The 72,089-nt window shown below is 45.7% G+C and overlaps 2 protein-coding genes across 2 annotated transcripts in view; both read right to left on the bottom strand.

Annotated features, from left to right (window-relative positions):
* The window catches only part of mcm5 (minichromosome maintenance complex component 5), a 72,691-nt gene extending 36,459 nt beyond the window's left edge, over window positions 1–36,232 (bottom strand). The window contains 10 exon segments of the mRNA XM_084329530.1: window positions 1,134–1,277; window positions 12,650–12,761; window positions 14,030–14,201; window positions 20,030–20,199; window positions 20,827–20,982; window positions 28,318–28,490; window positions 31,244–31,261; window positions 31,263–31,373; window positions 33,599–33,725; window positions 36,011–36,232. Of these exon segments, the coding sequence (XP_084185656.1) occupies window positions 1,134–1,277; window positions 12,650–12,761; window positions 14,030–14,201; window positions 20,030–20,199; window positions 20,827–20,982; window positions 28,318–28,490; window positions 31,244–31,261; window positions 31,263–31,373; window positions 33,599–33,725; window positions 36,011–36,189 (1,362 nt within the window). The 5' untranslated portion in view covers window positions 36,190–36,232.
* Window positions 36,233–38,650: 2,418 nt separating this feature from the next.
* On the bottom strand, window positions 38,651–57,057 carry gcat (glycine C-acetyltransferase). The gene is given in 10 exon segments (XM_084328680.1): window positions 38,651–39,032; window positions 39,035–39,046; window positions 40,850–40,971; window positions 44,008–44,179; window positions 44,874–44,956; window positions 45,574–45,728; window positions 49,163–49,309; window positions 50,002–50,103; window positions 53,658–53,788; window positions 56,731–57,057. Coding segments are annotated over 10 exon segments (1,287 nt in total). The 5' UTR covers window positions 56,957–57,057; the 3' UTR covers window positions 38,651–38,895.
* Between the last annotated feature and the right edge of the window lie 15,032 nt (window positions 57,058–72,089).

Raw genomic sequence — 72,089 nt, 5'->3', positions numbered from 1 at the left:
TTGTAATGCCAGTACCTTGGTCAACGGACCAACTCCAGTTGTACCATCAGTACCTTGGTCAAGAGACCAACTCCAGTTGTAATGCCAGTACCTTGGTCAACGGACCAACTCCAGTTGTAATGCCAGTACCTTGGTCAACGGACCAACTCCAGTTGTAACGTCAGTACCTTGGTCAAGAGACCAACTCCAGCTGTAATGCCAGTACCTTGGTCAAGAGACCAACTCCAGTTGTAACGTCAGTACCTTGGTCAAGGGACCAACTCCAGTTGTAATACCAGTACCTTGGTCAAGAGACCAACTCCAGTTGTAATAACAGTACCTTGGTCAAGAGACCAACTCCAGCTGTAATGCCAGCACCTTGGTCAAGAGACCAACTCCAGTTGTAACGTCAGTACCTTGGTCAAGAGACCAACTCCAGTTGTAATGCCAGTACCTTGGTCAACGGACCAACTCCAGTTGTAACGTCAGTACCTTGGTCAAGAGACCAACTCCAGTTGCAATAACAGTACCTTGGTCAAGAGACCAACTCCAGTTGTAATACCAGTACCTTGGTCAAGAGACCAACTCCAGTTGTAATGCCAGTACCTTGGTCAAGAGACCAACTCCAGTTGTAATGCCAGTACCTTGGTCAAGAGACCAACTCCAGTTGTAACGTCAGTACCTTGGTCAAGGGACCAACTCCAGTTGTAATGCCAGTACCTTGGTCAAGAGACCAACTCCAGTTGTAATGTCAGTACCTTGGTCAAGAGACCAACTCCAGTTGTAATGCCAGTACCTTGGTCAAGAGACCAACTCCAGTTGTAATGCCAGTACCTTGGTCAAGAGACCAACTCCAGTTGTAATGCCAGTACCTTGGTTAGGAGACCAACTCCAGTTGTAATGCCAGTACCTTGGTCAAGAGACCAACTCCAGTTGTAATACCAGTACCTTGGTCAAGAGACCAACTCCAGTTGTAATGCCAGTACCTTGGTCAAGAGACCAACTCCAGTTGTAATGCCAGTACCTTGGTCAAGGGCAATGGCAGGAAACCTAGCATGCAGGTCTTTTGGTGCGAAGAAAAAATGCAAACTCCACACAGTCAAGTATGTGATGTTTGCAAAAAAGGAAAAAAACCCACCAGCGAGGCGCCTTACCTTGTCGAACTCGTCGATGCAGACCACGCCCCCATCCGCCAGCACCATGGCCCCGCCCTCCATGATGAAGCCGCGGGTGACCGGGTCCCTCAGCACCGAGGCGGTCAGACCGGCGGCACTGCTGCCTTTACCGGAGGTGTACACCTGGGGGCGAGAGAGAGGCAAAGAAGGTTTAGATCTACACCTGGTGGAGAGAGAGAGGCGAAGAAGGGTTAGATCTACACCTGGTGGAGAGAGAGAGGCGAAGAAGGGTTAGATCTACACCTGGAGGAGAGAGAGAGAGAGACACACTCAACGAAGCTTTAGATATACAGAGTGGAGACAATCTAACCAACTGGCTTAACCTCTTGAGCCCTAGGCCTATTTTCTGAAAATTCGCCTAGAAATACATACCTAAGTAAATTTGAAGATTGCTCCACTTCTACAAGGCCCATTTGCATGTTCTTGGTATCTAAGGACATCTATGGATCTCAGGGAATGTATTATCAGTGTCAGAAATAGTGTGCGTTACTAGGCTCGAGTAAATTGTGATGAACCAAAAAAGGAGAATATCATTTTTCATCTTTGACGGTGAATAACACCATGCTAACACAGGGTATCTGCAGGTTTAGCCCAGTCAGATTTAAGGCTTTTTAAGACTTTTTAATGCCACTCAAAATTAAATTTAATACCAATTTCACGATAACAAAATGGCAAAAATCATGGGTACTCTCAGTACACTCATTCAAGGGTACTACGACTATGCCTGCACCTCATGGTACCAAAGCACCTCAAAGGCACTAAAAACAAGATTACAAACATCACAAAACAAACTGGTCAGACTACTACTTAACCTCACTCCTAAAACCCACTTTACCCCTGCCCACATTCAAACCCGCTCTTAAAGAGCACCTACGGGAGACTGCAATTCGAAACTGGCCACCGTAAATGGCCAACACCCCCCCCCCTCCTCCTAATGTACAGTCTCATCCCCATCATATATTATATATAATATTTTCTGTTAGGATCTCTGGGTAACAGTACTGTATATTATTTGCATATCGTATATGTCACAAATGTAACAGTACTACAGTATATACCTGTATGTCATAAATGTCATGATGTCATGTATGTTTTTACTGTATTTATTTCTGTATATTTTATTTCATTTTTATTCTATTTACTCTACTCTTATCCTAGGCAACTTGATTGATTTGTGTTATTATTCTAATTCGTGACCCGTCCTGTCTAAATGTTTAAATGTTGAGCGATTTGCAGTGTCAAATTTCCCACGGGATAATAAAAGTATTTCTATTCTATCTATTCTATGTTGTGTATGTCAATATGAATTGAAAATGGGGGACCCTGATGTAAACAGGACAAACGTCTTTCTCTGGTCTGCATCCCCTTAACAATTGTGTGTATTGAGCCGTACTGTATTGTACACATTCTGCAATCTGTTAAATAAAGTTTTCATTCATCCAGTTGTTTTGTTTTTGTGGTTTGGTTGAATGAATACTTTATTTAACAGATTTCAGAATGGGTACAATACAGTACAGCTCAATACACACAATAATAAGGGGATGCAGACCAGAGAAAGACGTTTGTCTTGTTTACATCAGGGTCCCCCATTTTCAATTCATAGTGACATTTATGACATGCACAACATACATGACATCATGACATTTATGGCATAGGGACATACATGACATACAGGTATATATTACTGTTACATTTGTGACATATGATATGCAAATATACAGTACTGTTACCCATAGATCCTAACATATATATATATATATATACATATACATATGATGGGGAGGAGACTGTACATTAGGAGGGGGTAGGTGGGTGGTAGAAAATAAATACATAGGGTGGGGTGAAGCTCTCACTCTCATCGAACATCAACACAAACGTGTCGTTGTTTACATCCGTGAAGAGATTTTTTTGGATGCAAGAAGCCAATCCAAACCTGGCTATGTAGGACGTTTTGTCTTTGGCGCATGTTAATGTCTTAGCAATTTCCGAGTCAGGGAACATAGCACGGAATACCTCTCCTAGTCCATCATTGCCAGTGTAGGACTGGTGCTTTGCGACCGTTGAGAAACCACAGTACCTCAGCTTCAAGCGTTGGCGTGGAGCCGAATGTAGCAGAGTGCCGAGTGCCGATGATATAATTGGTGTCGCAGGTGGTAGTCCTACCTGAGATGGCACAGCTGATGCGGAGGCAGGGGCCGAAAAGAAATGCGAAATACTAGTTTGCAGGCGGGTTTTGCAGAGGTATCGGTATGCTTAGCGCTCAGCATGTGCGACTCGACTGCTTTTTTTTTTTTTTTTTTGCATAATGGTCTTTGACTGGCACAAACAGTGGATTGTCGAGCCAGTTCTCGTTAAATTGGCACTTTCCCATATTAACGAGTGCAAATGCTAAACTAAACTAAACGTAACGTTAGCGTTATCGCTTCCGCTTCGCCTTGCTAACGTTAGCTAGACTCCATTGCTGAAATAGTTCCCGGCCAACATAAGGACCTCTGTTGGTTCCGCCCCATTCCGGTCTGCGTGATGCTACAACACGGTCAATAAAAAGTCCCGACTTTATCTCCCGTTAACCGTTTTTCCCCCAGATTTCATAATAAAACATAAGATGACATGGCATTTTATCTTTCCTGTCTATGGCATTTTTAAGACCTCTGAAAATGGATTTAAGACATTTTAAGACAAACTAAGGCCTTAATTATTGATAAACAAATTTAAGACTTTAAGACTTTTTAAGGATCCGCGGACACCCTGTAACATTGACCAGACGTGAATTATTTTTTAGTGCAATGCCCATCGAACGCCCTGGTCTCTTCTGTCAAAAGACTACATTCAAGTTAGGTCTCGTGTCAATATGCGTCTTTTTCCGACTCGATGCACTGAGATTTCTATAAACTCCTATTTCACTAATAAAACTTAAAATCATTGGTAAACAAACCTAGTGCTGAAAATACACTATTTTTAAGTGCTGTTTTGACAGGGTTAGGGTCTTTCCTCTTGGCTACATTTGAAAAAGAAACGCAACATTAATTAATACGTTCTGTATTGATCGATTTATGGCGTGATATCAATATTGTACCGGTACCGGACCGCTCAGGCTTAAGGGGTTAATGCGTCATGGCTTTGCTGAAGGATTACAATTCTGGTCTATATAGACGAAGCACACAGAATGTGGAACTACCATTTGATCGGCCTCACAATCTAAACGCTTAATAGAGAATAGGGCCGTCTTAAATACTTCGTTCGATGGGCACGGGATTCGAACGGGAAAATTTAATTTGAATATATATTAACCTCTTAACACATTGGGCACCATGCATTGTGCCCATCATTATGCCCCCTCTGCCACCGCTGTAAGCCTATGGAGATGTTTACCTTCTTTGCAGGGCTATAACTTTTTAAATATTATAGCTATATCGACATTACTATGGCCCATTCAACATCGGGTATCTATCGTTCCGGATGTGGGAACATTATATTTTTTCATTCATACATTGTTGTGTTAATACCGTCGAGAATATAAGTGTTTTTAAGCTTTTCTGCTGTAATTCCAAAAACACGAGTTATAAGCCCTGAAGCATATGATAGATTATCGATTGACGTTTCTTTCCTATACACGCTATATAAAAAAATTCAAATGTATATGACGTGGCGTAGTGGGCAAGGCGCTCGCCACGAATACTGGAGACGCTGGGCTCACCTGTTTGAGCCCAGCGCTCCACATTGCTTTCAGTTTAGCTGGTCGTCCGTACTAATACACATTGGCCGTATTAGGGGGTGGGAAACTGATGGGTGGGGATCGGGCGTTGTGGACAGCGACTCCTACAGGTCGGTTGGTGCGCCTGCGCAGTAGAATCAGGAAGTGTCGGGGGCAGCGTGAGCCTCCCACGCGTTACTCCTCGCCACTGAGAGATCGAGCTGCGCAGGTGAAAAGATGCGACTGCTGTTACCTCAAGTACCGGAGGGGACTTGTGCTATGTATGACTTAGTCCACATTGCAGCCGGCTTGTGGGAGGCAAGAAACAGCGTTCGTGACAGGGGAGGGTTGAATTGGATGATACGAAATTGGGATGGGAGAAAATATAGAAAATGGGAGAAAAAGTGAATAAAAAAAATGATCGGTATACATTATGCTTCATCATGCGTGAAGGAAAGGGGGGGGGGGGTCGTTTATAATTCCTTGATCGTCAGTAACGGCTTTATTTAGTATGGGTTGATATATTGATCAGACTGATTGCAAACAAAGAAATGGACAATCAAGCTGAAAGTAACGTTAGCATCCTCTTACCATTCGCCGATGAGCCTGGAGGAAAAAGATCCCAATTATTTGACGTCGATCTGCTAGATCCATTTCCGGTTTGTATGACGCAATAAACTCCGAAATCATATCGATTATTGCGTTTCGAAAGCAATCTAAATGCACAATATATCTCTAGCGGAGGAATTTCCTCGATGCACCGGTCGCCACTTCCGGTTTGGCGTGAGTGTAACTCGCCCGACCATCCACCAGGCGGCGGTATTGAGGCGTTGCAATATCAGAACAGGGTCCGGCTGCGATCCGGAGGGAGGCTGGATGAATTATGAATGCCATGGCGAAATTTTTTTATATTGATCCCAAACACGTGGTAAAATACATACCTAAGTAAATGGAATATTGCTCTACTTCTACAAGGCTATTTGCATTTTCTTGGTATCTAGGGACATCTATGGACCTCAGTGAATGTATTCCCAGTGTCAGAAATATTGTGTATATTACTAGGCTTGAGTAAATTGTGATGAAACAAAGGATAATATGAATTATGATTTTTCTTTGCATTCGACAGTGAATAACACCATGCTAAAAATGACCAGACATGAAAGACTGCCACTGATCTCGTTCAGTACCTTCTTGAGATCATGTGTACAAAAAAAATCTAAGGAAATGAATGAAGGGAAGATGATTAAACAGAAGGTTTTGTAGATACAGTACTGAATTCTCCTATCCGGACCAATTTGAAATATTATAGAATATAGAATAACAGGCTTATAAATTACCTTATTATAGCCCATTCACACATTTATGGATTGTGCCAAATCTTATATTTCAAATGCCAGAGTTCAATTTGGATTTAGTATCACCAGGCGTGCATAAGAACAGATAATGAAATCAGCTTTTTTTTTTTTTTTTGCCAGGGTGCCACCATTTTTAAACAAATTTCAAATCTTATGCTACATGCTAGAAATAGGAGAGACAAACTAACTGCGCTGCCATATATGCTAATAACGTTAAGTTGTGGTTTATTATCCCGAGTAATAAGAGATATTAAATAAATTCATACAGAAGTAATTTGCTTGAAGCCCCATAGAGGCCTTTGGGAAGTGTCGTTCTGAAAGATTCCAACGCTCATCGAAAGCTCTCGTTGTCCTCTTCAAAATGGCGTCAAAGAACTACAATTGCCGACGTAAATTTTTTCCAAAATGGTCGACTTTCGCGACCAAAACAATAGAAAAACAAAAATCTATCTAATAACAATTTAAAGTATTGATAAACAAATGCATTGATGATAATATACATTATAACTGCTGTTGTGACATGTTATGATGTTTATACTTGAATACGTTTGAAAAATAAAAATACTTTTGTCAGACAGTCGACTCTAGACAGATTGATTTATGACGTGATGTAATTTGCGGTCTGGCAATCTGTTTGGGGGGGAAACCCTTGAGAGCACAGGGAGAACATGCAAACTCCACACAGATAGGCCCAGGAGATACCCCCCCACCTGGGTACCTGGCAACCTAGTCTCCAAGCGGGAATCGAACCCAGGACCTTCTAGCTGTGAGGCAACACGTGTTAAACACCGCCTCAAAATCTTTGGCCAGTACGGGTATCGAACCCGCGACCTTCGCGTTATTAGCACGACGCTCTAACCAACTGAGCTAACCGGCCACATTTACTGATTAGATTAGATAAGATTCAAAATTCAAATGTATTGTCGTTATACAGCACAACGTAAATACGTTTGGCATCCAAACCAAAAGTAAAGTGCAATAGTAATATTAATATACAGGTGATTAAACTGGGTATAAAATATATGAATTAGCACTACTGAGTGTAGTGCTAATCAGATGTATGTACAGAGTTGTAGTATTACAGTGATACAGGTATAAAGACACTATGGTAGTATGTCGTACTGGCCAGTAGCGTACTGTGACTAGTAAGAGTAGGTAATGTAATAGGGTAATAGTGTACTAGTCAAGTGTCATACTGTAACAGTGTGTAATAATGAAATATTGTCAAACTGTAATAGTGTGTAATAGTGAAATATTCACTAACTGTAGTGTGTAATACAAACAAAACACTTTGCTTTCATGAAATATTGTAAGCCGTCATTTGAGGCTTTATAAAAGCAGCACAATGAACACAAATCTGTCAGTGCCGAGTCCGACCTCATCTTAAATAACAAACGGCATTGCTTGTTGTAGGTAACGAAGAGAGGCAGAGTTAATGAGGCATATGACGTTAGTTAGGCATATGACGTTAGTTGCATTGGAGGCGCAAGATTTTGCAGGTGGGAGGGGAGATGAAAAAATTTAAAAAAAGTTAGAATTATAATTTTTTGTATATATATTCAAATTTTATTTTCCCGTTCGAATCACGTGCCCATCGAACGAAACTTTGAAGTATTTAAAGGAACACTCCAACATTTTGGGAAATTAGCTTATTTTCCATCTTCCCTGGAGTTAGACAAGAAGATACATAGCTTTTTCGTCTCTGTGCGCGCGGTAGGGGTAGGAAGACAAGCACCGTTAGCGTCAGTCACTGGAAGTAGGTTCCTTCATTAGCCTAGTTCCCAACACTGAGCATGCGCGTGCAGGTACTCGTCGCGAGCAGAGAGCGCGCGTGCGCGTGTGTGTGCATGAGCGGCAGCTCGAGTGGCGAGTGTGTGTGTGTGTGTGTGTAAACAGCACGCAGCCCCATATGGAGGCAGAGGGGAGAGAGATAGGAGAGGACGGCAAGAGGAGAGGACGGCAAGAGCACAGAGCGTGCACGTGTGTGCATGAGCGGCTTGTGCGTTTGTGTGTGTGTGTGTATAAACAGCACGCAGCCCCATATGGAGGCAGAGAGCAGAGGAGAGATAGGAGAGGACGGCAAACAAGACCTAGGCTAATGGAGGAACCTACTTCCAGTGACTGACTCTAAGCTAGGCTAACGGTGCGCGTCTTTCTACTCCTACTGCACGCACAGAGACAAAAAAGGCATGCATCTTCTTGTCTAACTCCAGGGAAGATGTTGGAGTGTTCCTTTAAGACGGCCCTAATAATAGTGACGCCTACAAAATCATGTTTCCGCCCGGTCTCGAACCGGGGACCTTTCGCGTGTTAGGCGAACGTGATAACCACTACACTACGGAAACCCATAGCAAAATTCAGTAATAGGTTGTAATAGTATCATAATGTAATAGTGTGTAATAGTGTCATAGTGTGTAATAGTGTTAAATAGTGTCATAGTGTAATAGCGCAACTTAAGATAACCTCAAAGGTCAAAGATTATTACGACCCACTGCAGGACTTTAAAAAAATGGTGACAGACTCCCCGTCGGGGAATTGAACCCCGGTCTCCCGCGTGACAGGCGGGGATACTGACCACTATACTAACGAGGAGCACCCTGGTGACAGGCGGGGATACTGACCACTATACTAACGAGGAGCACCCTGGTGACAGGCGGGGATACTGACCACTATACTAACGAGGAGCACCCTGGTGACAGGCGGGGATACTGACCACTATACTAACGAGGAGCACCCTGGTGACAGGCGGGGATACTGACCACTATACTAACGAGGAGCACCCTGGTGACAGGCGGGGATACTGACCACTATACTAACGAGGAGCACCCTGGTGACAGGCGGGGATACTGACCACTATACTAACGAGGAGCACCCTGGTGACAGGCGGGGATACTGACCACTATACTAACGAGGAGCACCCTGGCTACTTGGAAATATTACTAACGAGGAGCACCCTGGCTACTTGGAAATATTGTCAAACTGTAATAGTGTGTAATAGTGAAATATTGTCATACTGTGATAGTGAAATATTGTCAAACTGTAATAAGTGTGTAATAGTGAAATATTGTCATACTGTGATAGTGTAATAGTGTCAGTGTAATAATGCTTAGTGTAAAATGGTGTTATAGTGTAATAGTATCAGTGTGAATAGTGTGTAATAGTGACTAGGGCTGAAGCTTTGAGATAAATTTTTTTTTTTTTTTTTTTTGTATTTTTTTATCTTGTTGTGGGACTTGTACAGCACTTGTCAACTTTGTTGTTTTTAAATGTGCTCTATAAATAAAGTGGATTGGATTAATTAATTAAATGAATAATGAGTCGGGAGCTGCGCTGCCTGGGCGGCTGCTCTCCATTACACAGCCAACGACATTACATTACATAATTATGTTGCAACCTTCGTCTATAAAGCAAACAATTATATAGATATGTAGTTAGAGACAAAGGCAGAATTCATTTTTTTTATTAAGACATGTTTTTATATGGGTCAGGACACTAGAGATAGATTCTTTATTTAATTTTATTTATTTAGAATAAAAAAATATATATATATATATTCGAATTTTATTTTCCCGTTCGAATCCTGTGCCCATCGAACGAAGCTTCAAAGTATTTAAGACAGACAGCCCTAATAGTGACGCCTACAAAATCATGTTTCCGCCCGGTCTCGAACCGGGGACCTTTCGCGTGTGAGGCGAACGTGATAACCACTACACTACGGAAACCCATGGGATAATTCAGTAATAGTATCATAGTGTAATAGTGTGTAATGGTGTCATAGTGTGTAATAGTGTTAAATAGTGTCTTTGGATAAAAGCGCTATATAAATGCACAATTACCATTTACAATTTACCAAGTACTAGTGCTAATCAGATGTATGTACAGAGTTGTAGTATTAATATGTACAGTGATACAGGTATAAATACACTTTGGTAGTGAGTCATACTGGTCAGCAGCGTAACTAGTAAGAGTAGGTAATGTAATAGTGTCATAGTGTGTGATTAGATTAGATTAAATGTATTCTCAGTATACAGCAGAAGTACAGTAAAACAAAGAGGTTTGGCATCCAGAGTGCAAATGTAACAGTAAAGTGCAATAATAATAAATGCATAATTGCATTAGCAGTAATAGTGAAATATTGTCACTGTAATAGTGAAATATTGTTTAATAGTGTACTAATGTTTAAGAGTGTAAAAGTGTGAAATAGTGTCATAGTGTAATAGTGTGTAATATGGTCAAACTGTAAGTGTGTAATAGTGAACTAGACAATTCCGCAGGGGAAAGTGAAAGTGTGGGTGATGCCTGTGCACCGCCGGCCAACGGGAGAGGGTCTCTCGCGAGTCTCTATGACAAACTGTTCAAAAGATACAAAAAGGGGGCACGGCCTAAGGATCGGGGGAGTGGTCAACATATACCAATGAAAGAGGATATCCCTACTGAGTACAATGGCACAACCCGCAAGTCTCTACGACAAACGGTTCAAAAGATACAAAAAGGGGGTGCAGCCTAAGGATAGGGGGCGTGGTCAACATAGACCAATGAAAGAGGATATCCCTACTGAGTACAATGGCAGAACCCGCAAGTCTCTACGACAAACGGTTCAAAAGATACAAAAAGGGGGTGCAGCCTAAGGATAGGGGGCGTGGTCAACATATACCAATGAAAGAGGATATCCCTACTGAGTACAATGGCAGAACCCGCAAGTCTCTACGACAAACGGTTCAAAAGATACAAAAAGGGGGCGCAGCCTAAGTATAGGGGGCGTGGTCAACATAGACCAATGAAAGAGGATATCCCTACTGAGTACAATGGCACAACCCGCAAGTCTCTACGACAAACGGTTCAAAAGATACAAAAAGGGGGCGCAGCCTAATCATAAAATGTTCAAAAGATACACAAAGGGGGAGGCGCCTAACCATGGGGGCGTGGTCAACATAGACTAATGAAAGAGGATATCTCTACTGAGTACAATGGCACAACCCGCAAGTCTCTACGACAAACTGTACAAAAGATACAAAAAGGGGGTGCGGCCTAAGGATAGGGGGTGTGGTCAACATAGACCAATGAAAGAGGATATCCCCACTGAGTACAATGGCAGAACCCGCAAGTCTCTACGACAAACGGTTCAAAAGATACAAAAAGGGGTAACGTCCGATTCTATTAACTAATTCAGAGCCACGCCCATATGACCAAATTAGGTCTAGATTGCCACCGCTTTAATCAATGGGAGGACGGGGATATTTGCGAACGCTTAAACTATATCTTAAATTATGACTATGGGTCTAATACACACATTTTTCATCGGCACATTTCAGTTTTATACTGTTTTGAATATGAGTATAGTTTGAGATTTCTAGTAATGCCAGAGAAAGACACGATGATAGCCCTTTAGTGGAATACACAAAACACGTTGTCATTTTTCGGCTGATTTATGAAACGTTTTCAAATAAACGCTAGATTATCGATAGTATATGTGTCCTCCAGTGGCGGCTGCTGACCAAATTTTTTGGTGAAGCAAAATTATATTTTTAAAACATCCCCCACTGTGTTTGTCAGTGGACACAGAAGAAAACATATTAACATTAGGTGACGGCGCACCTGACCAGACGGGATGCAAACAATTACATATTTGGTGACGGCGCACCTGACCAGACAGATGAAAACATTAGGTGACGCGTGACGGCACACCTAACCAGACACAGATCAAAACATATTAGGTGACAGCGCACCTGACCAAATGAAAACATATTAGTTGACACTCAGACAGCGCACCTGACCAGATGAAAACATATAGTACGGTGGCTTAGCAAAAATATGTGGACGCACCAAACAAAAGCACAATTTTTTCCACGTGTTCCCCATCACCATAGCTTTCATTTTGGGGTAGGGGCCACGTCATCATGATGGATTTCAAGATGGCCGCCATGTAAAATCAAGGTTCTGCCCATTAATAAATATCTTGGTCCATAGCGCGCTCAATATTTGAGCGAACACAAAGGTATTGGTATCCCTGTAAACTAGAGAAGCTAAGCTTTCCATTGGTACAATTTTCATTAATCCCAACGGTTGGGAAGGGGGTTTAGGCAATGATTCAAAATGTAAAATTTTCGACCTAGAGAAAACTGCCATGCTCATCTTCCAAAAGGTCCCTTGGCCGTTCACATGAATATATCAGAGTGCACATTGGTTTTATAGGTACCCACAAGCCTCTTCTTTCCAGACATACCCACTTTGTCCAACTTGCATGCTATTTGGGGCAATAATCAAGCAGGTTTGTGCATGTGGTACAAATTATTATTTTTTTTGAATCTTCTAATTAAATCGAATCTCGGCCCCGAAGCTTCGACGGCCAAAAAAAGCTTCGAACGTCAGCCCTACTAGAGAACGCGTTCAAATATAATTTATTTTATGGAAATAAAAGGTTAACGCAAACAAAAAGGTAGAATTACCCCAATAGGAGAGCACCTCTCCACGAACTTGAGCAGCTGGGACTTGGCCGTTCCGGGGTCCCCCAGCATCAGCAGGTTGATGTCCCCTCGACGGGTCAGGCCGTCCGGCAACCTGCGGGCAGCAGAGGGCGCTCTTTTAGAACATAAAACATACACCTAGGTTGTACTCTAGACAGTATCGTTTAACCCTTTCACTGGGACAAGGTTAACCCCTTTCACTGCCACTAGACAAAGGGTTAACCCTTTCACTGCCACACTACATAAGGTTAACCCTTTCACTACCACACTACATACGGTTAACCGTCTGTAGTGAGGTAGTGAAAGGTTAACCTTCTGTAGTGTGGTAGTGAAAGGGTTAACCTTCTGTAGCATGGTAGTGAAAGGGTTAACCTTCGGTAGTGTGGTAGTGAAAGGTTAACCGTCTGTAGTGTGGTAGTGAAAGGGTTAACCTTCTGTAGTGTGGTAGTGAAAGGGTTAACCGTCTGTAGTGTGGTAGGTTAACCTTCTGTAGTGAAAGGTTAACCTTCTGTAGTGTGGTAGTGAAAGGTTAACCTTCTGTAGTGAAAGGGTTAACCGTATGTAGTGTGGTAGTGAAAGGTTAACCTTCTGTAGTGTGGTAGTGAAATGCTTAACCTTCTGTAGTGTGGTAGTGAAAGGGTTAACCTTCTGTAGGGTGGTAGTGAAATGGTTAACCGTCTGTAGTGTGGCAGTGAAAGGGTTAACCTTCTGTAGTGTGGTAATAATAATAATTCATTTAATTTATATAGCGCTTCTCAATAACCCGAAGTCGCTGACAATAGTCGGGAGCAAGAGTACAAACAAAGAAACAAAAGCAAAGAAACAAAAACAAAGAAACAACAAAGAAACAAAAACAAAAGGAACATGAGACCATGGGGGGAACAGGGAAGACAGCATGATAGCACAAAAAAGACCGGAGACAGACATCAATCAGGTTGGAGGGGGGGGGGGGGGTTATGGGTGGGGGAGGTTGAAGGCAAGGGAGAACAGGTGGGTTTTGAGGCGAGCTTTGAAGGTGGAGAGTGTAGGGGAGTCTCTGATGGACTGGGGGAGGGAGTTCCAGAGTCGGGGTGCAGTACGAGAGAAGGCCCGATCTCCAAAGTTTTTAAGCTTGGATGTCGGGACAGTGAGGGAGGCAGTGGAGGAGGACCGGAGGGAACGGGTGGGGCGGTAAGGAAGAAGGAGATCAGTTAACCTTCTGTAGTGTGGTAGTGAAAGGGTTAACCTTCTGTAGTGTGGTAGTGAAAGGGTTAACATTCTGAAGTGAAAGGGTTAACCTTCTGTAATGTGGTAGTGAAAGGGTTAAAAAAAACATCAAAATAGAATGAAACTATTTGTACTTATGACGGCCTGGTTCCTCACCTCTTGCGGGAGCCCCCGAACAGCAGGCAGGAGATAGCCTTCTTCAGGTCCTCGCTGCCGTAGATGGAGGGGGCCAGGGAGCGCGCCAGGGCGCCGTACACGTTGGGAGACGCGGCCAGGTTCCGGAGCTCCTCCTCCTCCTGGGGGGTGACGGAGCCGCTGGTCCCACGGCCTGGGGAGACGAGGAGGAAGAAACCATCAGTACCGGAGCATCCAATCACATTGTGAAATGTATAGCTGCTGTTAATATAAGAATAGTGAACTTTATTTGTATACCGTAAATCCTCTAATAGTGGAGGGCATTCAAATAGAGGACGGGCCTCTTATAATGGACGGGTTTTTTCTTTTTTGCCGTGATATATATAATGAGATCAACTCTTGCCAATGCAAATTAAGTGCTGCCTCTCTCTACCGTTCCCGCTACACTCCGACTACATTAACATTTCTCTACTCTCACTTCGTTGGCGTTAGCTAACGTTGTCATAGCTAGATCTGTGGTGTCGGCTGGATGACGTTGGCTGCGTTTGCAAAACGTTAGTTAACGTTCGCTATCGATATGGCGTTGGCAGGCGGGCTGGCGTTGTCCAGTTGACATTATATATCATGATGGCCATGATAGCGTTAGCTAAGCTATTGCCACACACCATGTTATCAACTCGATTCGACTCAGGTAGAGTCGAGAAGGTACCACACGCTAAATTGTCCGTGCGGACCCCGCAACCTACAGACAGTTCCAATTACGTTAATCCACCACAGTTTCACAATTACTGTGTTGCACTCAATATTTAAATAATGTTAGTCTAAATAAATGTAGACAGACAATGTACGTAGTTTTAGAAATTAAGGCCTGCCTCTTATATAAGCCTCTCTCTAATAAAGGCCTGGTGCTCTTTGCAGCTGAGGTAAATACAAGTCCTGTCCAATATTAGAGGAAATACGGTAGTTACTGTTAATATAAGAATAAACTATTTGTATAGTTACTGTTAATATAAGAATAAACTATATTTGTAGTTAGTTAATATAATAATAATAAACATTATTTGTATAGTAAGGGTTCAACTGTATTTGTGTAGTTACTGTTAATATAAGAACAACAAACTGAATTTGTTTAGTTACTGTTAACCTCTTCCACCCGACGGGACCGGTACCGGTCCCGAAATGACATCTGGTCATGAATCAATATTTTTTAGACCATAAAAGTTGCGATTTTAATTTCAAACGTATTCAAGTATTAACATGTCACAACAGCATGTAGAATGTATATTATCATCAATACTTTAGTTTAGCAATAAGTTAAAAGTGTCATTAGATAGATTTAACTTTTCGATTTGGTGAAGTCTATTCCGAGAGGGCAACCATTTTGGAAATTTTGAACCATGGGAATTGTAGTCTTTTTGCGGCCATATTGTAGCAGAGTTCCACAGATATCGTTCTGCGTTGAAAGTTTTTAAAACTACACTTCCTGGAAGATTTTATGGGGTTCAAGGTTCAGAGTTCTGTATGAATTATTTCAATAACTTAATATTCTGGATAATAAGCCACAAAAGATAACGTTTTTGACAAATATTGAAAGGCTTTCAAGTTTCTATTCCCTATTGTTAACATGTAGGAACAATTAGATCTGAAATTAATTTCAAAACGGTTGCACTGTGGAGAAAATAAAAAAGTACAGTAGATTTCATTATCTGTTCTTATGCACGCCTGGTGATACTAAATCCAAATTGAACTCGGGCATTTGAAAGATAATATATGTATATATATATTAGTGCCGTCAGGCGATTAAAAAAAATTATCTAATTAATTACAGGATTTGTAATTAATTAATCGCATTTGGTCGCATAACCATTTTATGCCTGATATTCTATAATCATATTTCAAATTGCATGTGTCGGGATGGCAGAATTCAGTACTGTATCTACAAAACCTTCTGTTTTAATTTGCTTAGATTTTTCAGGTCTGGTCAATTTGAGCATGGTGTTATTCATAGTCAAAAATAAAAAATGTTCTATTGATATTCTCATTTGGTTCATTACAATTTACTCAAGCCTAGTAACAGACACAGTATTTCTGACACTGGGAATACATTCCCTGAGATCCATAGATGTCCCTAGAATCAGATACCAAGAACATGCAAATGGACCATATTAAAAGAAAGTCTGTAAATGTGTATTCTACCTTCTTATGGAATTTTTTTTTGTAATACATTAGAGTTAATTTTCATAATGCAATAATTTGCGGTGTAATTAATTAATCTAATAAACGTGATAAACTGATAGCCCCAATATATATATATAAATGTGCGAATTGGCTATACATTTATTTATTTATAAGCCTCATTCTTTTTTTTTTATCCACTTTTTCTATTTTTCTCCCATCCCAATTTCGTATTTCCAATTCTCCCCTCCCCCGTCTTGAACGTTGCTCGACTATGCCTCCCACTGGTCGGTCATAGGGAGGATAGAAGCCTTGCATCACGTGAACACTTAAGGTAACCTACTTGCGTTCAGCGTTTCTCTGATTGGCCACGACGCCCATGTGACCGCCGCCGACAAACTCTAACCTTAACCAACTCCGAAAGAATGCCTAAACTTAACCTTAACCAACTCCGAAAGAATGCCTAAACTTAACCCTAACCTTAACCAACTCCGAAAGAATGCCTAAACTTAACCCTAACCTTAACAAACTCCGAAAGAATGCCTAAACTTAACCCTAACCTTAACCAACTCCGAAAGAATGCCTAAACTTAACCGGCGAAAGAAAGACGTTTATATAGAGAGGCGATAAATTAATTAAACGTAAAAAAAAAAAAAAAAAAAAAATTAAAGTGATTCAAACTGGACCGCAGGTTCCACAGCAAGCTGGCGAACGAGTTGAGCTAACCGTCGATGTTAAAACAGGGGGGATTGCGTGCGGGGGCGTGCTAGGCATGGTCACGTGGGGCGCTGAACGCAAGAAGGTTGCCTTAAGTAATGAAGCGTCCCCTCCGGTACACGAGGAGGCAGCCTGACGCATCTTTTCACCAGACTCTGTGGCGAGGTGTAACGCATGAGAGGCTCACACTACCCCCGCTACTTCCTGTCTCTGCTGTGCAGGCGTCCGCCAATCGACCTGTAGGTGTCGCTGTCCACAACGTCCAATCCACACCCATCGACTTCCACCCGCTACCTCTGCCAATTGAGATAGTATGACGACTGGCCCAAGCTGGAGGCAATGCCGACACCGGGATTCGAGACCGGAGTCTCTTGCATTGGTGACGAGCGCAATCTCCGCTGCGCCACCCAGCCGCCTATTCTATAATAATATTTCAAATTGCATTGGTCCGGATGGGAGAATTCAGTACTGCATCTACAGAACCTTCTGTTTAATCATCTTCCCATTATTAATTTCCTTCGATTTTTTTGTACACACGATCTCAAGAAGTGAACAAGATCAGTGGCAGTTTTTAATGTTTGGTCATTATTAGCATGGTGTTATTCACTGTCAAAGATGCAAAGAAAAATCATAATTCATATTCTCCTTTGTTTCATCACAATTTAAGCAAGCCTAGTAATAGACAATATTTCGGACAATATTCCATTTACCTAGGTATATATTTTAGGCGGATTTTCAGAAAATATTCCACGGGTGGAACAGGTTAATAATAAACTGTATTTATATAGTTACCGTTAATAATAAACTGTATTTGTATGGTTACTGTTAATAATAAACAGTATTTGTACGATTACCGTTAATAAAAAACTTATTTTACTCGTTGCCTCTGGCTCACTTAGGTGTGAGAGTGGCACCAACTGTCACACATCCGCCAAAGTCAAATGCTCCCACAATAAAGGCTTTACAGGGCTGTACGCTAAGCTTTTTCACTAGGGGCACACTTGCCCCTAAATTAGAAATTTAGGGACAAAAAATATGTTTTAGGGGCAAATTTTTAAATAACAATTTTACCATTATAGTGCAAAAAAATATGTTCCTCCTGCCTCATTACTGTGGTCCTTTTATTTAACATTTAAGTGCTTTTGTTGTTGTCAGGTTTGTATCTTTTATAATGAACCAACTAGGGCTGGGCGATATGGCCTAAATATGATATCACGATATTTTCTGACCTTTCGGCGATACACGATACACATCACGATGTTTTTCTTTTTTACCCCAAACAATTCATTATGAGGCTTACCAAGACAGTATTTGAGTTTGCAAGCTAACATTAAAGACAAAATACCCATGCATTTAGCATTTTTATATTATATATTAGATTTAGATTATTAGATTATATATTGCATATATTTAGCAATGAGATATTATATGATTTAGATATGAAATATGATGAATTGAAAATGGGGGACCCTGATGTAAACAAGACAAAAGACTTTCTCTGGTCTGCATCCCCTTAACAATTGTATGTATTGAGCTGTACTGTACCCATTCTGCAATATGTTAATAAAGTTTTCAATCAATCAAACAATAGCATTTTTATGAAACTACTGTATATTTGTATGTCTCTAAATGTTTTGATGAATTGAAAATAGAGGACCCTTATGTAAAAAAGCCAAAAGTCTTTTTCTGGTCTTCATCCTCCTGTACTGTATTGTACCCATTATGCAATCTGTTAATAAAGTTTTCATTCATTCATTCTGACGGAAAACAGAATAATTTTGATTGACAGTCGAGTCTGCCAATTACGTCACACCGCTTGCACCCGCCCTGCTGTTCTTAGCACCAATCGGCAAGCGCTATTCGTTTTTGACTTCCTGAATGTCCCGTGTGCTGACAACAACAAAGCTACTAACATTAGCTCCCCGCGGCCGACGAGTAGGAGACCAGTGCTCTGCAGGATGACTAAATGAGGCATGATTTTACCTCAACGAATGTTATAATAAAAGCCTTTCCATACATCTGTCTGATTGAAAACTTTATTAACAGACCGCAGAATGGGCATATCTCAGCACGGGCTGAGATATGAACGAGTAACGTGTGGACCAGATTGACGCGACACAAGGTTTACACAACAGCCCCCACCCCTTGTTTTATTGTACCTGTACTACCTGCCGTCAGCTGTTTATCTCTCTCTGTGAGCTTGATTAGCTCACGTTAGCTAGCGTTAGCTAGCGTTAGCTCCGCGGCTAACCCTGAACTAAATCAATGACTAGGTTCTAAAGCATTTAGAGTAGTTTTCACTGCACATAGAAGCAGCCAAACAGCGGGAGAATTTTGGGAGCATATGACCAAAACCCAGTTAGGAACCATCGATTCCCATCCCTACTACTAACTTTACTTTTCTTCATAGCTAAATCAGACAGTCAGCCAGTCTATCAGAGTGAGTGCTCAGTTGATTTTCCCCGCTGATCATACCTGAGTGCTCAGTGCTCGCCTTGGATCATTTAGGAGTGAAATGCGAATGAAAGGCTTGAAATCACTACTCGCAAGCCCGCCCCCAAATATTATTTACCAATCGCAACGGGCAATTAAAAGGGGCCATTTGCGATAATCTCGTTGCAGTGTACAGCCCTGCTTTAGTTTATCCAACCCATGTTAGCCTCCGACCAGCACGCATGAATATTTTCCCTAATGGGGTTGTACTTCCGCGTTCGGTTTGCGCAATCAGATGCCACTGACGTTTCTGGTCATGCGACATGTGCGCCAATCGTGTGACGCCTAGTTCCATCACCGGTTAAGCTTAGGCGACTCTTTCGAAGTTGGTTAAGGTTAGAGTTTGTCTTTAGAGCAGGGCGATAGAACACCAGCCCTGATTCCAAACTCTAACCTTAACCAACTGCGAAAAGGGTCGCCTAAGCTTAACCGGTGATAGAACTAGGCGTCACACGATTGGCGCACATGTCGCATGACCAGAAACGTCAGTGGCCAATCGGATCACGCAAACCGAACGCGGATGCAACAACCCCATTAGGGAAAATCTTCACCCGACCAGTACGCTTCCACGTCCGCCCGCGGGTCAGAACGGGTCACAGTGACGTTCCGTCTGGTCTAAAAAAACGTGGTCTTTACCCGCTCCCTCCGTGTCCATGTGGATGCCGACCACCCGCAGGTAGGAGGCGCGGATGCCCACGCCGGAGCTCCTCTCCCGGCCCGTGGCCTTGGCGGCCGCCACCTTCTTGATGGAGTAGATGCCCATGATGGTGACCCTGTTCCCGGGCACCACGCGGTCACACAGGTACCTGGGGGTGGAGACGAGACGAGGCGGCGGAGGGTGAGACTCGATGCGGCGCGGCTGCTTTACACACCAGCGTACGGCGAACAGTCATTCAGTTTAGTTCCATCGGTGTGCATTAAGTGTTCACATCTGGTCAATGTTAGCAGCATGGTGTTATTCACCGTCAAAGATGAAAAAGATAACAATAATAACATTCCCTGAGGTCCACAGATGTCCCTGGATACCAAGAACACGCTAATTAACCTTGTAGAAGTGAAGCATCTTCCATTTACTTGGGGGGGGGGGGGGGGGGGGGGGTACTTTTAGGCACATTTTCTGAAAATATGGCTACAGGGCTCAGGAGGTGATGTGTCTAATGAGCCGATCACCGGAGCGAATATGATCAGGTCCAGAGCTCCGACCCAGCAATGAAGTGAGACGTACAACACTGCTGCTGGGAGAACGTGGGGGGGGGGGGGGGGGGGCACCAGGACCAGGTCACCTGTCGCAGTAGAGCTGCAGGGGGGGGGGCACCAGGACCAGGTCACCTGTCGCAGTAGAGCTGCAGGGGGGGGGGGGGGGCACCAGGACCAGGTCACCTGTCGCAGTAGAAGGGGGGGGGGGGGGGGGGGGGGCACCAGGACCAGGTCACCTGTCGCAGTAGAGCTGCAGGTGGCGGGGCATCTCCCCGTGGGGCACAGCGTCGGGCGCCTCCTGCAGGCGGAGGGTCTGGAAGTCCACACACACACAGCGGTCCGGGATGATGAAGTAAGGATCAATGGGACACTTCACCCTGCCAGCGTTCTCACTGGAGGGAGAGAGAGAGAGAGAGAGAGAGAGAGGGAGAGAGAGAGAGACTATTATGCCTCCATTGCATAGTATCTACTCGACTCGCTTTAGGTACCCGGTACTCCGCTTGTCTCCGTGTGGGGAGGCGGGGCCGCTGGCGTACAGCATGAGAGCTCCGTGAGCATAGCTATGTCCGTGAGGGTTTGGAGCAAGCCAGAGTAAACACAGTTTTCAATCAATCAATAACAACATTAACCAGACTCTCATTGCGTCTATTCTGCTAACGTTACCTCTCACGTCGTGTCTATTCTACAAGCTTTAACGTTACCTCTCACGTCTATCTGCTAACGTTAGCATTAGGTAATAACCGGTTTAAAATGGATGGTGATTACCTCACGTTGTGTCTATTCTACTAGCATTAACGTTACTAGTACAATCAATTAATAGCGAGTTATATTGATCACACTATGTACGCTAGCCATGGTAAAACACAAGCACATTAGCACCTAAGCTAACAACAAGTGTAACAAATCAGCGATCTTTTTGTGAGAGTAAACTCTCCGCTCGGTGGTAAATTGTGTTGATGTCGGTTTTGTTTAATCAATAAATGAGGCAGAATACACAGTGAATGTATCCTTTTTTGTTTATTGCACTTGTTCCTGCTGCAAACAAATAATGAATCCTAAGCGAGGCATTAAAGATGGCAGCTTTCTGTTTTTGTGCAGACGCTCCAACGTGTGACGCTTCTCTCTTTTCTGGTACCAGTTCTACTCGCTTGGAACCTCGACAGAGCAGGGACTAAAAAAGAACCCAAAAAGTACCCGGTTCCAGGTATTTTGGTAATGGAAAACCAAAAATGCAGAATAGAGTCGAGTAGGTACCATGCAGTGGAAAAGGGGCTTTAGACACTATGTGGCCAGCACTCTCACTGGAGAGAGAGACTATTAAGACACTATGGGCTAGATCCACAAAGAATGGATTGCACGGTGCTAGTTGCACCCTACTTACAAACTGCCAACAGGGTGTAAATGGTAAATGGACTGCATTTATCCAAAGCTCTTTACAACTTATGCCTCACATTCATTCACACACACCGAAGGCAACCATGCAAGGTGCCGACCTGCTCATTGGGAGCAGTTAGGCCTAACAAAATTAATAGTTGGTTTCAGGTTGCCGACCGACCCTGCCGATTTAGGTGCGCCCCAATATATTTTATGAGTTTTTAGAAAAAATTATATAAAAAAAAAAAAAAAAAAAAAAAAATGAATAAAGTTTCATAGAAATCTTAGTCAAACATTTAGTATTATGGATATTAAACATGCTGGCAGAGTACATGCATCCATGTTGTTGTGAACATTTTAATTAAATAAAGAAATTCCCTATCCATAGTCGCCGTGGGAAAGAATAAAATAAAAAAATAAAATAAATTCCCTACCTACCCATGGCCAAACTGACAACCAACCTGAAACCAACTATTAATTTTGTTAGGCCTTAGGGGTTAAAGGGGAACCATCTTATAGTGGTAGTGAAAGGGTTAACCGTCTGTAGTGTGGTAGTGAAAGGGTTAACCTTCTGTGGTGTGGTAGCGAAAGGGTTAACCTTCTGTAGTGGTAGTGAAAGGGTTATTAACCTTCTGTAGTGTGGTAGTGAAAGGGTTAACCTTCTATAGTGTGGTAGTGAAAGGGTTAACCTTCTGTAGTGGTAGTGAAAAGGTTAACCGTCTGTAGTGTGGTAGTGAAAGGGTTAAGAACGTTCAAAATACGTCAGTCCCCTTGAGGTGGTAAAGACTGGTGGTCCTTGTAGCTTCCTGTAACTCACGTGTAGCTTCCTGTAACTCACGTGTAGCTTCCTGTAACTCACTTGTAGCTTCCTGTAACTCACGTGTAGCTTCCTGTAACTCACGTGTTGCACTTGTAGCTTCCTGTAACTCACGTGTTGCACTTGTAGCTTCCTGTAACTCACTTATAGCTTCCTGTAACTCACGTGTTGCACTTGTAGCTTCCTGTAACTCACGTGTTGCACTTATAGCTTCCTGTAACTCACGTGTTGCACTTATAGCTTCCTGTAACTCACGTGTTGCACTTATAGCTTCCTGTAACTCACGTGTTGCACTTGTAGCTTCCTGTAACTCACTTGTAGCTTCCTGTAACTCACGTGTTGCACTTGTAGCTTCCTGTAACTCACTTGTAGCTTCCTGTAACTCACGTGTTGCACTTGTAAACACACCAAAAGGGGCTATAGAAGGGGACATGGGGTGGGATTCTTGCTTGGTCAAGCAAAAGGGTGAAATGGTGAGGTTATGGAACCGCCTGGTCCAGCTGCCAAATGGCAGGGTGACTAAAAAGATTTTTAATTGGGACAGAGCACACGGTCATCCCTGGTCAAGAGAGATGTCTATGATTTTTTTCTTCTACTGACTTGAGTATGATTTTTATGAACAATTTGCAGTGTAAGGTTCACATAATTAAAACAAAATTATCACCAATCCATCAGGATAAGTGGAAGGTGGAGATTTTGAAAAAACCTAAACTTAGAAAATATATTGCAATTAAAAATGAGTATTTTACTGAACCTTATGTAATGTTAAACTTAAAGAGAAGACGGAGGTCTCTGTGTGCCCAGTTGAGGTCTGGCACCCTGCCATTGGCTGTGGAAGTGGGTAGATTCCAGGGTAAACCTGAGGAGGAGCGGTTGTGTGTTCTGTGTGATCTGGGAGTGGTGGAGGATGAATATCATTTTGTTTTTTATTGCCCTTTGTACACCACTTTGAGGAGGGCTTTATTTGAAAAAATTCAAATTGCAAACCCAGATTTGTTTTGGCAGTCTGAGAGCTGTATGTTGAGTTGTTTTTTTGTGGAGGACATCTTCGGTTTTGCAGGATTTTTGGAGAAGGCATGGCACCTGAGACAAAACACACTGTATCCTATATAATTGTATTTGAATTCACCTTGTTTTTCTGTTTTTCTGTTTATTTACATTGAGTACAGCTTGTGTTATATTACGTTTTATTGTATTTTCTTGTATTTTTCTTTTTTTATGGCCATCTTGGTCTATGTCATTTGTTAAGTAATTGGTAAAGTATATTATTATATACTTATTGTTATGTGTCTTGTAAGCCCATATGGGCTGGGCATACATCTGTATGTAAGACACGAAAATAAAAAATATCAAATCAAATCAAAATCAAATGTAGCTTCCTGTAACTCACATGTTGCACTTGTAGCTTCCTGTAACTCACGTGTTGCACTTGTAGCTTCCTGTAACTCACGTGTTGCACTTGTAGCTTCCTGTAACTCACGTGTTGCACTTGTAGCTTCCTGTAACTCACATGTTGCTTCCTGTAACTCACGTGTTGCACTTGTAGCTTCCTGTAACTCACATGTTGCTTCCTGTAACTCACGTGTTGCACTTGTAGCTTCCTGTAACTCACGTGTTGCACTTGTAGCTTCCTGTAACTCACGTGTTGCTTCCTGTAACTCACGTGTTGCACTTGTAGCTTCCTGTAACTCACGTGTTGCTTCCTGTAACTCACGTGTTGCACTTGTAGCTTCCTGTAACTCACGTGTAGCTTCCTGTAACTCACGTGTTGCACGTGTAGCTTCCTGTAACTCACGTGTTGCACTTGTAGCTTCCTGTAACTCACGTGTTGCACTTGTAGCTTCCTGTAACTCATGTGTTGCACTTGTAGCTTCCTGTAACTCACGTGTTGCACTTGTAGCTTCCTGTAACTCACGTGTTGCACTTGTAGCTTCCTGTAACTCACGTGTTGCACTTGTAGCTTCCTGTAACTCACATGTTGCACTTGTAGCTTCCTGTAACTCACTTGTAGCTTCCTGTAACTCACATGTTGCACTTGTAGCTTCCTGTAACTCACGTGTTGCTTCCTGTAACTCACGTGTTGCACTTGTAGCTTCCTGTAACTCACGTGTTGCACTTGTAGCTTCCTGTAACTCACGTGTTGCTTCCTGTAACTCACGTGTTGCACTTGTAGCTTCCTGTAACTCACATGTTGCACTTGTAGCTTGCTGTAACTCACATGTTGCACGTGTAGCTTCCTGTAAATCACGTGTTGCACTTGTAGCTTCCTGTAACTCACATGTTGCACTTGTAGCTTGCTGTAACTCACATGTTGCACTTGTAGCTTGCTGTAACTCACATGTTGCACTTGTAGCTTCCTGTAACTCACATGTTGCACTTGTAGCTTCCTGTAACTCACATGTTGCACTTGTAGCTTCCTGTAACTCACATGTTGCACTTGTAGCTTGCTGTAACTCACATGTTGCACTTGTAGCTTCCTGTAACTCACATGTTGCACTTGTAGCTTCCTGTAACTCACGTGTTGCACTTGTAGCTTCCTGTAACTCACGTGTTGCACTTGTAGCTTCCTGTAACTCACGTGTTGCACGTGTAGCTTCCTGTAACTCACGTGTTGCACTTGTAGCTTCCTGTAACTCACGTGTTGCACTTGTAGCTTCCTGTAACTCACGTGTTGCACTTGTAGCTTCCTGTAACTCACGTGTTGCACTTGTAGCTTCCTGTAACTCACATGTTGCACTTGTAGCTTCCTGTAACTCACGTGTTGCACTTGTAGCTTCCTGTAACTCACATGTTGCACTTGTAGCTTCCTGTAACTCACATGTTGCACTTGTAGCTTCCTGTAACTCACATGTTGCACTTGTAGCTTCCTGTAACTCACGTGTTGCACTTGTAGCTTCCTGTAACTCACATGTTGCACTTGTAGCTTCCTGTAACTCACGTGTAGCTTCCTGTAACTCACATGTTGCACTTGTAGCTTCCTGTAACTCACGTGTAGCTTCCTGTAACTCACTTGTAGCTTGCTGTAACTCACGTGTTGCACTTGTAGCTTCCTGTAACTCACGTGTTGCACTTGTAGCTTCCTGTAACTCACATGTTGCACTTGTAGCTTCCTGTAACTCACATGTTGCACTTGTAGCTTCCTGTAACTCACATGTTGCACTTGTAGCTTCCTGTAACTCACATGTTGCACTTGTAGCTTCCTGTAACTCACATGTTGCACTTGTAGCTTCCTGTAACTCACATGTTGCACTTGTAGCTTCCTGTAACTCACATGTTGCACTTGTAGCTTCCTGTAACTCACATGTTGCTTCCTGTAACTCACGTGTTGCACTTGTTGCTTCCTGTAACTCACGTGTAGCTTCCTGTAACTCACATGTTGCACTTGTAGCTTCCTGTAACTCACATGTAGCTTCCTGTAACTCACGTGTAGCTTCCTGTAACTCACTTGTAGCTTCCTGTAACTCACGTGTTGCACTTGTAGCTTCCTGTAACTCACGTGTTGCACTTGTAGCTTCCTGTAACTCACGTGTTGCACTTGTAGCTTCCTGTAACTCACATGTTGCACTTGTAGCTTCCTGTAACTCACGTGTTGCACTTGTAGCTTGCTGTAACTCACATGTTGCACTTGTAGCTTCCTGTAACTCACATGTTGCACTTGTAGCTTCCTGTAACTCACGTGTAGCTTCCTGTAACTCACATGTTGCACTTGTAGCTTCCTGTAACTCACGTGTAGCTTCCTGTAACTCACATGTTGCACTTATAGCTTCCTGTAACTCACGTGTTGCACTTGTAGCTTCCTGTAACTCACGTGTTGCACTTGTAGCTTCCTGTAACTCACGTGTTGCACTTGTAGCTTCCTGTAACTCACGTGTTGCACTTGTAGCTTCCTGTAACTCACGTGTTGCACTTGTAGCTTCCTGTAACTCACGTGTTGCTTCCTGTAACTCACGTGTTGCACTTGTAGCTTCCTGTAACTCACATGTTGCACTTGTAGCTTCCTGTAACTCACATGTTGCACTTTAGCTTCCTGTAACTCACGTGTTGCACATGTAGCTTCCTGTAACTCACGTGTTGCACATGTAGCTTCCTGTAACTCACATGTTGCTTCCTGTAACTCACGTGTTGCACTTGTAGCTTCCTGTAACTCACATGTTGCACTTGTAGCTTCCTGTAACTCACGTGTTGCACTTGTAGCTTCCTGTAACTCACATGTTGCTTCCTGTAACTCACGTGTTGCACTTGTAGCTTCCTGTAACTCACATGTTGCACTTGTAGCTTCCTGTAACTCACATGTTGCACTTTAGCTTCCTGTAACTCACATGTTGCACTTGTAGCTTCCTGTAACTCACATGTTGCACTTGTAGCTTCCTGTAACTCACGTGTTGCACATGTAGCTTCCTGTAACTCACGTGTTGCACATGTAGCTTCCTGTAACTCACGTGTTGCACGTGTAGCTTCCTGTAACTCACGTGTTGCACTTGTAGCTTCCTGTAACTCACGTGTTGCACTTGTAGCTTCCTGTAACTCGCATGTTGCACTTGTAGCTTCCTGTAACTCGCATGTTGCACTTGTAGCTTCCTGTAACTCACATGTTGCACTTGTAGCTTCCTGTAACTCACATGTTGCACATGTAGCTTCCTGTAACTCACATGTTGCACATGTAGCTTCCTGTAACTCACATGTTGCACTTGTAGCTTCCTGTAACTCACGTGTAGCTTCCTGTAACTCACTTGTAGCTTCCTGTAACTCACTTGTAGCTTCCTGTAACTCACGTGTAGCTTCCTGTAACTCACATGTTGCACTTGTAGCTTCCTGTAACTCACTTGTAGCTTCCTGTAACTCACATGTTGCACTTGTAGCTTCCTGTAACTCACGTGTAGCTTCCTGTAACTCACATGTTGCACTTGTAGCTTCCTGTAACTCACTTGTAGCTTCCTGTAACTCACGTGTTGCACTTGTTGCTTCCTGTAACTCACGTGTTGCACTTGTAGCTTCCTGTAACTCACATGTTGCACTTGTAGCTTCCTGTAACTCACGTGTTGCACTTGTAGCTTCCTGTAACTCACGTGTTGCTTCCTGTAACTCACGTGTTGCACTTGTAGCTTCCTGTAACTCACGTGTTGCACTTGTAGCTTCCTGTAACTCACATGTTGCACTTGTAGCTTCCTGTAACTCACATGTTGCACTTGTAGCTTCCTGTAACTCACATGTTGCACTTGTAGCTTCCTGTAACTCACATGTTGCACTTTAGCTTCCTGTAACTCACGTGTTGCACATGTAGCTTCCTGTAACTCACGTGTTGCACATGTAGCTTCCTGTAACTCACGTGTTGCACATGTAGCTTCCTGTAACTCACGTGTTGCACATGTAGCTTCCTGTAACTCACGTGTTGCACATGTAGCTTCCTGTAACTCACGTGTTGCACATGTAGCTTCCTGTAACTCACGTGTTGCACATGTAGCTTCCTGTAACTCACGTGTTGCACATGTAGCTTCCTGTAACTCACGTGTTGCACATGTAGCTTCCTGTAACTCACGTGTTGCACTTGCGCGGCAGAGCGTAGCCCTGCAGGCCGGGCGGCAGGGGGATGTTGGAGATGACGGAGCGGCAGCCTCTGCACTGCAGACACACCCGGGTGGCCTTGGCTCGCACCGCCGTGGCCGAGATGATGATGCCAGGCACCTTCACCAGACGGGACACCACATCGGACTACCAGGGAGAGAGAGAGTTGGTTATGTTTAGTGGTGTGTCAAATGCCTTGTCTCCACTAGCCAGGGTTTAGCCGCGCCGTGGCCTCGTCTCCACTAGCCAGGGTTCAGCCGTACTGTGGCCTTGTCTCCACTAGCCAGGGTTTAGCCGTGCTGTGGCCTCGTCTCCACTAGCCAGGGTTTAGCCGTACTGTGGCCTTGTCTCCACTAGCCAGGGTTTAGCCGTGCCGTGGCCTCGTCTCCACTAGCCAGGGTTTAGCCGCGCCGTGGCCTCGTCTCCACTAGCCAGGGTTCAGCCGTACTGTGGCCTTGTCTCCACTAGTCAGGGTTTAGCCGTGCCGTGGCCTCGTCTCCACTAGCCAGGGTTTAGCCGTACTGTGGCCTTGTCTCCACTAGCCAGGGTTCAGCCGTACTGTGGCCTTGTCTCCACTAGCCAGGGTTCAGCCGTACTGTGGCCTTGTCTCCACTAGCCAGGGTTTAGCCGTGCTGTGGCCTTGTCTCCACTAGCCAGGGTTTAGCCGCGCCGTGGCCTTGTCTCCACTAGCCAGGGTTTAGCCATGCTGTGGCCTTGTCTCCACTAGCCAGGGTTTAGCCGTGCTGTGGCCTCGTCTCCACTAGCCAGGTTTAGCCGTGCTGTGGCCTCGTCTCCACTAGCCAGGGTTTAGCTGTGGCCTCGTCTCCACTAGCCAGGGTCTAGCCGTGCTGTGGCCTCGTCTCCACTAGCCAGGGTTTAGCCGTTTAGCCAGGCTGAACATAGCTAATGGAGACAAGGCAAATGATGCAGTGGATACGAGGAGACTTCAGATTGAGGAATATCTCTAAATGTCTTGTACCTAAACAAAACGAGACCTTGTGGGTCTTCGTTAGGGATGTCCGATATTGGCATTAAAATGCGATATCAGAAATTATCGGTTTTCATAAAAAAAAAATTATTTACATTTATTTAACCTTTATTTACCCAGGCAAGCAAGTAAGAACTAATTCTAATTTTATTTATTGTCAAAAGTATGCACAATGTTGTGTTAATTACACAACAAGAGATATGTAATGTTAATTACCTGAAATTATTCTGTTTTTGGGCGGGGGGGGGGGGGGGGGGGGCCCTGCATGTATCGGGCTGTGGAGCGTCCCGGGGGGGGGGGGGGGTGGAGCGTCCCGGGGGGGGGGGGGGGGGGAGCGTCCCGGGGGGGGGGGGGGGGGGGGCTGTGGAGCGTCCCGGGGGGGGGGGGGGGGGGGGGAGCGTCCCGGGGGGGGGGGGGGGGGCCGTGGAGCGTCCCGGGGGGGGGGGGTGGAGCGTCCCGGGGGGGGGGGTGGAGCGTCCCGGGGGGGGGGGGCTGTGGAGCGTCCCGGGGGGGGGGGGGGGTGAGCGTCCCGGGGGGGGGGGGGGGGTGGAGCGTCCCGGGGGGGGGGGGGGGGGGGAGCGTCCCGGGGGGGGGGGGGGGGGGAGCGTCCCGGGGGGGGGGGGGGGGGGGAGCGTCCCGGGGGGGGGGGGGGGGAGCCGTGGAGCGTCCCGGGGGGGGGGGGGGTGGAGCGTCCCGGGGGGGGGGGGGGGGGAGCGTCCCGGGGGGGGGGGGGGGGGGGCGTCCGGGGGGGGGGGGGGGCTGTGGAGCGTCCCGGGGGGGGGGGCTGTGGAGCGTCCGGGGGGGGGGCTGTGGAGCGTCCCGGGGGGGGGGGGTGTGGAGCGTCCCGGGGGGGGGGGGCTGTGGAGCGTCCCGGGGGGGGGGGGGCTGTGGAGCGTCCCGGGGGGGGGCTGTGAGCGTCCCGGGGGGGGGGCTGTGGAGCGTCCCGGGGGGGGGGGGGGGGGAGCGTCCCGGGGGGGGGGCTGTGGAGCGTCCCGGGGGGGGGGGGTGTGGAGCGTCCCGGGGGGGGGGGGGCTGTGGAGCGTCCCGGGGGGGGGGGGGGGGGGGGAGCGTCCCGGGGGGGGGGGGGGGACCGCCGTGGAGCGTCCCGGGGGGGGGGGGGGGGGGAGAGCGTCCCGGGGGGGGGGGGGGGGGCTGTGGAGCGTCCCGGGGGGGGGGGGGGGCTGTGGAGCGTCCCGGGGGGGGGGGGCTGTGGAGCGTCCGGGGGGGGGGGCTGGGAGCGTCCCGGGGTCGGGGGGGGGGGGGGGAGCGTCCCGGGGGGGGGGCTGTGGAGCGTCCCGGGGGGGGGGGTGGGGATGCGTCCGGGGGGGGGGGGGGTGTGGAGCGTCCCGGGGGGGGGGGGGGGGGGGGGAGCGTCCCGGGGGGGGGGGGGGGGAGCGTGGAGCGGGGGGGGGGCCGGGGGGGGGGGGGGTGTGGGAGTCCGGGGGGGGGGGTGGGAGCGTCCGGGGGGGGGGGGGGGGGCTGTGGAGCGTCCGGGGGGGGGTGGGGGGGGCTGTGGAGCGTCCCGGGGGGGGGGGGCTGTGGAGCGTCCCGGGGGGGGGGCTGTGGGGGGGAGCGTTCCCGGGGGGGGGGGGGGGGCTGGGGGCGGTGAGGGGAGGGAGGGGGGGGGGTAGGAGCGTCCCGGGGGGGGGGGGGGGGGCTGTGGAGCGTCCCGGGGGGGGGGGGGGGAGGGGGGGGGGGGGGGGGGGGGCGTCGGGGGTGGAGCGTCCCGGGGGGGGGAGCTGTGGAGCGTCCCGGGGGGGGGGGGGTGTGGAGGTTCGGGGGGGGGGGGGTGTGGGTGGGGGGGGGGGGGGGGGGGGGGTGGTGGAGGTGGGGGGGGGGTGTGTGGAGGTCCGGTGGGGGGGAGTGTGGGGTCGGGGGGGGGGGGGGGGTGTGGAGCGAGGAGGAGGCTCACCTTGAGGTTGCGGATGGAGGGCCGGGTGGGCGTCGCTCTTCAGCATCACCTGGATGTCCTCCACCGTCTCCTCCCCCACGGGCCGGGGGCGGGTCACCTCGTCAGCCACCTCTTTGGCCGCCTCCTCCAGCTGTCAATCAAACCATACACAAGAGTTAAGGAAGGTCATCTACTAGGTTGTATACACGGCTGCTACGTGTCGCTACACAGACACCATCTAGATTTGCATTGGCAAACTGCCAACAGGGTGTAAATGGTAAATGGACTGCATTTATCCAAAGCTCTTTACAACTTATGCCTCACATACAGTCACACACACCGACGGCGGAGGCAACCATGCAAGGTGCCGACCTGCTCATTGGGAGCAGTTGGGGGTTAAAGGGAACAATCTTATAAATGGCCTTTTCCAGTGGTTTGCATTGTTTTCTAGCAATGTGGGGTTGTGCATGTGCATTGCAATCTGCATTGAACATTGTACATGTACATACTGAACACTTGTGTCTACGTACGTGACTTCTATTTTATACTTGCTATACTTCTTTTATTTTATACTTATCCTTTTGTCTAGCACAGTCTCTGGAGCGTAACAGAAAGAAGCATTTTGTATGAAAGTATTCTGTACTTCTGTATGACAACTAATAAAGAAACTTGAACTTGTACCAACACTGACTAGATGTGAAATTCTCATTCAGTCCCATTCCTCCAGTTCAGCTGATCCTCCCCCACTAAACCAAGCCACTCTGAATTTACGTCAATCTGTGACGTGTAAGAATTCTGATCTGCCACCGCCCGGCCATCTTTTGTTTTCATTTTCTCACTAGGGCATTTTTGTTTTACCTTTCTGGTCAGATCCGTTATTACTGTGTCATCTTTTGACATCGTGTCAACTTTGTACTTAATGGCAAGTCTGACCAGAGCTCTTTGTCACTTTCTGGTCAGACGCTTTGTGTGTACACATTCGTCTCAGATTGTAAACTGATCATACTCTTTCTGTGGCCATGGAAACGGATAATAAAACTATGTTCTATTTTTATACAATTTTACTCATCCGAATTTCTACAGTTTTGCCCATTTAAAATATGTAAGGGATAATGTATAGCTACGAGGTCATTGTCGCAAAATAATTGACCGACACGGAGTTTAAAATACTGAGCCGCCTCGGCGAGGTGTTTTAAACGTCAGTGAAGGTCAATTATTTTGCGACAATGATCGAGTATAGCTATACATTATCCCGCTTATTACATGGCTAACTTACTAACAATATACCTAATTCATTTTACATCGACTCGCAACACTGGTTCTGGCTCCGCTGAGTGCTCGTCGCTCCGCCCCCCCAGCAGCCGGCAGTTTGCACTGATGTCAGTGGGCTTGATTGCGAACAGCGGTCATTATTGTGGGCTTGATTGCGAACAGCTGCGCACAGCGGTCATTATTGTCCCACAGCAATCATTATTGTCTGATAACTGACCTCTGACGCGCGCTATTGACCAATCACAAGCAAGCATTTCGGCGAATGTGAAAACGCCATGTAATAATCCACAACAATAGGGGCCTGTGCTATAAATACTAAGAAAAAAGGAGGGGGGGGGGGGGGGTATTCTACATAATGTTGTCAACTGCACTACTGGTTCCAAAACGATATCATCTTCAGTCTATTCAGCTCTGGGCTGATTCCAGAGGTTAGCGATTCATTCTTGTATGTCTCCCAATGTTTATATAATCATCATCAGTACACCGTGTGGCCAATGGATGACTTCTTCATGGTTCTGCGACACTACGGGTCCGTTATTCCGGTTATCATCCGCCAAGCAGCCATACAAGTGGTCCACGATAACATACACTAGGTTCTAGAAGGGCTGTATGAAGGGCTCTCTGCCTACTGGCTTAAAACTGGAGTCCAATGCCAACGTCTTCAACAGAGGACTAAAATGATGGCTGAAATCAAAGCAGCAGTGCTCACATAATGTGACTCTCGTTCCGGTAAACTTATTTGTTCCGATTTGTGTTTTAATTCTGTATTATAGTGTTAATTTTATTCTATCTTTTTAGAAAATGCCTCAATGGACTAGTGTTGAAAACTAGTACGTGTGCTATAAACACGCAAAACAACACATCTGGTCTGTCCACTGCGACTGGTCCAATGTAGCTGCTGTGGTGTCCATTTTAAATAAACGTTTTTCATTCATTCACGTTTGCCAGTATGTTTTGTCACAGTGCATTTCAGGGTGATCTCGGTTTGTGGCGTGAAAAATCATACGTATACGTTTGGCGGTGCAGTTATTCTAAGCGTCACTTGACGACAAGCCGTCTTATGATTCTCTCGGCTTCTCCTCGGTGGTGTTCCCCCTCTCTCACCAGCGGCAGGTTGTCCGAGGGCATCTTGTAGAGGCAGTCAGACAGGTCCTCGTCGAAGCTGGCCAGGTCCTCCATCTCCACCTCCAGCCAGAACTCCCCCAGCGTGTAGTGTCTCTTCAGCTCATCTCTGGAGGACACAGGAACGGTGTCAACATGACACCAGAGGACACGTCATATAATGTTGCCAGTGTTGTAGGACAGTGGTTACTACTATGAATTGAAAATGGGGGACCCTGATGTAAACAAGACGAAAGTCTCTCTCTGGTCTGCTGCATCCCCTTAACAATTGTGTGTATTGAGCCGTACTGTATTGTACCCATTCTGTACAATCTGTTAATACAATTTTCAATCAATGGTTCTCAAAGTGGGGGTCCTTGAGGTTCCAAGGGTCCACAACCAAATTTGTTTAATTAAATGACCGATATTTGATTCACTTGACCTTTAGCTCAATGAGTCAATAATACATACGAGCATAGGTTTCTCTCCACTGTTCTCTCCTCACCTACATCAATGGACCTGTCTCAAACCCTGCCCCTTTTCTTGATCCTCCAATCACAACTGTCGCTTACCTCGGACAAACCCGAGGTAAGCGACAGTTGTGATTGGAGGATCAAGAAAAGGGGCAGGGTTTGAGACAGGTCCATTATGTGGACTATGGAATTCGGGACTAAATCACATCTAAAAACAATGATCTTCTCAGATATAAGAGTCCCCGAGACTCATCAAATGGGGGGTGGGGTCCCTGGACATAATAATTACGTGTGAATTTGTGGGCTCTTAAGTCTTGACGTGACAAAAGTTTGAGAACCAATGTTGTAGGATACTCAAAACCCATCTAGCGTACTACAAGAAAAGTTGATTCTATGATGATGACGGCGCGTATTACCGGTAGCTAAGTTCCAAGTTAGCCAACAGGAACAACAACAACAACAACGAGGCTCTCTGGCAACACATTGAATGAATGAATGAATGAAAACTTTATTTAACAGATTGCAGAATGGGTACAATACAGTACGGCTCAATACATACAATTGTTAAGGGGATGCAGACCTGAGAAAGACGTTTGTCTTGTTTCCATCAGGGTCCCCCATTTTCAATTCATATAGACATATATGACATACATGACATACAGATAGACAGTACTGCTACATCTATACATTTATGACATACCAGATTTGCAATTTGCAAATACAGTACTTTTTGTGATACAGAAGGAGTCAAGAAAAGGGAGTATATACATTTGACGTAGAAACTGTACATTGGAGGAGGTTGTGTGGGGGGGTTGGGTACATTGGGATATTGACAACCATACTGGTAATTTTACATTGGAGGTGGTTGGGGGGGGGGGAGGGGGGGGGGGCACACTGTATAAACAAGTAACACTGTACATTGAGGGGGGGGGGGGAGGAGACACTGTACAAACAACACAATTGTACATTGGACTGTTGACAAAACCATACTAGGTAAATGACTGTACATTGGAGGGGGTTGGGTTAGGACATTTACAGGGGCCAGTGTTGAATTGCAGTCTCCCGTAGTGTCCCTTGAGAGAGGTTTTGAAAGTGGGTAGTGATCCACATTCCTTTACAGCTTTGGGTAGGGCGTTCCACATTGATGTGGCATAATTGCGAAACGTGTTTAGTCCCTTATTTGAGCCGAATCTGGGTTTAACATGATTGGTTGATTAGCAATTTGAAGGGGGACGGTTTTACCATCGTTGCTGCAAATGCACTGTACCTATTACTTCAACTCTGTACATATATCTTAGCCTTATTACTAAGTAGTACTCGTTTATATATTGTATACCCAGTTCAATCACCTGTATATTGTTACACATTTACACTTCACTGTTACATTTGCACTCTGGTTGGATGGATGCCAACCCTATTTTCGTTGTACTGTGTACAGTACTTGTGCTGTATGACGACAATAGAATATAATCGTATCTAATCGAAATGGTCCCCATGCTAATTATAAAGTCTGACGTCCGAGTAACCATTCCCTCAACTGCCCCCCCCCCCAACCTCCTCCAATGTACAGTGTCTACGTCAAATGTATATACTCTCTTTTTTAGACTATTTTTGTATCACAAACAGTACTGTATTGCAAGTATGTCATAAATGTATAGATGTAGCAGTACTGTCTATCTGTATGTCATATATGTTATGATGAATTGAAAACGGGGGACCCTGATGTAAACAAGACGAAAGTCTTTCTCTGGTCTGCATCTCTTAACAATTGTGTGTATTGAGCTGTACTGTACGGTACCCTTTCTGCAAACTGTTAATAACGTTTTCAATCAATTCAATCAATTATGTTATTCGACACTTGTTTTGTCTTATAGTCACGCCGACTGGCCTTAATTATTAATTAGCATCCTGGTCGACCTGATGTCGTTTCAACGGATCTCACCGGTATTTATACGTGAACCCGGTGCGGTCCGTCCCGACCCTGAACTGCCGGATGAACTCTCGGAACCGTCTCTTGATCTGGGTCCTCTTCAGTCCTCCTTCCTGCTCCGCGCCGCCAGGCCCCTCCGCGCCGCCGAAGCTGTCGCTGTAATAAACCCCCGGGTCGTCGAAACCAGACATGCTGAAGAACGAGGAGGAGGTCGGTGAAGTTATTATAAGAAAGTAGTTTCGTGGACTGAATAGTTGTTTAGTTTGAGTTATAAAGCGCAAGACACGTGCTGCTACGACTCTACTCCTCCTGACAAACGCTGCTGCACACACTAATGGCTGCAGTGCCGGCTGGTTGTTTCGCGGCAAAACGTCCAGTTTCCCGCGGGTTGCTTCCACTGACACCGCCCCTCGCGATGCCATTGGCTGAATTTAATGTCTGGATGTTTCCATTGGCCGAGTGGGCTTTGTAGAAGGCGTTTCCTAAATATAAGGCGGGACTTACTGGCGGCCGCGAAAAAGACAACAGGACAAAGAGGAAGTACTTGGGAGGATCTTAAAATGGGGTACTGAGGGAAAAAATGCTAAAGCAACAATACAATGTATTAAATAGTACACAGCACGAAAGCTAGTATGCATTATTCTCTATCCATAGGGAAACATGATCTACATCCATAGTCATGTATCTTGTGTTGTGTGGTCTATAATGGGATCGTTTTTATTGTAGTTTCCAACCTACATGTATATCAGTAGGTCATTCTGATAGATTTGTATAGGGTTTCCCTAGTTTTTACATGTTTAGATTTGTTTAAAATGAATCTAGAAGATTAAGCACAGTACAATGGAAAGAAGTTTGGCACCCAACCCAAGTGCAAATGTAACAGTAAAGTGCAATACTAATATACAATGTACAGGAGAACAAAATATACAAATGAGTAGGTACTGAGTGTAATGATAATCAGATGTATGCATGTACAGTGTTGTAGTATAATATGTACATACAGGTATAAGGGACAGTATGTAGTAGTCATACTGGCCAGCAGCATAACTAAGAGCAGGATATAGGCCTACATATAGTATCTACAGATATGTAAAAGGAATTATGTACAGACAAGTGTGGATGGATATGTATGTGTAAATATATATATATAGTATATTGTCGTGGAAAATATTATCATGTCATTATAGATCTGTGTTGAGATATCATTACAGCTCGACTGGTTCAGTGTGACCAGCTATTGTAATGTGTGTGTGTCTCTTTAAGAGACTCCAAGGTACCAACATCTCCCCAGCCAGCCAAAGCAAGGTTATTATTACTTCCCGTAACTGGGAACCATTCTTATTTACTTTCATCATCATATCTGTTCTAATGTTACATCTTGCAAGTGTATAAACTATGTTCTGCCCAGACCTCTTGGTCACTTTATGGCCAGACGCTAGTGTGTGAACATGATGTATCTGTCCGTAAACTGTCCTTTCATTGTGGCCACTGTGAAATACGTAAGTATATAGAGGGGTACTATGCAGGTATATTAAGACAAATATGGATATATATGTGGTAAATATACAAATGTAAATATGCAGTATTATTATTATATATATTTTTTTTTATCCACTTTTTCTCCCATTTTATTTTCTCTCATCCCAATTTCGTAACATCCAATTCAACACCTCCCCTGTCACGAACGCTGTTTCTTGCCTCCCACAAGCCGGCTGCAATGTGGACTAAGTCATACATAGCACAAGTCCCCTCCGGTACTTGAGGTAACAGCAGTCGCATCTTTTCACCTGCGCAGCTCGATCTCTCAGTGGCGAGGAGTAATGCGTGGGAGCAGGGGTGTAGCTCCAGATTCTGGGCCCCATGAAAGAATGTATTTGTAGGCCCCCAGTGAATGCGAGCGCGCGTAAGCGCGCGAGCGGATTTTTTTTGTGTCATTTTTTTATTGATGAAAACGCATAATATGGTTTTTACCTATACATTCGGATCAGCAGTTCAGCACCTGCACGGTTGGTGGGTGAGCCTAGTAAAGGATGTCGCATCGCGTTCATCTTCAATTAATGGACCAATGCAATAGTCTACCAAAGCCCCCCCTCTCTCTATATATATCTCACACACACACACACTTCAGAAACAAACATAGTATCAATGAGAGCATCAATAATACACCTGAGTGATGTCTAGTAAAAAAAAGAAAAGAAAAAAAAAAATTTTTTGCCCCCCCCCAGTGCTGGGCCCTTGGAATCATCCTAAGCTACCCCCCCCCCAGCTACGCCCCTGCGTGGGAGGCTCACGCTGCCCCCGACACTTCCTGATTCTACTGCGCAGGCGCACCAACCGACCTGTAGGAGTCGCTGTCCACAACGCCCGATCCCCACCCATCAGTTTCCCACCCCCTAATACGGCCAATGTGTATTAGTGCGGACGACCAGCTAAACTGAAAGCAAATGTGGAGCGCTGGGCTCGAACTGACGAGCCCAGCGTCTCCAGCATTTCGTGGCGAGCGCCTTGCCCACTACGCCACGTAGCCGCCCAAATATGCAGTATTATATACATGTAGGCTGTATCAGAGAGTAGTAGGCCATTCTGATAGATATGTACCTGACTGGGCTACTACCCCAAGTGTAATGTGAATAAACACAAGTCAACTTGTTAGCAAAAGTTTTTATTCAGCTATGAAAAGCAAACACAAAAAGCCATATTACCAACATGTGACCTGCCACTGTAACTAAATATATATACAGTATATATATCTTCTTCATTCATACGTAGGTCTCGTAACAATCCATGCTGTGTAACAGCGGTCCGCACATGGTCTGCAAGCGCGAGTGGCTCACTTCCATTTCCAGTAGCTTGCAGTGTTGGCTACCAAGCGCTTCTCGTTCCCTAGCTCCGCCCCTTCAGGACACGACGCCGTGCTTCCTGCCAGTCTGAATGAAGGCGGCGACGCAGCGGTCGATGTCCTCGTCCGTGTGGGCCGCGGAGATCTGAACCCGGATCCTGGCTTTTCCCTTTGGCACCACGGGGAAGGAGAACCGATCACGTACACGCCTACGGAGGGGGGGGGAGAGAGAGAGAGAGAGAGAGAGAGAGAGAGACAGAGAGACAGACACGTGTGGGGGAAGGGAAACAGCCGTCGTTACAAAATAATAAGTCTGGTTTAGTAGAAAGAGAAAAACAAGAACCTTGTTGTTTATGAACATTTACATTTAGTCATTTATGTGATGCCTTTATCCAAAGCGACTCACAGGTTCTGTACAACAGGTCAGCAGGGTACAACTCTTTCAGCGGAGTAACAAGGGTCTCGTTCACCAACGACTCAAGACAAAAGTTAAGAACACATGTTGTCGTAGCTCTACTTAAGATTCACGAACGGTCCCTTCTCGGGCATTTGCTCTTAGCTAAGAGCAGGATTTAGGAGCGCTGAGAGCAGTCGTAAGTCGGACAGACTGGTGTGCGCCGCGTTCTTATTAAGGGCTTTATTTGGGAGGAATCACGGTGATTGCGTTCATGTCGACTCTACAGACATCCTTGGAATTAAATAATCATAATAATGATAAATATGACAATATCTGTATGATAGAAAATTACGTTTTACATTTACAGTCAAGCCTCAAGAGGCATCGTGATGTCCCGAAAATAAATACAAGCACTACACCAACACTGCACCTGACAGGTGGATATATAAATAAGAACTAAACCCCATCTCGTGGATATAGCTATAGTGGAATAGACTGTATTAATATTCCATATTTATACATCTTGTTGCGCACTCACTGGCCACCTGCCTCAGCGCGCGTGCACACACACGCGCGAACGCGTACTGTATAGCCTAGTAGTAGGCTTATATTATTCTAATGAGGCGGCTAGGTGGTGTAGTGGGCAAGGCGCTCGCCATCAACGCTGGAGACGCTGGGTTCGAATCCAGCTCTCGGCGTTGCTATCAGCTTGGCTGGTCGTTCATACTAACACAATTGGCAGTGTTAGGGGTGGGAAAGCTGGTGGGTGGGTCCTGGGCGTGTGGACAGCGACCCCTACAGTTCGGTCGGGGCGCCTGCACAGCGAGGGTAGGATCTGGAGGGAGGTAGTGCGACCTTCCACACGTTACACTCTCCCAGTGAGAGTCTGCGCTGCCGGCTGGCTGCACATGCATCGGAGGAAAGCATGTGACAGTCTCCGGCCTCCCGGACCAACAGTAGGGGGGGGTGCGCAACAACCAGGAAGGGGTTGGAATTGGCATAACGACTAACAGTGGGATGGGAGAAAAATCGGGGGGAAAAAAAAGAGGGGGGAAAGATAATATTATTCGAATGAATTGTTTTATTAGGAGATTGCAGATAGTGTATAGTGTTTTAGTCAACGGCGGAAATTTTTTTCAGGTTTTGGCTGTCCCAACTGTGGTGGGAAGTTCGTTCCACCGTTGTGGAGCGAGGACAGAGAATAGCAGACTTCTCTGTGATGACCTCCCCCCCCCCCCCCCCCCCCCCCCCCCCCCCCCCCCCCCCCCCCGGACCCATCTCAAACGCTTGCCCCCCTTTCCTTGATTCTCCAATCACAACCGTTGCTCGTTTGTCCGAGGGACGCAACAGTGGTGATTGGACGATCGCAATATATCGCAAACTATAGGGCTGATCAGCCTGTGCTTTGGCGCAGAAGGTTACAGAGGCACAAGGATGAACGTATGGGAATATGTTTCACATCAGGCAGTGGGGAAGTATTTTGGGGAATCATAATTTCCAGCATTCTCCATTGTTCATAAATGTGTCACATGTCACATGTGTATAACACACATGGGTATATACAATGTCTCTATTGTTCTGATCTGAGGTCAGGTGTTGTGAACCGTCGTCTCACCCAGCTTCAGCATGTCGTCTGACATCACGGAGGCCAGCCGTGCGTCGCCCAGCATCACAGGGCAGATGGGGTGAGCTGAGCCCGAGATGGTGAACCCAGCCTGGGTCATCTGGTCCCGGAACCTAGAGATAGAGAGAGATAGAGAGATAGAGAGATAGAGAGATAGAGAGAGAGAGAGAGAGAGAGTTCAGACCAGAGAGAGAGAGAGAGAGAGAGAGAGAGGGAGGTCAGACCAGAGAGAGAGAGAGAGAGAGAGTTCAGACCAGAGAGAGAGAGAGAGAGAGAGAGAGAGGGAGGTCAGACCAGAGAGAGAGAGAGAGAGAGAGAGAGAGAGAAGAGAGAGAGAGAGAGAGAGAGAGAGAGAGAGACAGTATTAGCTCAGTGTACAGTATTAGCTGCAAAATATGTAGATGGTTGTCATACAATAAGAGAACAAGCCCTGGTAAATACATGTATCTGGGTGGCTACATCTGTAAAATGACTACCCGATTGAATGATTATTTTGTAATTTAATATGTTTCTGTTGATTGTTTTACTTATTGCTAATATTATGGTATGTTTTATTGCTTAATAATATATATGTTATTGTTTGTATGTTGGACTTGCTTTGGCAATAAGTATGTTGATATTTCATGCCAATAAAGCCTATTTGAATTGAATTGAATTGAGAGAGAGAGAGAGAGACGAGAGAGAGAGAGAGAGAGTTCAAACCAGAGAGAGAGAGAGAGGGAGAGAGAGAGTGTCAGACCACAGAGAGAGAGAGAGAGAGAGGTCAGACCAGAGAGAGAGAGGAGAGAGAGAGAGAGAGAGATGAGAGTGTTCAGACCAGAGAGAGAGAGAGAGAGAGAGAGAGGTCAGACCAGAGAGAGAGAGAGAGTGTTCAGACCAGAGAGAGAGAGAGAGAGAGAGAGAGGTCAGACCAGAGAGAGAGAGAGAGAGAGAGAGAGAGAGAGGTCAGACCAGAGAGAGAGAGAGAGGTCAGACCAGAGAGAGAGAGAGAGAGGGAGAGGGAGAGAGGTCAGACCAGAGAGAGAGAGAGAGGGAGAGTGTTCAGACCAGAGAGAGAGAGAGAGAGAGAGAGAGGTGGTCAGACCAGAGGGAGAGAGAGGGAGAGGGAGAGGAGGAGAGGGAGAGAGGAGAGAGAGAAGAGAGAGAGAGAGAGAGAGAGAAGAGACGAGAGAGAGAGAGAGAGAGAGGTCAGACCAGAGAAAAGGGACCTCTTTACTAAATATACAGTACCATCAGCACTATGGAGATAACCTTATGATCAACATGATCATTTAGCATTTATCATTTTTTGATTATATATTAGATTCGATTTAGACTATTGGATTATTAGATTATATATTGCATATATTTAGCATTCTAGCATTTCATTTTTTTTGATTATATATTAGATTATATTTAGATTATTAGATTATAATATTGTAGGGCAATATAACTGAGGGCATACATACCCTCATCTCGCACCTTGTTGCCCATATGCGCATGTCCAGAGTTAATTATATTGTATATTGTTTACACTGCCTTTTTATTCTGTTTAAATTTTTACTTCTCCACTGTACTATAATTCTGTGACCTGTATGTCTTCTACTACCTGTACCTCCCCTCCCCCCCTCCCTGCTATGATACCGAATTTCCCCAAGGGGATCAATAAAGGAATATCTTATCTTATTGTACAGTACATCCTCTGGGGACCTGGGTTGATGGTTGAGGTAGAGATGGTGAGGCCCCACGATATCATAATGTAATAATAATAATAATAATAATAATAATATTATTATCACCATACGACAGTATTGCGATTTTTCTCCCACCCCTAGTAGAGAGTAGACTGGCTATTGAACCGTAGAACTGGCAACACACAGATCACACAGGAAAACACTGTTGCTGGGAAATCGTTCAATAATAGACCTTTGACCCCGTTGTCGACTCTGTTGCCCGTTTACTGGGAGCTTTGCTAAAAGCACTTGAAGTATCGGCTCCTGAAGAAACAACGTCGTTTGTTTCCTCTCAGTCATTTAGAAACTATTGTATTCTGTGCAAAACACAAACTCAAGGCAGAGGCGTATCTGCTTTTCGTCAGAGAGAGAGTGGCGAGAGCAGAGAAAGGGACCTTTCGTTAGAGGGCATAGCCGGTCAACAGTTGCATGAGGCGACTCTCGTCGGTGCAAAACATTGTATCTCCAAACGGTCAACTTCAAGAACTAAAGTGTTATTTTCAGACCGACAATGGTGTGTGTTTTGGATTTTGAGTGTGTTTAACCCCTTCACTGCCACACTACAGAAGGTTAACCCTTTCACCACCACACTACAGACGGTCGTGTGGCAGTGAAAGGGTTAACCTTCTGTATTGTCATAGTGAAAGGGTTAACCATTTGGTAGTGTGGTAGTGAAAGGGTTGATGGGTGCTAGGATGTAGTGTTGCCACGGTACCAAAATTGAATCAGTATCATGATATCGGTTCTAAAAACGATACCGTGGCAAAAAACCTAAAACGTCAAGAGGTAATGGAGTATAATATTAGATGACAGAACATGGAACATTTTGAAGTTGTTGATATTTAATTTTTTTTTTTTTTTTAATGATTCCGTTACTGCTGCTAAACTATTATAGCTAATCTCTGTTTGGAGTATTGGACCGCTTTTAACAGCTGGGTATCACAATACTTCTTCTAGTATCGGTGTATCGCGCAACCCTACTAGGATGATGCAACTTAATCTGTAGGTAATGGAGCATGCAAGACCTGTTAACCCTTTCACTACAGAAGGTTAACCTTTTACTACCACACTACAGAAGGTTAACCGTCTGTAGTGTGGTAGTGAAAGGGTTAACCTTCTGGAGTGTGGTTGTGAAAGGGTTAACCTTCTGTAGTGTGGTTGTGAAAGGGTTAACCTTCTGTAGTGTGGTTGTGAAAGGGTTAACCTTCTGTAGTGTGGTTGTGAAAGGGTTAACCCATTGTCGTGTGGCAGTAAAAGGGTTAAAACGTGAAGACCAGCATCACTGCACACACTGGGAGTTACGAGGCTTCAACCCGACGTCAGTGGATAAGCTGTTATCAGCCGTCTTCCACTTTTCAAACCAAACCACAAAGAGTCGCGGCGGCTCCTCCCCCCCGAGGCTCCTCCCCCCCGAGGCTCCTCCCCCCCGAGGCCCACCTCATGGTCTTGTCCGTCATGGACCGTGCAATCTCATTGGACGCCAGGAGCAGCTCCACAGCCTTGGTGGAGCAGCCCACTACAGGGGGGGGCAGGGAGTTGGAGAAGAGGTACGGTCTGGACCGCTGCCTCAGCAGGTCAATCAGAGGCTTGGGGCCCACCGTGTAGCCGCCTGCCGGAGAGAAAGAGGGACAAGATGGATTTAAAATCAACCCCCGGCATTAACCTTATTTTATTTTATTTATTATAATTTCTTCTCTCTCTTAGGTAGTAAGATTTATTTTAAATGTTCTTGTTCTAGTTTTATGTCCATGGTCTTGTAAGAAAGCTTCCTTCTGCCTCGTCTCCACCTCATCCTGGTTTGTTTCTCTATGGATGAAGACAGACTAATTTGTTTACGTTTACATTTACTGTCTTTACTGCAGGGTTCCCACAGACATTGCAAAATGAAATATTTTTCATTTTAAAATGGCATTTAAAAAGGACACAATTCACTTTTAAATGCCGTTTCTTTTTATTGTTTAAAAAAAAAAGGGGGGTCACAACATGTTTACAGGAAAGTTTTGGAGTTGTATTTGGAGTGTTGGGAACTAGGCTACACTGGCACACCTACTTCCAGTGAATGGCGCTAAGCTAGGCTAACGGCGCGGCTGTTCCCTAAGCCTAATGCATGCACAAAGAAAAGGGTATCTATCTAAACTCGTCTAACTCCAGGGTGGATGGCAAATAAGCTAGTTTCCCAAAAGGTTGCTGTGTTCCTTTAAGGTGACAAGGTTCAGAGTCTGGTCGTTTCACGAGCAGAAGAACTATGGATATTTGATGGAAATAAAGACGTCGACGTGTAGGTCAGGTGAGAGGAGACGTACCAGCAGCCCCTCCCAGTGCTTTCCCCAGCGTGGAGTTGACGATGTGAACTCTGTCCATCACTCCCAGCAGCTCATCTGTCCCTCTGCAAGACAGTCAGCGACGCTGTTAGTTTCAACTAGGGCTGCGCCGAATGTCGTTTTTTTTTAACGTTCAAAGCTTCTATTGAAGTATTCGAACGAAGCTTTGAATGTCTGTCGTCATATTTTCCTAATTTTCTTTTATATCCTCAAACTAAATCCTCAATTTGAATAGTGATTAATCTGATTAAATTAGTATTTTTTTTATGAAATCAACTTTCTTTAATGAATATAACTCATCAGTTTCGTCAACATAAATAATACAATAAGGGCACGGTTGGTACGAAAGTGATGGTGACGTCTTGATGGAGCGCCGAGCGGATGCAGACAGGCTGCATCATTTATGATAAATGTTTTATTTACATTTTTATGACGAGTCATATACTATAATAGTAAAATACTATAATATTAGTGTAGCCTAATCTTTATCTGCAACTGTGAAGAAAAATCCCATTGGTTTAAACAGAATGAATACACATAAAAAAATATATATATATATACATATTTTTTTTATATATATTTATTAAAAATCTTATATTCAAATGTTGATTTAGAATTCGAATGTCAACATTATGAACGAAGGGCCCCAGGAAGCCTGTGAAGTGGGGGGTCATTCACTCACCTGCCGCGGGGCCCCAGGAAGCCGGTGGCATGGCACTCGTCTATGAACACCATGGCCCCGTAGCGGTCGGCCAGGTCGCAGATGCCCTGCAGCGGAGCCACATCTCCGTCCATGGAGAACACGCCGTCCGTCACCACCAGCCGCATGCGGGCCGACTGAGGGGGAACCAGAGGGGGGCGTGGTCAGTGGAGCACTGAGGGGGAACCAGAGGGGGGCGTGGTCAGTGGAGCACTGAGGGGGAACCAGAGGGGCGTAGTCAGTGGAACCAGAGGGGTGTGGTCAGTGGAGCAACAACTGAGGGGGAACCAGAGGGGCGTGGTCAGTGGAGCAACAACTGAGGGGGAACCAGAGGGGGGTGTGGTCAGTGGAGCACTGAGGGGGAACCAGAGGGGGGCGTGGTCAGTGGAGCACTGAGGGGGAACCAGAGGGGGGCGTGGTCAGTGGAGCACTGAGGGGGAACCAGAGGGGCGTGGTCAGTGGAGCAACAACTGAGGGGGAACCAGAGGGGCGTGGTCAGTGGAGCAACAACTGAGGGGGAACCAGAGGGGGGCGTGGTCAGTGGAGCAACAACTGAGGGGGAACCAGAGGGGGGCGTGGTCAGTGGAGCAACAACTGAGGGGGAACCAGAGGGGTGTGGTCAGTGGAGCACTGAGGGGGAACCAGAGGGGCGTGGTCAGTGGAGCACTGAGGGGGAACCAGAGGGGTGTGGTCAGTGGACCACTGAGGGGGAACCAGAGGGGCGTGGTCAGTGGAGCACTGAGGGGGAACCAGAGGGGCGTGGTCAGTGGAGCACTGAGGGGGAACCAGAGGGGCGTGGTCAGTGGAGCAACAGAACCAGAGGGGCGTGGTCAGTGGAGCAACAACTGAGGGGGAACCAGAGGGGCGTGGTCAGTGGAGCAACAGAACCAGAGGGGGGCGTGGTCAGTGGAGCAACAACTGAGGGGGAACCAGAGGGGTGTGGTCAGTGGAGCAACAACTGAGGGGGAACCAGAGGGGCGTGGTCAGTGGAGCACTGAGGGGGAACCAGAGAGGTGTGGTCAGTGGAGCACTGAGGGGGAACCAGAGGGGCGTGGTCAGTGGAGCAACAACTGAGGGGGAACATCGTCTGCCACGCAGTTTGCCCATCTTTGCCCACTCTCTGCCAGTGCTGTAAGCCTATGGAGTCGCTCACCTTCTTTGCAGGGCTATAACTTTTTAAATATTATAGCTATATCGACATTACTATGGCCCATTCAACATCGGGTATCTATCGTTCCGGATGTGGGAACGTTATATTTTTACATTCATACATTGTCGTGTTAGTACCCTCGTGAATATAAGTATGTTTTTAGACGACCGAATGACCGTAGGAGCAGCTGGCAGCCACGGTGTGCCTGTAGTGGAAAATGCCAACTGCAGATCTAATGCCACGAGGGACGTGGCAGCAGGAACACGTACCTGCTACTAGCATGCATGTCTTTTTATAGTGTGGAACACAGAGTACCCCCCCCCCCCCCCCCCCCCCACCCGGTCTGGTTTGAACCCAGGACCAGGGTTCCCACAGACATTGCAAAAATGAAATCCATGGAAGTACTTTTCCAAGCACTATTTTTCATTTTCAAGGATGTCACTCGAAGGATACAATTCACGTTTAAATGCTGTTAAAAAAGAAAGATTTTTTTTTTTTTTTTTTTTTTTTAATATATACTTTTTTTTTGCACTACCTATCTTTGTGAAAGTGGCTTCTCAGCTCTGGTCCAGCTGAAGACAAAGCAGAGGAACAGATTGGACATTGAGCATGACCTCAGAGTTGCTTTGTCTACCATCACCCCAGACTTTGAGACTCTTGTCAGGACCAAACAACATCCCCAGTTATCCCATTAGTTCCCTGGGATGTTAAGCTAAGAAGTCTGCTAAGAAGGATATATTATTTATTATTTCATTGGGTTTTTAGCCCTAGTTGCACTTTTGTTGCACTCGTTTTTGTTTATTTCATGTTTTTAACAGTGCATGAAAGATTGTGTATTACTGCAAAAAAAAAATATTGAAATAAATCATAGTGGTTAAAAAATGTGGGTCGTGGCTTAATGACTAAGGAAAATGTTGGGTCCCGACTCCTGAGGCTAGACCAGTTGAGAACCACTGAGCTAGAGCATCACACGCGAAGAAAAGCAGTTGGAGCGCGCGAGACAGCGACTCGTCAGATTTGATCAAACAGAACAAAAATAAACTTTTTTGACAATTTGATCATGGATGAACAAAACATTCAATGCGAATGGTTGATTTGAATTTCAAGGACTTTTTAAGCACCTTGTTAAAAAATGGCTGTTTAAGGAATTCCAGGTCTTGACTTTTTTTTGTAAGCACTTCAAGGACCTTGTGCGAAGCCTGCAGGACCCTCTTGCTCTGAGGCAACAGTGTTTACATTTAGTCATTTAGCTGACGCTTGTTTTATCCAAAACGACTTATTCTGTACAACAAGTCAGCAGGAAGGGTACAACTCTTTCAGCTAAGTAACAATGTTCTCAGGTACTGAGTGTAACTTGTAACTGTAACTAGGGATGCACCGATCCGATATTGATTGAAATATTTTAGTTTTGTTGTGAAAATCTATTTTCATTTTTAACTCAATCAGCGCCAGACCCGAGGATAGTGGGGTTAACTCGCCAACCGCCATACCCGAGTATAGTCGGGTTTTCATCGTTATTTCTTTTATTCGATATTTTTATTCATTTCTCTCACACGGACCTCGGGGTTACCATAGGATAGGGAATCACTCTGAGATCGCTAGAGTGCAATACCGGCCGCATCCTGCTAGATGGCAGTATTGCCCACCTTTCGAAACCTTTTTTTCACACCCGGTGTTCATTCACTCCGGGCACAGTTTTTTTGGTCAGGCGAGTCCAGCGAGTCCCCCGATGCATGTGTTGTGGTGGATTATGTTGGCGACACGATGGACACCAATACTGGAAATCGCGATCAGACACTTGGAATATTCTTTTGGGGGTACCTAGGTAAGGACTATATGACATCAATCCTGCTTTGATCCAACCATGATTTCACATCGATCGCAACGACCATGTGTAACGTACCGGTACTCCAAAACATATGCCGTTTGTGACGATCAAAGCATCAAACAACGCATGCATTCATGATGAAACATAATACCCATTATATACTGTACATTTGATTTGGAAATAGTAGTGTGTCCAGGCGAGCAACGCCAACGCTTTTAGTCAAATTCACGTATTGCGCCATAGCGCCGTTTTCTAGAATTAGCCAGGATCACTCTGAAACTATACTTATATTCACCACGGTATAACACACGAACGTATACATGAAAAAATAATAATTTTTCACATATTGAACGATGGATAGTTGATGTCAAATGAGCCATAGTATTGTATCCATAGCTATAATATAGAATAGATATATAGCCCTGCAAACACCGCCATGCATCCCTATCTCTCAGAGCGGGGGCGCAGTAGGAACAAAGATGGGCTAGACCCGTGGCGCTGATTGAGTTAAAAATCGGCCCAAATCATGAATTTGAATTAATCGATAAATCGATAAATCCTATTGCTTGATTTGAGCTACCCGTTGCTCTTACCTGTGCCTCTTTGAGCTTGGTCTCGAGGTCATCGAGGTCCATGTGTTTGTAGCGGAGCCTCTGGGCTCGACAGAGACGGATCCCGTCGATGATGGAGGCGTGGTTCAGCTCGTCGGACACGACCGCGTCGTCTGGCCCCAGCAGAACCTGGCAACGTGAAGACCCAATTATTGGATGGCATTTCTATTGACCCACCTCAAACGCCCGCCCTCTTTTCTTGATCGTCCAATCACAACTGTTGTGATTGGACGATCAAGAAAAGAGGGCAGGGGTTTGAGATAGGTCAATCACAGTAGTAGCTAGTATTATAGGGTTCACATGCCTTCGAGCGACATTGTACTTTTGTACTTATTTTATGCCATTCTTAAGTCTGCACGTTTACATTGCATTACTTTCATTGTCTTTTATACCTATTCTTATGTCTGCAATTTATGCATTGTTTTTTTATTCTGTCAATTTGTGTGCTGATTTTATGCCTATGTTCATTTTATACTATATAGATAGTTATGCATATTTATTATTGTTATATTGTAGAATGTGTGCATTGAAATGTCTGTAAAGTCTCGACGACATTGAAAATGAGGGTGACCTCAATTGTCTTTTCGAGAATAAATAAAGGTTGATGATGATGGTTGAGAGACGGGAAGTAAGGGAGAGAAAAAGGAGGGACTTGAAACAACACAGGCCATGAACGGGACCAGGTTGTCATGTAACTTGCCTGAAGCAGCTTAGCCACAGTCTATGCGATAACTACATATTTGATCTAGTCTCTGTCATCATGCACCGGAACACAGCAAAAAAAAAAAGTTTTTAATGGAATATTGAAAACGACGGCATACCTCAAACAGTCCAGCGTTGGCATCAAAACAACTGGCATACAGGATGCAGTCTTCCCGCTCGTGGAACTGGGCGAGCTTCCGCTCCAGGTTTTTGTGTACGTCCTGTTGGTCACATGTCACACGGCATGAGCTGATGTGTATCAGATGTGAACGTGGCATCATGCTGCCATTAGAGAGGAAGCCCACCGCCAGGCTTTCATACCATCTTCACAATTTTTTTTTTTTTTTTATAGAATACAAAACAAAACATGACGGCACAAATATAATAATAACAATAATGACAATAGAATAACAGTAGAATAACAATAATAAATACAGAAAATAAAAAATTATATCATCACAAACACCAAAAGACATTGGACATTTCCTCCCCCACTCCCACCCCAGGACCCCCCAGGACCAACATCCCAGCCCCGTTCCGCTGCTAGATAGTGGCCTTTACTTTATAGTCCGTTGCGACCAGTGGTGCAGTGGTGGTGCCACGCGGTACCACGCGGTCCCAGCACTTTTCTGAGCAGAAGTACGTGCACGGATGAGCACCCGCGCACACAAAAATGCGTTCACAACTTTCACTCGACTCGTCGCGCCATGCGCCAAGTACCGGTACTCAGCTATCACCTAGTATTTGCATAACAATAACAATAGCAATAGCATAACAAAGAACGAGAAGAGAAAAACCCAAATACAAGCCCTGTACCAATTGGTGGGGGGTTGCTTGAGCTGTGGAGCCTCTCACTATGTGACTGAAAGGATGAGACATTTCTTAAGTTGTGCTTCAGAAGGAAACTGTCCTCCTGTAAACTGTAAGTTACATTGTTAATTTTGTTTGTATTTACTTTTCTAGTTTAAGTTAATTCAATTAAAGAAATTGTAACTACAATATTGTATCTACAATTACATTTAAAACATTGTTTGTTTTTCAACCATATCTGTTGACAATATAAATTCTTGATTTATATATTGAAGGCTACATCCTGCTACCTTTTTCAGCCTCTCTATTTCAAGGCAATATTTACAAAAACTAAAACTAGTAATTACAAACATGTTTCCTACTATTTATGCATAATAACCATCTGTTCTGTGTGCACGCGAGGGAATATGTATGCGCACGTGCGTGCGGGAGCGAGCGTGCACGTGGCGTACAGGCACTTCTCTGCCCCAAGGACCGCCGTCCCTGCCTGGACGTCTCCTGTCCCCGAAGAGGAACACTTGCTCACCCGCTGCAGCCCAGCAGCTCCCAAGACAAGAACAAGGACCACTTGCTCGCTCGCTGCCGCCACGGCAGCCACAAGACAGAACATAACCGCGTTCTATTCCCCCCAATTCCTGTGTTGCTCATTTCATTAAAACCCTTGAAAACGCTCCCATCTCCTCTCCTGTGTATTCAGCAATTGGGCTGTGTTCCAGACCACAATCTCACACCTACATCCTGAACGATAGATAATTGATGTTGAATGGGCCATAGTAATGTCAATTTAGCAATACAATTTAAAAAGTTATAGCCCTGCAAAGAAGGTGAACATCTCCATAGACAAATAGTGCTGGCAGAGAGGCTACAAGGATGGATACAAGCTCCGGCAGAGAATGGGGTAGGAAAAAAAATGCGATTAATTTGCCGATATATATATATTTTCTTTTAAATCTTTTTCCCCCTCCTTTTTCCTCCATTTTTCTCCCATCCCAATGTTAGTCGTTATGCCAATTCCCAATCCCCTTCCTGGTCGCTGCGCACCTACCCCCCACAGTCGGTCTGGGAGAGTGGAGGCTATCACGTGCTTCCTCCGACACACGTGTAGCCAATCAACCGCTTCTTTTCACCTGGCAGCACGGACTCTCACTGAGAGGGTGTAACGTGTGGAAGGATCACACTACCCCCTTAGATCCTTTCCTCGCTGAGCAGGCGCCCCGACCGAACTGTAGGAGTCGCTGTTTACAATGACCAGGACCCACCCACCAGCTTTCCCACCCCTAACACTGCCAATTGTGTTAGTATGAACGACCAGCCAAGCTGATAGCAATGCGGAGAGCTGGGCTCGAACCCAGCGTCTCCTGCATTGGTGGCGAGCGCCTTGCCCACTACACCACCTAGCCGCCCGATAACTTATTGTTTTAACATAAAACGTTTCACGTTATAACGTGAAACGTTTTATGTTAAAACAATAGGTTATCACGTTTAACGTGATACCAACTAATCACATTACATTTACATTTAGTCGTTTAGCTGACGCTTTTATCCAAAGCGACTTACAAGTTCTGTACGACAAGCCATCAGGAAGGGCACAACTCTATCAGCTGAGTAACAATGTTCATCAAAGTGTTGAGTGCTACAGTGTAGGTTAGTTTATTAGGACAAGTGCATGATAGTAAGGTTAGTTAGGGTTAGATATCTTTTTATTTATTTCAGATAGTGGTTGAAGAAGTGCTTCTTTAGTCGACGCCGAAAGATTGGATGGGTTTCGGCTGTTCTAACTGGGGTGGGTAGTTCATTCCACCATTGTGGGACAAGGACTGAGAATAGGCGGCTTCTCCTTGATGACCCTCCCGGAGCTCAGATAGGAGTAGGTCTGAGGCGGCCAGAAGATGCAGAGCGTAGGGGTCTTGAGGGTGTGTAGTTAGAGACCATTGATCGGAGGTAGGCGGGAGCGGTTCCCTTTGCCGCACGTTCTAACGTTATATTATTATTATATTCACGTTATAACGTGAAACGTTTTATGTTAAAACTAGGGCTAGAATGTAGAATACACATTTACAGACTTTATTTTTTTAATATGGCCCATTTGCATGTTCTTGGTATCTGATTCTAGGGACATCTATGAATCTCAGGGAATGTATTCCCAGTGTCAGAAATACTGTGGGCTAGATCCACAAAGAATGGATTGCACGATGCAAGTTGCACCCTTACTTACAATTCATTATGAATTGAAAATGGGGGACCCTGATGTAAACAAGATGAAAGTCTTTCTCTGGTCTGCATCCCCTTAACAATTGTGTGTATTGAGCCGTACTGTATTGTACTGTGGTATAATTATAATATAATGTTCTCATGTAAATATATTCCCCTCCCCTATATCCCCTTACCTGTGCCCCCCCCCCCTATCTGTGGAATAAGACATTATATTATAATTATACCACAGTACCTATTCTGCAATCTGTTAATAACATTTTCATTCAATCAATCAATCTGCGCGGTGATTGATTGAATGAAAATTTTATTTTGAGTAAATTGTAATGAACCAAATGAGAATATCAATAAACATTTTTTTTTTAAATCTTTGACTGTGAATAACACCATGCTCAAATTGACAGACCTGAAAAATCTAAGCAAATTAATAGATGGAAGATGATTAAACAGAAGGTTTTGTAGATACAGTACTGAATTCTGCCATCCGGACACATGCAATTTGAAATATGATTATAGAATATAGAATATCAGGCATAAAATGGTTATGCGATTAAAATGCGATTAATTAGATTAATTAATTACAAATCCTGTAATTAATTAGATAAATTCTTTTAATCGCCTGACAGCACTATAGTTAAAACAATAAGTTATCACGTTATAACATGATACTGATCTTTTTTTTCCGTTTCTGGCGTGGCAGCAATACGCTTCTGTACCTTACTGTGCAGAGTAAGCAGTGTGTAGGACATCATACCTGTGTGCCACAGATGAACCTGACTGAGCTCAGACCAGCGCCGTGGGACTTCAGAGCATCGATCCCTGCCTGCACCACCTCCGGATGGCTGGAGAGGCCCAGGTAGTTGTTTGCACAGAAGTTCAATATGGCTGAGAGATGGACGGACGGACAGACGGGGGGGGGGGGGGGGGAGAGAAGGGAGAGAGTTTACAGAATGTCATGAGGTACAGTAATCCTTAGCAGGTCGCCGTCTAGAATCAGATGTCCTCAAATGGACATGGCTCGGGAGGGAGAGCAGTCGTCTGGTAATCCAGAGGTTCCCGGTTCCATTCCCGCTCCTCCCGGGCAGCGTGTGTCGAAGGGTCCTTGAGCAAGACACTTAACTCCTAATTGCTCCCGATGAGCATGTTGGCACTTTGCACGGTCGCCTCCGGTGTGTGATATATAAATGCATTATTTACAACAGCAACGTTGACCCTGGGCCAATGTTTTTTTTTTACTTGCAACACAACAAATTCTGACCTTCTTTCGAAGTTTCTGCGTGCGTGCGTGTGTGTGTGCGTGTGTGTGCGTGAAAATGCTGAGTGGCTAGTGACTTTGGAAAACCACTAGCCACAGTGGCTGGTGGTGAGCCAAAAAGTTATAATGTCAAGCCCTGGTGACGGGACAAAAACACAAAACAAGAGGCTAACGCTAAGCTAGCATAACGTATAGAGGGATTGAAACAAACAAAAAGACAGGACTGCTGTGATGAATAGAACAGAAAGCCTTTCACATGTGACCTGCGGTCATCTAGCCATTCACGGCGCACATCAACACAGACGCTCTCCAGCCAGACGGCTGCAATGCGTGCAGGAGGTGTAAACAATGAGTGACCCTGATGACGCAGCAGGGCGGTAAGAACCAGTGTTGTCACGCTACCTACATTGTGACTTCGGTACAGATATCAGCCTAAATATCACCATACCGGTTCTAAAACGATACCGCGGCAATAAACGTACATTGTCAAAAAAGAATAAAAAAATGACTCTTTGACTAGATACATACATACAGTACTGCAGAGTACTTTTTAGCCCTATGTATTTGTCCTCCTTTGTTCTTAACACATACTAAATAAGTGTATGTTGCATTAACTGTTTCTATTAACGGTTTTTAAATTTCTGTTATGCCGTGATGGACATCTGAATCTCCCCTCGGGGATAAATAAAGGTTTTCAATTCAATTCAGCCGTAGATATTCATAATCATAACTGTACAGCCTGGGACTGCTCTGTGCACAGCAGCGGTGCTTTCTTGTCTGTATTCTTGTCAGTTTTCTGCTGGGGCCAGGTAGCCTGAATTCTTTCCCCAATACATTTCCAGCTCCGCGTTCGCCTTCTGCGCTCTGATTGATTGGCCACTGACGTTTCTGGTCATGTGACATGTGCGCCCAATCGTGTGACGGCAAGTTATTTCGCCGGTTAAGCTTAGGCACTCTTTCGAAGTTGGTTAAGGTTAGAGTTTGTCTTTAGAGCAGGGCGATAGAACACCAGCCCTGATTCCAAACTCTAAATTAACCAACTTCGAAAGAGTCACCTAAGCTTAACCGGTGATAAACTAGGCGTTAGGTAGTTTGCAGGCTGTTATGCCGCGTTCACGTTACGTGGGAAGAAGCGGAAGAACCAGAGGACATCTCGTTGCTACAACTAGGAAGCCTTCATGCGTTGACTTGATGAAACGCCCACATCCATACTTCCGCAATTCGTGACGCGAAGTGGGAGATATCGGGGTCTATAAAAAAATCGCATATGTCCTAGTAGGAATTACCACTAGGAGGCTGACGTGAATGGTTTTTCCCAGTCGGAAGCTGGTTCTTCCGCTTCTTCCCACGTAACATGAACGCGGCATTAGACCCGGAAATGGGCAAAGACACAGCTCGTCACACGATTGGGCGCACATGTCACATGACCAGAAACGTCAGTGGCCAATCAGATCGCACCAGAAACGTCCGTGCACGCGCACGCGGAACTGGAATAATTTAGGACCTGCTCAGAGGTCATCAATCGGCACACATGCGATGCATGCATGCAATTAGTATCTGCGATTAACCCATCCCGTCGTCCTTCCCCCCCAAGGACAGCCGGGAGCAGACGCGTCAACGTGAGCCGCGCCAGGGGACCAATCCAAGTGCTCCTGTCCGTCTTCGTCAAGGACGCCACAGCGTTAGCGATCTTGTTGTGCATGTTTTTCCATTGGGTTTATCTTATCGGGGGGGAAACCCTTGCGAGCACGGGGAGAACATGCAAACTCCACACAGAAAGGCCTGGGAGATACCCCACCTGGGTACCTGGCATCATGGAAACCTGGTCCCCAAGCGGGAATCGAACCCTGGACCTTCTTGCTGTGAGGCGACAGTGTTAACCACTACACCACCGTGCCGCTTGGAAATGGAAATGTATTGGGGAAAGAATAGACGCGTCCAGGTCCACCAACTACTCATGTCCTCTAGCAGCCAGAGAGTATAGTCTGCAATTGAGGAATCTTCAAATAATTATAATTATAATACATTTTGATAAGTCCCAAACTATTCTAAGGCGTATAGTATGATGCAGTTTGTTGTAACTAGAATATTGGTTGATAATGCTATAGTTTGGCTGGTTACGTTACGCTGTAGTCTGTGTTCTAACATTTTGATACATGTGCGCCGTTTTCTTTAATTATTTTAGCACCTGCCCCTCTCTAAAGGTCTCTGCACGTCCCTGCTCTGGTTTAGATGCCACACTTATTTTCGTTGTACTGTACTTGTTCTGTATGATTATATGATGACAATACAGTTGAATTTAATCTAATAATCTATCAGAGTGCTGCTAGCTCTCAAGATGACATGTGGGGGGGGGGGGGGGGGGTGTAGCTACTGCAACAAGTGTGTACACTAAACGTGTATGTGCTTTGGTGATTGATTGATTGATTGAAAATTGTATTAACAGATTGTACAGAATGGGTACAATACAGTACGGCTCAATACACACAATTGTTAAGGGGATGCAGACCAGAGAAAGACTTTCGTCTTGTTTACATCAGGGTCCCTCCCCCTCTCTGTCACACTGACTCACCGCCTCGACTGCCGTCCACGTTGATCTGGGGTCCCTGCTTGGACGTGATGACCCGCTCTCCCTTCCACGTCCCCGCGGCGCGGATCGCGTCCAGCTCGCTCTCCAGCAGAGTCCTGGCCGCGGCGACAGCGGCGTGGCCGCGGCACGGGGCGGCAGACTGGGGCCGCGACAACAAGACGCACCTGAGCGGGTGCGTGAGATGACGCACGGCTGTCCGGAGAGACATGGTCGATTCCTGTCAAAAAATCTCCAGGCGAAAAAGGATCAACACGGTTCACTCTGGGAACGAGGTTACCTCTCGACTCTGACACACACACACACACACACACACACCGTTCCGGGGCGTGGCCAAGCGTGACGTCAGAGGATATGTATAAGTCATGTGGGCGTACCACGGAGAGCCAATCAAATGTCGTGGCGAGGACACGCCCGGTTTTCTAAATCCAATCGTCGAGTCAGGTTTTTAGAAAAGATTGCGACTAATATGCTTTTGTGCAGTCACCTTATCTGGAAAATATTTGGTTATCTTCCTATTCACACAACACGTCAACCTCTCTGTTGATATATATGCAGCAGTTTAACAGTACACCTCCCCGATGAAACTGAGAACTCTTCCACCACCAAGGCTTATCTGGCTATGAGGTGACATTGACCAACTCACAAGTGCAACGTTATTTCTGACCACCAAAGAAATGTAAAACATGTATCTAGTTTACATTATGACGTTTATCACGCCAGTTAGGGTAGTGTCTCTGCGCCACCCCCTATCTCCCTGTCTGCTGTCTCGGAGCAATGACCGGAGTGTTGCATGTCCCGTGATTAAGACGGGGAGGATGCGACCCTCTTTGCGCCGCCCCTGTGCCTCAAATAGATCCGCTATCAGCTCTATCTTTAATTTTTCAAAATGTTCAGTTGCTATCGCTATTCAGCTCTATCTTAAATTTTTCAAAATGTTCAGTTGCTATTGCATGCACTCATCTGTGTTTCACTACACACATGAGTGCATGCTTACCAACTGTTAGTCTGCAACACTACTAGACATCTAAGAAGGGAGATCCCCCCTTGAATGGCCCTTCTAAGGTTTCTCTCCTCCACACTGCCTGTGGAGCATTTTCCCCTATTGTTAGGTTTTAGTGAGTTTTTCCTTACCTTCGCGTGGGGTATGTCTGGGAGTGCTTGCATTCTTTCATTTATTTGCATTTATTTTAAATTTGTTGGACCTTATGGTGTTCTTGTTCTGTTCTTGACTTATTGTTATGTTTCTTCTTGACTTGTAGAAGACATGTACGGCCCATGGGGACATTAACGTGTGTTGTCGGGCCTTACAAATAAATTTGATTTGATTTGATTTGTACAGACTGAGTACAGCCCCTCATCTGCACATTGTGTATACTGTTTACTTTTACTCATAGTATATTCAGATAAAATTATTTTATTGCCTATATTTATTTGTAACATTATAATCTACAGGGCATACAGACCCTCATCTGCACCTTTGTTTACACTGTTTATGCCCGAATTCCCCCAAGGGGATCAATTAAAAAACATCTTATAGTATCTTATCTTACATAAACAGTATGGCAATATGATCACAACATTTCTGAGATTTCTCTAATTTAGGGTCACAGGTCGATGGCCCCCGTTTTAAACAACGTCCATAAAATAATAATTCCTTGTTACAGTGTTACACATAGTTGAGAGGAATTTGTTGTCTGGGACACTGAACACTTATCTGCATTTCATGTGTGAAGTCTTTGTTTCACGGCAGTCTTTGTCCAGGAGGCCCACAGAGTAGCTCCAGTCCTCTAGAGCAGTGGTTCTCAACTGGTCTAGCCTCGGGACCCAAAATGTTCCTTAGTCATTAAGTCGCGACCCACATTTTTTAACCACTATGATTTATAAAAATAAAATAAAATTGCAGTAATACACAATCTTTCATGCACTGTTAAAAACATGAAATAAACACAAAAAAGTGCAACAAAAGTGCAACTAGGACTAAAAACCCAATGAAATAAAATAATAATAAATAATATATGTTTCTTAGCAGATTTCTTAGCTAACATAACAGACCTAAGTTTGGGGGAACTAATAGTAATGGGATAACTGGGGTTGCAACAAAAGTGCAACTAGGGCTAAAAACACTGAAATAAAATAATAATAATAATAATAAATAATATATCCTTCTTAGCAGACTTCTTAGCTTAACATCCCAGGGAACTAATTGGATAACTGGGGATGTTGTTTGCTCCTGACAAGAGTCTCAAAGTCTGGGGTGATGGTAGACAAAGCAACTCTGAGGTCATGCTCAATGTCCAATCTGTTCCTCTGCTTTGTCTTCAGCTGGACCAGAGCTGAGAAGCCACTTCTCACAAAGATAGGTAGTATTTCTTTTTTTACACACACGCGCAACGCGTGTATCGCTTCCGCAACGGAATTCGGTTTCCGGGTTCCTCTGATTGGCCGCGACCCCCACGTGACCCGCCCCCCTATCCACCGCTCTGCCGCTGCCGCGTGCGGCAGAGCGAGCGGCCGCGGACTCGCTCGCTTCCTCAATTTATACGCATGGAAGTATTGACTGAATGAATGAATGAATGAAAACTTTATTTAACAGATTGCAGAATGGGTACAATACAGTACGGCTCAATACACACAATTGTTAAGGGGATGCAGACCAGAGAAAGACTTTCGTCTTGTCTACATCAGGGTCCCCCTTTTTCAATTCATATAGAACGACTACGCCGTAACAAATCATTAAAAAAAGATACCGTTAACTGGAATATGTTGTGCCTTTACACATATGTTGGATTATGTAATTGGTACAAACCAATTACATAATCCAACATATGTGTAAAGGCACAACATATTCCAGTTAACGGTATCTTTTTTGAATGATTTGTTACGGCGCAATGAATACTTCCATGCATTCGGGACCTCCGCGTTTTGGGGGTATTCATCAGACAAATCGGATGCAGGGATTCGGCTCCCATCAGGCGGGCAAGAACTGCAGGTTTTCAGCCTCTCCCCTCTCTCCTGGAGCTTAAGGGGGAGCTTAGTCTTCCTGCTGCGGAGGAGGTGGCTACAACATCAACAGATGACAAACCAATTACATAATCCAACATATGTGTAAAGGCACAACATATTCCAGTTAACGGTATATTTTTTTAATGATTTGTTACGGCGTAGTCGTTCTATATGAATTGAAAATGGGGGACCCTGATGTAAACAAGACGAAAGTCTTTCTCTGGTCTGCATCCCCTTAACAATTGTATGTATTGAGCTGTACTGTACCCATTCTGCAATCTGTTAAATAAAGTTTCATTCATTCATTCAGTCAATACTTCCATGCGTATAAATTGAGGAAGCGAGCGAGTCCGCGGCCGCTGCAGCGGCAGAGCGGTGGATAGGGGGGCGGGTCACGTGGGGGTCGCGGCCAATCAGAGGAACCTGGAAACCGAATTCCGTTGCAGAAGCGATACACGCATCCGCGACCCACTCAAAATAGCAGTGTTTCCCAACCGAGGCTGATAACAAACTATCATTACACATGGGCAAAACAGAGTCCATTCTCTTCGGTTCAAATAACAAACTCAGCAAGACCGACGGCTTCTCAGTTACAGTGGGTGACAATATTGTCACAAGGAAAGATGAAATTACCTACCTGGGTTCCATCCTAGAGGCTAATCTCTCCTGTGACAAAATGGCATCCAATGTAATAAAAAAAGTCAACCAACGAACTCGATTCTTGTACCGGATCTCCTCTCTGGTAAACAAGAATACCCTGAAGACTCTGGCAGGAGCACTCATTCAGGGGTACTACGACTATGCTTGCACCTCATGGTACCAAAGCACCTCAAAGGCGCTAAAAACAAAATTACAAACATCTCAAAACAAACTGGTCAGACTACTGCTTGACCTTACTCCTAGAACCCACCTCACCCCTGCCCACTTTGACAACCTAGGATGGCTTAGAGTAGACGACAGAGTACAGCAACTTGCAATGGGCCTGGTCTACAAGATACACTACACGACCAAGGTACCCATGTACATGTCAAAATACTTCCCAAAGGTCAGTGAATACCACGATCACAACACCAGAGGGAGCTCCACAAATCATGTTAAACCCAGATTCGGCTCAAATAAGGGACTAAACACGTTTCGCAATTATGCCACATCAATGTGGAACGCCCTACCCAAAGCTGTAAAGGAATGTGGATCACTACCCACTTTCAAAACCTCTCTCAAGGGACACCTACGGGAGACTGCAATTCAACACTGGCCCCTGTAAATATCCTAACCCAACCCCCTCCAATGTACAGTCATTTACCTAGTATGGTTTTGTCAATAGTCCAATGTACAATTTTGTTTGTTTGTACAGTGTCTCCCCCCCCCCCTCAATGTACAGTTTTGCTTGTTTATACAGTGTGCCCCCCCCCCCAACCACCTCCAATGTAGATTACCCAGTATGGTTGTCAATATCCCAGTGTACCCAACCCCCCCCACCCAACCTCCTCCAATGTACAGTTTCTACGTCAAATGTATATACTCCCTTTTCCTGACTCCTTCTGTATCACAAACAGTACTGTATTTGCAAATCTGGTATGTCATAAATGTATAGATGTAGCAGTACTGACTATCTGTATGTCATGTATGTCATATGTCCTGATGAATTGAAAATGGGGGACCCTGATGTAAACAAGACGAAAGTCTTTCTCTGGTCTGCATCCCCTTAACAATTGTGTGTATTGAGCTGTACTGTATTGCACCCATTCTGCAATCTGTTAATAAAGTTTTCAAAAATCAATCAAAAGGGTATGAGTACCCCTAGTGGTACGTGGGTGCACTGCAAGCACGTGCACACATAGAGCCCAAGGGGTGCTCGAGCACCTGCCCTTGTGCGCCTCATAAAAAAGTGCCATTAAAAAAAAAAAAAAAAAAAAACTTTTTACCGTTGTGCATATAGACTGCCCTTCCAACTGAAAAATGTCAGGATAGAATTAAATATTAGGTAAAGAGAGAGAGATGCCCCGTATTCCATTGCAGTTTGCACAGCCTCCTCAGCGTGCCTCTCCGCGGACCTATATATTTTATGCATAGCGTGGGTGGTGATGATGATGATGATAGAAACCGCTGTTGCGCATACAGTTGAATGCTGGTATTACACTCACTGAGGGACACGAAGAAGTCAAGTCCGATGGGATTTGGGAATCTCAAATAGAAATAAAAAATGCATTTATATTAAACAATACAGAATATACAGCACTTCTTGGGAGTCTGTAGGGTAAGCACTTATTCCCTCCCCCCTGAACATTTATGGAGATGTATGGGCCTTTTAAGTCAGTGATAAAAGTGTCTTTCAATGATAAGTGAGCTCCTGCACTGATTATTATAGTTCAATATTCAATATGAATATTTGATCACCAAAACCCCCCAAAAAGCATAAAAGGGGCCCCACCCAAAAAGCGCTTGCTTCGCCCGTGCACAGGCCTAGTGCCCTTTTCAGCCTTTGAGCACCTGCCCCTCTAATGTCCTGTGCACGTCCCTGGTACATACATCTGATTAGCACTATTACTCAGTAGTAGGGATGTCCGATATAATCAGCCGATATCGGCATTAAAATGTGATATCGGAAAATATCGGTATCGGTTTTCAAAATTTATTTATATTTTTTACCTCAACCACTACCTCAAGAACAAATTCTGATTTTATTATTGTCAAAAGTATGCATAATGTTGTGTTAATTCCACAACAAGAAATATGTAATGTTAATTACCTGAAATTATTCCATTTTTGGGGGGGGGGGGGGGGGACCCTGCATATATCGGTATCGGTTGATATCGGTATCGGAAATTAAGAGTTGGACAATATCGGTATAGGTAAAAAAGCCAATATCGAGCATCCCTACTCAGTAGTACTAATTAATATATTTTATACCCAGTTCAATCACCTGTATATTGTATATTACTATTGCACTGTCAAGTTACGTGGTTTTTTTCTGGTACCAGTGCTGCCCAAACTTGAAAAACGGCTTGAAACCTCAACAGAGGACGCTGGGACAACTCAACTCCAATTTGCAGATTTTTAATGACTTCTCATGGTTCAACACATCATCATTCCAAACATGTTGAAGGTAGAATCATCGAAAGTAGCATCATCGAGAGTAGGTTGAAAACCTTTAAAGAAAAACACAAATTAGCCACTCCACAAATAACAAGTGCATGCAAATAATCAAATACACTTCCTTCAATTTGTAGTATTGTCAGTATATGATTATTTTTCCATCCAAACACAATTTAAATTTGTTAGGCTATTTTACAGGCCAAATCAATTAGTTTGAATTTCAATTGAACCAAATTAATTTACCAACCTTCCAAATACAATTTACTTTAAATTTAAACAGACCAAATCAATTATGTTTGAATTTCATTTAACCAAACAATTGTTACTTGATCACAATGGACCAGATCCAACCCAAAGTACACAAAACAACTTGCCAATTGGCATCCCCTCCTATCTGGTTACACAGTACACCCAAACATTCATTAATTGGAATGATTCCCACAAAATTGCCACCAACCCAGCCAGTGGCGGACTGGCCATCGGGACATTCGGGACGAATCCCGATGGGCCGGAACCAAAGTGGGCTGGTCCAAAAAAATATATATTTTTTTTTGGGGGCCAGTGTGTGGGCCACTAATGTGGGCCGGTGTGTGGGCCACTAATGTGGGCCGGTGTGTGGGCCAGTGTGTGGGCCACTAATGTGGGCCAGTGTGTGGGCCGGTGTGTGAGTCGGTGTGTGGGCCACTAATGTGGGCCAGTGTGTGGGCCAGTGTGTGGGCCAGTGTGTGGGCCAGTATGTGGGCCGGTGTGTGGGCCGGTGTGTGGGCCAGTATGTGGGCCAGTGTGTGGGCCGGTGTGTGGGCCAGTGTGTGAGTCGGTGTGTGGGCCACTAATGTGGGCCAGTGTGTGGGCCGGTGTGTGGGCCAGTATGTGGGCCGGTGTGTGGGCCGGTGTGTGGGCCAGTATGTGGGCCATTGTGTGGGCCGGCAATAAAACAATAAACAAGTTGCATAAACTAAATCAGATTAAAAATGATCACAGTTCTGGTTTGCCTTAAGATGCAGTTTAAGATGGGTCTTGAACATGGAGTATGTAGGGCACTCTCTAATCACAACTGGTAGGCTATTCCAGTAGTTACCACCTTTAACAGAGAACACAGTTCTGTACCGTTGAGAGGCTCGGCTTGGCATCACACTGCACTATCTCGCGTACGTGCACGCGCACTGAATAAACCACAAATGTACCTCTAATACCAGTATTAGTCTGACCACACCCCTCATCAGCTTACCTTCATAAGCAGGTGTGTGGTCACCTGCTCTCCTCCTTCTCGCTTTCACCACAAGGAAAGTGCCTCGGTAGTACCCCACTTGACGTGTTTGTTAGTTGAAAAGAGTTGTGACTGGTTTACATTGTGCTTAACCTTTTTCTTCTCTCACTTGTTGTATAAGAAAAAGGTTTGGGTCATAATGTATTCCGCGGAGAGTAGACCCGCTAGACCTACTCTTCACCACCGATTCTCCATTCCCGCCTCCGTCGTGCGTTCCGGTGCTGGGCTGTTGCCACTCTCGTGGTTGCCGACCCAGCCCGGGAGACTGCCGGTGGATAGTTTTCCTCACCGACGAGCCGAGGGTTCGGTGCCGTCGCTCCGGCGATGGCCTGATCTCGACTCTGGTTCCTCTGTTTCTGGGGAATCGCCCGTTGATGAACGGGGGATTGTCTTAGAGCCAGAGGATTTGCGACGAAAACTTTTTGCGTCTGCTCGCTCACGTCGCAACATGGTGGCGTGCAGACGCGAACGGCCTGGGTTTGGGGAATTGCTGGAGACCAGCGAGGCCGCGTCCGACTCTGGATTTCTGATGGAAACTGAAGACTTCATGGAGGAGGCGGACGGGTTCTTGTATGATGGTCCCGTGGAGGAGAGTATCCCTCCTCCGGAGACCCCGGAGGGGGGAGAAATGGCTCCACGGGGCGCCTTGTTCGAGGATGTCGAGGAACCACCTTGGCCTCATCAGCAGGATGCCCTACTGTCAGCCGCATCGGATTGTGGCTCCTTGACCAGTCGCAGCCTGCTGTATGCGAGGGATGCGGGGTCGGTGGAGGAGGGTCCGCAGGGGGAACTGCGGGCCTTGTTTCCCGAGCTCATGGCGGTAGCCGCCGCTGCAAACGGTGTGCCGCTGCCGCTGCCATTGCCTGCACCTGTCCCTGATGACCTCATAGGCCATCCCTGGCAGCGTCCCCCGGTGAGAGGGGTGGACGTTGTCTACCCATTTTTCCCATCGATGGGGGCCTATGTTCGTCGGGGTCAGGCGGTGTCCAACATCATGGGACTAACTCCCGCCTACGTACCAGTTACGCGGGTGTCGGGGTTAGTCAAAGGTATGGGGGAGGGCGTACCTCGGCTTGACAATCCGATGGCCGCGCTCCTCTGTCCGGATATGGTGTGGGAGCCCCTATGCAAGCCGGTCCTCCAGGGGAGGTCGGCTAGGCGATTGGCTTATTGGGGTGACCAGTCATTCATCGCCGGTACACAGTCGCTGGCTGCGGCGTCTAACATCGCCCACCTGGCTAGATTTGTATCGGGGATAATGACGGGCGGCGCGGATCTGAACGAGGTGAAATGCGATCAGATCACCCAGGCTGCGGGAGCTGTGCTGCACCTCTCCCAGGTGCTGGCCATAGCCATGGGGAAAGTGCGCGCCCTGGCCACCCTGGGCCAGCGTCATCTTTGGCTGGAGCAGGCCCATGTGCCGGAACGGAAGAGAGCCCCTCTTCTGACGGCCGCCCTCTCCGACGCTGGCCTGTTCGGGAAGGCCCTGCTATTGATGACCTCAACATGCAGAGAGATGGCAGAGGAGAGGTCCATTCTCCAACCCCATTTTCCGCCTCCCGTCCTTGCCGGTGGGGGCAGAAGGCTTCCGCGACGTCGAGCTGTCTCCGTCGCCGCTACCACTACCTCCACCGCCACTGCTGGCCCTGCCAAGAGGGCCAGGGGACGTAGCGGCGCTTCGGCCACCGCCGGCCCATCCCAGACCGGAGGAGACGGTAGGGAACGTCGTGTCCAGCAGACTGTAACCTATCGTCCCTCCGGGGCTCCCCGGGGTGGCAAGACTCGAGCGGCGCGAGGTGGCAGGCGCCGTTGAGAGTGACTTTTCCCCTTGTGTCCCCTCCTCTACACCCTTCCCGGCCCCTCTGTGATTTTGTGCCTTAAACACTTATTTATTAATAAAGATAGTTCCCTGATATAAGGGGGACTGTGTTTGGCCGAACAAACTGTGTGTTTCTTCAATACAAATCATGTGGTGGGGTTGTGTTATATGAATCTACCCTGTTACGTTGGGGGGATGAGTTGTGTTGTGTTACGAGTTTTAAGCAAGGTCTGCAACTTACACTCGGTAATAGGTTCTATTAGCTTGATGCTCCACATGCAATTAGAACTGGTGTTATTCCATTGCTTTAACTAAGTATATGTGTTCACAACGCTGTGTTGTTAGTTGCAGTAATGCTCGTACGCACATTTCATGGCCTGGCCATTACTCTCGTTCAACGTTCTTCCTATGTGTAGCATAGGCTACGGGTATGGGATTCACGCACAGGCGACTTGTGTTTTGTTGTAAACCCTTTTACACTTTGTGGGTAGCTGACATTGTATTAGCTTGTGCTATATTTTGTTCTACCGGAGGTTTTCAAGATGGCTACGGTTGTTTCTGTGTGTAGGGATAGAAGGTGTGTTTTCGGGAGGGGGTGTCGGATAAACCCCTCCTTTTTTCCCACTTGATTGGTTTAGAGGATTTGTTGATCTTTTCTGCTGAGCCAGTCAGGGCCAAGCCAGTGCTTGACAGGGGAGGGGGGGGGGGGGGGGAGGGGTATTCTACCGACTCCTGTTATGACAGGATCCGGTGGGTTTTCCCCGCCCGTTATAGCGTTGTTGCTATGGCGACGCCTTCCATGAGCTGGTGTCTTAAAAGATGTCGAGGTTGGGCGCAGGACTTACAGCCTGCTGCGCCCGTTTATGTGTCAAACTTGAGTCTGTTGGTCACGTGTCTCACAGTTTACATATCTTTTTCTTGACCGTGGTCTCATGTGGGAAGGTGTTTCTGGGGGAATCTGGTCTTACACTCTGATTAAAAGGAGTGACTGGATTAAAATCATGTGAAAAACAGGGTTTTTTACTCCCAGCTGTGCAGTTAGGTCATACGTGTGATGCCTTTTCTTTATTTTATAAAGAGTTGAATGTGTCTTGATGGATATGAAATGAGGGTCCCTGATGGAACAAGACTGACGTCTTTCTCAGGTCTGCCTCCCCTTATCTTTTTGTGTGTATTCCTGTACTGCAGTCTGTTGGGTAAAATTTCTCATTCATTTCATTCATGGAGTTGATTGCATCTCGCCCCTCTTGTCGTTCCCTGGGCGTCTTGGGGATTCAATATGGTGGTCTAAATGGCCTATTGTTGATGTGGGTATGTCAGAACGCACACATAGTGCTAGCTCAGGATGTGCTTTGGCCGTTGCTGACTGGCGCGCCTCGTTTGCTTTGGTAAAACAGCGTTTTTATGGAGCAATTGGGATGGGGGTTTTTCCTCTTCCGACATCCTGTGTGTTGTCGATGGGTTCCCGTTCATGTCAGGGGATGATGACGGAATGGGTCTGGACATATGGGGAAGGGTCTCACGCCCTAGGGGTGGGCCGCCGGACGCGGTTCATACCGACACGTCTGGGTGGCGCCTTCTTTTTATGTTGGGATCAGACGCGCATATCTGCCCCTTCTCCTGGGGTTGGCAGGTCGGCGTGATTAGGGCACGGGACTGGTTCTGGTCGCGCTGGTCCAGATCAGTACACCCGTTGTCCGCTGGGGATGCAGATCTGCTGTTCTGGTACCCTGAGGGACTTAGGGTTTTTTCAGGGGGGAAAATGCTAGGTCGATCCGGGTGTCACAGGGTTGTGCGTTATGGGACCCTTTTTGATGTATTCTGCACTGTCATAGTGGCTTATGGCCGTGCCGACCTGTACGCGTCCGATCTCGTCGGATCTCGGCCGCTGTGCGGGTTGGTCTTGGTTGGTACTTGGTTGGGTGACCTCCTGGGAATACCGAGTGCGGGGTGCTGGGGCTGGTCTTCCATATTACGCTCTTCTCTTACGTTTTGGCGCTGAGGAGCCTGTTGGGTGGGGTTAACCTCCTTTGGGATCCTGTGCTCCCCGTATCGCCGGGCCCGGTCCGGGGTGATGCTCGTTGACCCGTAGGCCCGGGATAGCCCTGTTGGGAACCGGAACGCGGGCTGCGGCGGTGCCGCAGGTGCGTTTCGGGGTTTTTCCTGAGGGGTTATGGGACCAACCATTGCATGGGGTGATGCCTGGGTGGTTGGTTCTCTGGTGTGTTGCTGCAGTGTCAACTCCCGGTTTTCCGGTTGAGGGTGCCCCTGCACGTTCATGACGTCTGCCGATCGTATGGGCTTTTCTGTGGGCAGCTGTCAGGGGCCGAGTGGTCTACGGATCCCACTTCTGACGTGCTGTTTGAAAGCTTGGTTATGCGACAACGCCAGCATACGCCCCTTCCGCCGGGGCGGCTGTTTCAGCTGTCCTTTCTGGCGCCTGCCTCGTCCGCAGTTTTCCAGGCTTGGGTTGACAGCCTGTTGCCTGGTCTTTCCCCGGTGCACTGCCTGCTTCCGTTGGTTAACTCTTGTGTGTTATGACCATGCTGTCTGCCTGTTGCAGGGCTTGTGTTCCAGGCGGTGTGCTGTTGGGGGGGACAGGGCCCGCTCGGCTGAGGGGCCTTTGTCCGAATACGCTGGCGATGTGGGGGGCGGGGTCACTAGGTGCCCCCCTGGTGGGGTCTTGATGCTGGCATCATGGACTTCTCCGGGCCCCCATTTCAGGGAGCCCAGTCCTTTGGTGGATCTGGGCCTTCCTTCGCGCTCCGCTGCTACGGCCTTGCCACGGGGTTGGGTTGGCCCTTGACCCCGTGATTCTGGGGGCAGTAACGAGGTGGTTTCCTTCGTTCGTTCCCGGGTGGCATGCGGGTTGTGCGTGTGTGTAGTCGTGGGGTCAAGCCACGGCTGCTCACCCTGTGCGTTGAGTTGCTTGAGTGCCTCTTCGCACGGTCGGGTCCGTCGCCTTCCCGTGAAGCCCCTAATAGGGGGGCTACCCGCCATTAGGGGGGGTCGGGGGGGCTCGGCCCTCCCTGTTCTGATGGTTGTGGGGGGGCTGTCAGCGGGGTGTATTTGTCAGCCAGCGGCTCCGCTTGGCCTCCCTTGTGCAGTGTGATGCCAAGCCGAGCCTCTCAACGGTACTGAACGATAGGTTATGACTATAACCAAGTTCTGTTAGTTAGAGGCGACGCTTGGCATCAGACGGCCGCTGCAGCCCTTGTCCTCACCTTGTGGTGAAAGCTTGGGAAGGAGGAGAGCAGGTGACCACACACCTGCTTATGAAGGTAAGCTGATGAGGGGTGTGGTCAGACTAATACTGGTATTAGAGGTACATTTGTGGTTTATTCAGTGCGCGTGCACGTACGCGAGATAGTGCAGTGTGATGCCAAGCGTCGCCTCTAACTAACAGAACTTGGTTATAGTCATAACCTATCGTTTTTGCAAAGGTAGTATACCGAAAAGGCACCTTACAGTCCCCTCTACTGATGGCCCTGGTGGTAATGCCAGTGTCTGCTTTCTGTTGGATGAACTCATTCAATGGGGGAGGGGCAAGTCCATGCAGAACCTTGTTGCATGTTATGTTTTTCTAAAACATTACAGTGATGAAATGAAATTGGTTTCCTATCAAATACTTTTATGGCTTTTTTGTAGAGTAATTCTATTGGTGTAAGAGTAGTGACATATGAAAGAGACCAGTTGATAAAACAGTACTCGATGTGTGATAAAATCATTGAATGCAGAAACATCCTTGCAGCATTAACTGACAGGCAGGGCCTGATCTGCCTGAAGTTTTCGATGTTAAACTTGACTGTTTGTCACTTTCTTCACATGACTTTTTGAAGGTCAATGTAGAGTCCAATGTGACCCCAAGACACTTGAATTAATGGGATCATCCTTATGTTCCCCGGGTCCTATGTTCCCCGGGTCCTATGTTCCCCGCTTGATTGATTAATAGATTGACATTTTTATTAATTTTTATTATTTTATTAATTATGAATGTCCGCCTTGTTTCGAACGGGTTAAGCTTAGGCCCTCTTTCGAACTGGTTACGGTTAGAGTTTGGAATCAGGGCTGGTGGTCTAAAAATTTCAATCAATCAAAGCAGGGAACATAGAACCCGGGGAACATAGGACCCGGGGAACATAGGACCCGGGGAACATAGACATGCTCCCGAATTAATGTACAATGTCCAGCTCCGCCTCTCCCAGAAACACATTAGAGTGAGTGACCTCTACTGGTGACTTTGTGAACATCATAGACACTGTTTTCTTGGTGTTAAGTGAAAGACATGCTTTTGTTTTTGTCTTGAATGAGACATGAGACATCAGTGAATGAGATTCACGTTTCCTCCCAACCGCAAGTAGGCCTAGAAGCGCAGAAATGGAGAACGAAAAAAAGAAAAAAAGTGGAGCTGAAAAAGCTAGAATAAAAAAACTAAAATTGCTAGTAAAAGACGCAGAACAATGTTCTAAAATTACAGACATGTTTAGTAGAGGAAGGGCTCTCGTTAGAGTAGCTGCTGCTGCTAATAATGATGAAGTTCAAGTGGAAGGAACCAACAGTAACATGACAGGTGCATGCAGTAGCCTAGTGCATATTCTACTGTTGGTGTCTGCCGGTTCATGAGGGCTAGCTAGCCTATACTAGCTCTTGCAGTGATTTCAGTCATTCTATTACAAGACAATGTGCTTTCCGTATTCCTGATTCCTTACAGCACGTGGACATAAATAGTCGTGACTCGTGAAGTTTTTTCTCTGACTAAAAGTTTAGTTAGCAATGTTAGGACTAGTGCCCACCACAGCATCAGAAGCTAAAGTGCTAACCTAGAGAGCCAATCAGAACCTAGGACGGGCTGCAAATTAATCGGCTACTAATATTATAATAGTAAATACTAAAATAAAATACTATTATGTTCCCTTCCAAATTTTCATGTTGATATAATATTGGTAATCTAATTGATTGAATTGATTAGTTGCCATTTTACATGCTTAAATAAGATGTACCTTAGAATTCCCAACTGTTAGCCATGTTCTCGATATGATTAGTCTCATCTACATGTTTGTAAATAACCACAGCTAACTAGCTTAAGCTAACAACTCGGTCAACTACTACCCCGTAGTTAAACAAATGTGATTGCATATAACAGCTAACTGCTACAGCTAAGTTGGTAGTTAGCCTATTCCATTAATGTTGAATGTATTTATGAAGGTTGTTGATGGTGGTTGGCGCTGAATAGCAGACATGATTCCGTCAGTCTGCCACAGGGCAGCTGTGTTTGCTGATGCTGCTCATGACCACCAGTAGCGTGTGTATGCAGAGAGAGAGAGAGAGAGAGAGAGAGAGAGAGAGAGAGAGAGAGAGAGAGAGAGAGAGAGAGAGAGAGAGAGAGAGAGAGAGAGAGAGAGAGAGAGAGAGAGAGAGAGAGAGAGAGAGAGAGAGAGAGAGAGAGAGAAGCCATGATGAAGTTGAGCTTCATCCAGTAGAATGAAAACGTTTATGAAAGACACCTAGATCATGACATTACTTTTCAAATTGTGTATTATAATGTGTATATTTTAGTGATGTCCGATATTATCGGCCTACCGATATTGGCATTAAAATGTGATATCGGAAATTATCGGTATCTGTTTTCTAAAAAAGAAAAATTAAATATTTTTATTTTTTATATTTATTTAACCTTTATTTACCCAGGCAAGCAAGTAAGAACAAATTCTGATTTTATATATTGTCAAAAGTATGCATAATGTTGTGTTAATTCCACAACAAGAGATATGTAATGTTAATTACCTGAAATTATTCGTTTTTTGGGGGGGAAACCCTGCATATATTGGTATCGGTTGATATCGGTATCGGAAATTTAAGTGTTGGACTATATCGGATATCGGTAAAAAAGCCAATATCGAACATCCCTAGTATATTTGTATCTTCTTCCTTACTGCCCCCACTACTGGGTCCATCACTACTAGCACAGATTTCAACTTTATTTTCAATTCTAGTGAAGATAACATGTTTTTCTCTATTGGATGAAATGGTGCAGCGATAAAAACGTTGTATTCAAACATTTTATTCAATAAAGCCTCAACAAAGAGTTGGAACAGCATACAGAATATAGATGTGATGTCAGTCTGAATCAGAGCATTCTCTGCCTCATTGAATTCT

Source organism: Notolepis coatsorum (genome assembly GCF_963971535.1).
Source record: "Notolepis coatsorum genome assembly, chromosome: 14".
Classification (NCBI taxonomy): Eukaryota; Metazoa; Chordata; class Actinopteri; order Aulopiformes; family Paralepididae; genus Notolepis; species Notolepis coatsorum.
The sequence above is the reverse complement of the archived record's forward strand: the minus strand, read 5'-3'. Positions and strand labels throughout refer to the sequence as shown.